This window comes from Sphaeramia orbicularis, chromosome 8, assembly GCF_902148855.1.
Source record: "Sphaeramia orbicularis chromosome 8, fSphaOr1.1, whole genome shotgun sequence".
NCBI lineage: Eukaryota > Metazoa > Chordata > Actinopteri > Kurtiformes > Apogonidae > Sphaeramia > Sphaeramia orbicularis.
Window position 1 is genome coordinate 46,296,857 of NC_043964.1, and position 72,089 is coordinate 46,368,945.

General features: G+C 41.5%; 1 long non-coding RNA gene across 1 annotated transcript; it reads left to right on the plus strand.

Annotated features, from left to right (window-relative positions):
- The first annotated feature begins 12,735 nt into the window (after positions 1–12,735).
- Positions 12,736–27,285, plus strand: LOC115424757 (uncharacterized). The gene is made up of 3 exons (XR_003936131.1): positions 12,736–12,749; positions 13,295–13,297; positions 27,200–27,285. It is a non-coding gene; the product is annotated as an uncharacterized LOC115424757 (long non-coding RNA).
- Positions 27,286–72,089: the final 44,804 nt, after the last annotated feature.

A 72,089-nucleotide genomic window follows, 5' to 3' on the forward strand; every position in this document is an offset into this window, starting at 1 on the left:
AGAGTTCTGTTCATAAAGTCACCAGTGCAGAATAACTGGGCTCATCCTTAGACGTCCAGCTGGACGTACGATAAATATGTGTAAATAATTCAGTTCAGTTCAGAGTGTGCGTGTGTGTGTGGGGGGGGTGCAGACAGCTGAGGGGGTCCATCTATAGTCAGATGAGGGTGAGGAGGTCCATCCAGACAGGTGAGGGTAATGGAGGAGGTCACAGATCCGGGTTCACAGATAGCCTCTAATACTTCTTCATTCCAACCATAATGCTGTCAGATCAGATGACTGGAAACAGTGGGAGCGGAGGCGTTCATTCTGGGTTAAATAGTGAACACACCTGTTTAGCGCACCCTTCAACGCAAATAGTGAGTGAGCGATGGCTTAGCAAACGAAACGAGCGCAGAAACGGATTTTGGGTTCGTTAAGCCTCTGCGTTCGCCGACCCATCGTTCGCTCTCTATTTGTGCTGAAGCAAACGGCTGCGTTCACTATTTAACCCAGAAACGTACCCCAGGCACACAAACTGCTTTCACGGACATTTCACAAATGGACCTTTAAGGGAATACACACTATTAAGGATTTATTTATCAACCGGCTCTTTCCCACATTTCAGCAACTTAAAGACAAATTTAACATAGATCATAAAGATTTTTTTCAGTACTTGCAAATTTGTACTTTCACTAAGGAGACCTTTCCATCCTTTCCCAATCAACCACCAGAATATGCTTTGAATAACATGCTTCTAGAAAACCCACTAATGAAAGGAGTGGTTTCTAGTACTTATAACAACCTTTCACAGTTGGACTGTATAGCTACTTTGGACCACCTAAAAGAAGCTTGGTCTAATGACCTAGGCGTAATCATTACTGAGAGTCAGTGGACTAAAGCACAGGAACGAGTCCACTCCTCTTCTATCTGTTGTAGACATGGACTGCTGCAGTTTAAAATCTTACACAGGTTGCATTTATCCAAATTGAAGATGTCCAGGAGGTTCTCTGGAGAGAACCCCCTTTGCGACCGTTGTGGCCAGAGCTCGGCTTCACTGGCACACACATTTTGGACATGCCCCAACATCACCGCCTATTGGACTGAAACTTTACAGACCTTGTCTAAGATTTTTAAGAGACAAATCCCTCCAGACCCAATAACAATAATGTTCATTGTGGAACCAACAGGAATGGAACTTAATACTAAACAGAATGTTTTTAAATTTGTGACACTATTAGCCAGACGCCTTATTCTGTTAAATTGGAAGAACAAAAATCCTCCAACTCACCAGGCCCTGATGAAAGACATTATGCAACATTTACATTTGGAGAAAATCACATTTTCACTAAAAGATAATGTAAAATTATTTTATTCAATTTGGCAGCCCTTTATAGATTATTTTAACATTAAGTAAGTAGGCAGACCTCCTCCTTTTTCTTTTTTTTTTTTTTTCCCTTTTCTTTTGTTTGTGTGTGTATGTGTACATGTGAATGCAGGTGTAATGTTCTTGTTTTTGCACTGCTCTAATTTCAGTAAAAAGAGTTAAAAAAAATAAATAAATAATAATAATAATAATAATAATAATAATCAAGGAATTAAAGCATTGTTTCATTGTTTCAGGAAAGTTGTGATCAATTGTAATTGTAATTTTTTTCAGTCTCTTCCAGTCAATTAATCAACTAGAAAAGCACTCGGAGAGTGCAGACCTCTGCTAAGGTAGATCAGTCCCCCCCGATCACCACCAAAATTTTATCATTTGTTCCTTGTGCACTGGCACAAGGAACAAATGATAAAATTTCCTGAAAACTTCCTGAAAACTTCATCAAAATCCGTCCATAACTTTTTGAGTTACCTTGCTAACAGTCAAACAAACAAAAAATCTGTCACACACACCAATCACCACCAAAATATAATCATTTGTTCCTTGTGTCAGTATCAACATTTCCTGAAAATTTCATGAAAATCTGCCCATAACTTTTTGAGTTATCTTGCTAACAGACAAACAAACAGACAAACCCAGATGAAAACATAACCTCTGCCGTTCCTTGGCGGAGGTAATAATCGTTTCAGCTCAAGTTTGACCCCAGTCACCTGAGTAATTCTTTTCTATTGGTCCTGCTGTTACAACTGAACTCTGTTGCTCAGGTTGATGCATTTTACTACAGAATCCAGATAATTCTTCCAGACAGACACAGCATCTTCAACCAAATTACCAAATAAAATAAAATAGATACAATATTTTGGTTGTATTTTAAGCTATAAGTTTCACATTAAATCACAGACCAGTCCCAAGAACATTCTGGAAACAAAAGAGAAGTATTAACATAAATATGTGCATCTCCTGAAATACAACGTGACTGAGCATTTTCACCTTCATGTTCACTTTACTCTTTGCCAACAAGGGGAGGAGATGCGCATCTTGCCTTGCACACACAGTGGTATCAAATGAGACTGTTTTGTAGAACAACAGCACGAAGCCCATGATGAAACCCACTCACTGACACATTTTCCTTGGCCTCAACCCACTTACATTTCAGTCTGAATGTGAGAGGCGCCAATCAATCCTTGTGTGGGTGTACTACTCATGTGCAGAACTGTGTAAAAGAAAGAGAACAAACAAGCTTGAAGGTGTGTTTGGATGGGGGAGTATGTTTTCTCTGGATGTAGGTGGGTGGAGGTCATAGTAAAACAAAGCAAAAGCCCCTTGCTGGATTCTAAAAGTGCACCTTAAGAATGAGGTGTACTGCTCTGAATGCTAAGCAACTTCAAAGTTATGGTAAAACTCACTTTGAGGCCTACGTGTCCAAGGTCAAACCATCTAAAGTTGCTTATTTTTAGGGCTGGGTGGACCCTGGCTGCAGGCAAAGAAACAAAGTAACAACAGTAAGCGCTCCTGCCCTCCTGGCCTTCTCTTCAGTGGATAAAAAGCCACACTTGTTGAGTGACTTTTTTGTGGGCTTTTTTAAGAGTGTGCTTAAGTGGTTTAAGTGGTTATTTTGCTCCGAGCAGAGACTACAGTCGAGAACAGACATCAGAAAGAAATGGAGCGTGAAGACTTTGACGTGAAGGCACATCCAGCTGGATCAGGGCGGCTAATGACCATGTTCAGACTGACATTAAAAAACACTGCTGCATATTCATTTCAGTTGGACCACTGTGTTGACACGTGCAGAGAGAAGGAAATGCAGAGCTGCCAATGATAACAGCACATTTTAAACTGAAAACATAGACTTGGTTTTGATAAAGTACTGTATTAGGACCAATTAGGGGTGGTGACCTGAGAAACTCCAAAATAACGTTGTCAATAGGAAGAAACTGTTAGCTTAATGTGTTATATGCAGGAAAGGATGAATGTTTTTTTTTTTTTTTTTTTTTTTTTTTATAAATATGTGCCTTAATATTTTAACTTAAGCTTGCATTCACTTTGATTGAAATATGAATCAGTTAGATTTTGGTGGCCATAGGTCAAAGTTTTGTTTTTAGCCATAAAATTTTATTTCCATTGATACTAACTTAGAACTTTTGTTGCTAGATTTAGCAGCTTTTCAGACTACCCTAGGAACTTTTTTTCTCCATAAAACACCTAGTAACAAATTTAGCTACTTTTAAAATTGATTTGGAAACTTTTACCAACTGTTGAAAAGTTACTCAAATGCTAAAACATACATCTTCCCTTTAAATGATGCCAAATGATTTGCTCTGTCACAATCAGAAAAACACATGGTCTGTTAAGCGATAAAAGTCAGTGTTGACAGCTTAGACACTTTGTTGGTATTATTAGTGATTTTTCACACCCCTCTAGAGACTCTTTATCAAAAAAGCAACAAATCTATCAAGTTTTTCTGTTGTTATTGGAGACTTAGAGACTGATGTGAAAGCATGTATTGTTCTAAAACAAATCACTACACTGAATATAAATCACTCCTGTTGCCATTGTCAGTTTTTGCTATAGAGGGTATGTGACGTCACCGCTAGCTGAAGTGGTTATGCCCACTGAGTAGCAGAAAGAGAGTAGCAGCATTAGGTTTCAATACCGTCCAAACTTAAGAACAATATTTAATAAACAAAAAAAAGGGGAAGAGCTGTTGTGCGATTGATTGTATGAACAGGTTTGAAAAGCAGTCAGAGCTATCGTTTTATAGGCGCTGTCAGGCATAGCTATGACAGCGCATTAGGGCCACATGAGAAAATAAAAACGCTTGTCACCACGAGTATAAAGTCATAAAATATTGATATAAAACCCATAATTTTATGATAATAAAGTCAAATACTAAAAGAATTATAATGTTATGAGAATGAAGTCGTAGTTATAAAAAAAAAAACTCAAAATTTATCAAAAATGTCATTCATTTATGATATTAAAGTCGTCATATTCCAACAAAGCTATAATATTACAAGAATAATGTAGTAATTAAACAGGTGGGAAAAATATTATAATTTACAAGAGTAAAGTTGTACCCTGCTCGTACAAAGCAGTAGTATCTGTGTTGTATAAAGTACTTGATATTAACTAGACATAAATATCCTCAGTACCAGTAGATTATGCATATATTCACTGGGGTCAGTATACAGGGTGGGGAAGCAAAATTTACAATGAACATTTAGTTGTTTTTTCTCAGCAGGCACTACGTCAATAGTTTTGAAACCAAACATATATTGATGTCATAATCATACCTAACACTATTATCCATACCTTTTCAGAAACTTTTGCCCATATGAGTAATTAGGAAAGCAAACGTCAAAGAGTGTGTGATTTGCTGAATGCATTCGTAACACCAAAGGAGATTTCAAAAATAGTTGGAGTGTCCATAAAGACTGTTTATAATGTAAAGAAGAGAATGACTATGAGCAAAACTATTACGAGAAAGTCTGGAAGATACTATTAAAGAAGAATGGGAGAAGTTGTCACCCGAATATTTGAGGAACACTTGCGCAAGTTTCAGGAAGTGTGTGAAGGCAGTTATTGAGAAAGAAGGAGGACACATAGAATAAAAACCTTTTCTATTATGTAAATTTTCTTGTGGCAAATAAATTCTCATGACTTTCAATAAACTACTTGGTCATACACTATCTGTCAATCCCTGCCTCAAAATATTGTAAATTTTGCTTCCCCACCCTGTAGAGTCTACTGTAAATGGACTTTGGATCAGTTGGTTCTCTGCCTTTTTGCAGATGACGTTGTCCTGTTGGCCTCATCGAGCCTGGACCTTCAGCGTGCCCTGAGGCGGTTTGCAGCTGAGTGTGAAGCAAGTGGGATGAGGATCAGCACCTCCAAATCCGAGGCCATGGTTCTCGACTGGAAAAAGGTGGTCTGCCCTCTCCAGGTTGGCGGAGAGTCTTTGCCCCAAGTGGAGGAGTTCAAGTATCTTGGGGTCTTGTTCACTAGTGAGGGAAGGATGGAGCATGAGATTGACAGACAGATCGGTGCAGTGTCTGCAGTGATGCAGTTGCTGTATCGGTCAGTTGTGGTGAAAATTTTGTAACGGTCTGAGTACAGAAACTGAACCCAATTGCAAGACCCGGAGACAGATGTAAAAATTCACAGTGTTTATTAAACACAATAACAACTGACAAGTCACTGACAGTATAAATAAGCAGATCCTTGAAGACACTGAGTCCCGGACTCTTCACAGGATCAGGAGACAGGACCGGAGATTGGACCTCACAGCCCGGGCCGGTAAAACGCATCGGTAACCCAACTAGGGGAAAGCAGAGGACAGTCAGAATTCGAACCAGGTCATACACGGAGAGGCAAACGGACAGGCAACAGGTCATAAGGAACAGGAAGGCTCACGTACCAGTTAATCAGGCAAAAGGTCGAACACACATAGAATCATTGGAGGCAGAGGCACAGACAAGGGTCGGGCAAAAGGCAGGAGTCAGAAAAGGCAATCCAGGTCAAAAACAGGCAAACAGACAGGATCCAAAAACGCTGGTAAGTATCACACGGAGGAGAATACAAACTGGCACAGGACAAGGGAAAACACAGGGCTTAAATACACAAGAGGGAGGGAAGAAAACGAGACACAGGTGTAACAAATCAGGGCGGGGAAAGGTAATCACACAGGTGGGGAAAATTAGGAACAGGAAGCAAAGACACCAGACATGACACACGAGGAGGACTTAACAAAATAAAACAGGAAATGACAGACAAGACAGACAAAACCAGACTAACATCTGGGAGCTGATGTGACAGATTTACCGGTCAATCTACTTTCCTACCCTCACCTATGGTCATGAGCTTTGGGTCATGACCGAAAGGACAAGATCCCAGATACAAGCGGTCGAAATGAGTTTCCTCCGCAGGGTGGCTGGATGCACCCTTAGGGATAGGGTGAGGAGCTCACCCACCAGGGAGGAGCTCGGAGTACAGCCTCTGCTCCTCCACATCGAGAGGGGCCAGCTGAGGTGGCTCGGGCATCTGTTTCGGATGCCTCCTGGACGCCTCTCTGGGGAGGTGTCCTGGGCATGTCCCACCGGGAGGAGACCTTGGGGAAGACCTAGGACACGTTGGAGAGACTATGTCTCTCAGCTAGCCTGGGAACGCCTCGGGGTCCCCCCAGAAGAGCAGGGGGAGGTGTCTGGGGAGAGGGAAGTCTGGGCATCCCTGCTTAGATTGTTACCCCCGCGACCCGGCCCCAGATAAGCGGTGGATAATGGATGGATGGTTCTCTGCCTAGTTTTGGACCCTGGCTGTCAGTGATGATGAAACCATGTATATTTGTTTCAGGTAAAAATAGCGACGATTCCCTACACCCTGGATGTCCGGATACGCGATTTCGGGCCACATGTCAATATTCATGGACCACTTGGTCTTTGGTAGCTCGTACAGATCCATGTCGAGTCCAACTGTCCTTAATTTAATTTCATATTTCACATTTTCCCGGTCTCACTGTGTTTACTGCTACACTGTCATGTTGAGCAGATTGGTTTTTGCCACTCAGTCTGACTTAGAGGGGCATGATCCGGGGGGGAAGTGACGTACGTATTAGTCTCTTTTTGGTCCATTTAGATTGTTAATGGAGACTGAAAATTAAAAATATTGTAGTTAAAACATTCATGTTTTACCATGACGTGTTGTAGACTCCTAAGGTTAAAAACTAAACAAAACTGAAGAAAATGAAGCTAAAAACTAATGTTACAAACAAATAAATAAACAAGTGGTGTCAGGCACATCAAACCCCGCCCCTCACACATATTGTAGCTTATTTTGGCATCGATCCAATTGATGTCATCATGTCTATGCATGTGCTGATGTCAGCATATCAATTGCCTCCATATACACTCCTGAACAAAATTTTAAAAGCAATTGAAAAATTACACATTTTGCACTGCTGGATCTTAAAAAGATACTAAGTAGAGTTTAAAAACGCAAAAAGAAGAAAGGGAAGTGAGACAATAAAAAAATTGAGTAAGCAATTTATTGAAAACAAAAATTAAACTGAAATAGTCTGTTCATCAGCCAATCAAAAATTTAAGACCACAGCTCAAAAAAACCAACCCCCCTTAAAATAGAAATAAACGTTTCAAAAAGTTTAATGGGAGTGGATCTCTCCTTCAATGTGGTCCTCCCCGAGGTTTCTCTTTTTCCCGCTGGGTTTTCTTTTAGTTTTTCCTTGCCAAGAAGGACATGGGATGCACGGGACATTAATCCATTTACTTCACTGACAGTTTACTAACTAATTACTTGACTGTTTATTTTCATTGTGTTTTTTTTGTTTTTTTTGTTTTGTTTTTTTTAGTTTGACAATTTCTGTAAAGCCCTGTGAGGGAACTTTGTTGTGATAATGGGCTTTATAAGTAAACTTGAAATGAAAACTGAAAAAAGGACTAACAGTTGGGGAGCCAAAGTCTCAAAAATGGGTTGAAACTGACATGGTCTGCCATACTTTTTATTTGTGTTTTTTCTTTTTGTTTGTTAATTTTGATCCTAAGGACCAATAATTGGAGGGTCTGCTCTGCTAGAAATATCGCAAAAAAAAAATTGTGGCCTTATTAGTGTATATACCGATCATTTTTTGATATAAAATTTAAAAAAAAGAAAAATTTCCTTCATTCCTCAGTGGGTTAGTTAAGCTGTGAATAAATGCATTCCAGATGCAAAAAACTGTTACCCCCGCGACCCGGCCCCAGATAAGCGGTGGATATGGTGACCACTTTCAATGAAAAAATAATTCTTAAAACACATTTCTGCATGATTTTGGCTCAATTTAATGCAAAAAAATTAGGTGTTTTCTCACTTTTTTCCAATATTTTCAACTTTACTTCATTGCCAATCAACTATTCCCCCAAGTTATGACATCAGCCAATATGCCATTCTTTTCACCAAACAATATACTCATTCCACAGAAAAAATTATAAAAATCCAACCAAAATCAATGGATCTGTGATGATTGCTCTATTAGTTGGCAATACAGGCCCAGAACCTTATATGTGGTTGTTTCATCTTCAGTGCATAGGACTGGAAAGGACAGTAAAGAGTTGAGTTCAGTCTACCCCTGTCCTCTTCACTATTCTCTCCTCATTTATCTCACCTCTTCTGTTCAATCCTCCACTCTCCTCTTCACTCAATTCTTTACTGTCCTTTCCAATCCTATGCACTGAAGATGAAACAACCATATATAAGGTGATGACAATATTTGCCAAATGTATTTATTATTTATTTATATATTATTTATTCATTAGCCTAAACCTAGCTTTGTGTCATGAAAAGTGTTGATGTTGGAAGGTTGAAGCTGCAAAGCATGAGCGAAAATCTTTGAGTTCACAGAATTAATGTGATGTTTAAAAAAAAAAAATTCCACACACAAGTTAGCTCTGACAAAGAGGCTTTTGTGAAGAGATTCTTCAAAAATACTAGAGGCACTAAACAGCAACAACAAACCAACCACTTAACAAGATGTGGTGTGAAGGCCATGGGCAAGTTTATTTATATAGCACATTTAAGTCAATGCAAGCTGCCCAAAGTGCTGTACAAAGATATAAATAAAATATGTGACATTTTATTTTATATATTATCGATATGGTAAAATTGTAAAAATAAGAATACAAAATATACTAAAACTGATAAAAACAGATACAAAATAACAGGATGAAGAAGATAGCCTGCCCTGCGAAGGGGAGGCAAAGGGTATTGTTTTTGGTTCAGTTTGTTTGTTTCTTTGTTTGTTAACACTCTAGCAGCAAAAATATTAATTGAATTCATACCAAATTGGGTATAGATTTATAGATTATAGATTGCCAGTGACCCAGAATAGATGTCATTACATTTAGGGAACAGTAGGTCAATTTTTTTTTTTTTTTTTTTTTTAATTTTTAAAATCTTTTTTCCCCCCATCTTTATTCCAAAAGCCAAGTGACCTCTGTGTGTGTAAATGTATGTGTATCAGCTTTATAACAGAAAAACTGGACAGAGCAAGCCTGTGGCTTTTGGAGTAGTTATGTATTTTGGGTCAAGGATCAGACAGGCGAAAACTGCATATTGATACGACCAATACTTTTGGACTTATTACTTTTTTTTTTTTTTTTTTTAATTAAAGTGGGTTTACTGGTGGCGTGCAGATGAGTCCATTCACAGCTGAAAACGGAGGGTTGGGGCTGGATCCGGATCAACAGAAACACTGGGACACAACAGGAGAACCAGGTGTGATGACAAACTAACAAGGTTGGTCTGGTTCTTACTCTAGCCCAGTTCCACTCTGCCAGTCAGACCCGGCCTGTTAACACACACAAACACACACTGTAACACGGTGACAGACCTTTCTGCATTGATTCTGATCAGACAGACCTGACTTCAGCGGATCTGTATCCAGACACCACACTCACTAACAAGTTCGCTGTGGCCCGGTTCCTCTCCACCGGTTCCCAGTCACACCCGGCCCGTTAACATCCCCCTCCGGACCCCCCCTCCGGACCCCCCCCCCCCCCCCCCCCCCCCCCCACACACACACACACACACACACACACAGACACACTCCCCAACTAGCTGTAACACGGTGACACATCGTTCTGCACACTCCAATGAGACGAACCGGAGTTCGGATCCACACACAGGACCGGGAGTGAGTCGCAATAAACCGTCATGTTCAGTCCTGTGTAAAAGTCTAGGGTCCACGTCCATGTCAATACAAAACAAAATGAGGGCCATTCTGTTTCTCCCTAATCTGTGTGCTACACCACTAAGCTTTGTCAAGTCATCAAGTAGTCTAATGTGGATGTGATGTGAAAAAGTCATACAGTAGCATTATTATAAAGTTATTTCAAAGAAATATTTAAAGGCGCTATACAGACTTTCTGCATGATCTTGAAAAAGTCTAATTTTTATACATATGCCTGATCATAGTCCACAATTTAAAATGAGATTATTAGCACCCAAATAGGTTATTTCCAAATGCTATTTCCAGCTTCCCTGGTCGGGTCGGACAACACTGGACTGATTTATGGCAGATTAATGTCATGACAACGCCACACGGACTGGCAGAGGTTAGCAGTGAGAAGTAAGCTGACCGAGTGAGGAGTAAGATCTGTTCTTTTTCCTAAAGAAAGGGATTTCTTGGATTTATTTTGTTGTAATGGTGGACACTGGAACTGGAGCTGGACTGTCAGAAAGGGAAGGAAAGCTAAATGGGAGAGTGATAGAGCATGGGTAAAACACTGGTAAACCTCTGCTTTGAACCGATGGAGAGAACTAAGGGAGTTAAAAGGAATGAAAACAGACCTAGAGTTGGCCCTCTTTCTTCTAGACAAGTACAAAATGCTGTTCTTTATACATATGCATTGAACATGTACATGTATTTTACTATAGTGGCTGTTGGTAGCTCAGTCACTTAGTAAACGCTTCTGTGTTAGCTACAGGGCTAGCTCTTTAGCATTGTTTCAATCACAAACTAAGGGCTTTGTAAGGTGAGACTGAAAGGGTTATGTATGGAGTTTAATGTTCATGCCTGGATACTAAACTGCTGGGAACAAGACAGTTATGCAAGTAGAATACTGTGAATTCAGAAGTCTGAAGCAGCTAGTTAATGCAGAATGATGAAGATAATGAATGACTGAAGTCATTTATGAAAAGCTTGAATACTTTGTGGAAAAGCTAGCACAAATGTATATTATTGGGACACATCTTAGAACACCGTTCTGTGAGTAACACTCCAGAGCTCCAGAGTAAAAGAGACATGAAGCAGGAGTCGGATATCCAAAGTTAGGTTTCACTTTCATTTTCACATTAAACTATGCTACAAACAGACTTCATGAAGTTTGTTTGTTGTCTTGTTTCAAATGTCACTTTGCACCCTGCGAGTTGCTGTCTTGTAAAAAGAAATGTAGAGTTGTAAAGAGGATCCGCTCTTTAGTCAATAGCTTCAAATCAAATGCATTCCTTGGCTGGAGTTATGCCCTTGCAACAGTAGGCATAAGAGCTCATGGGAAACAGAGTCTTTGTCCCTTAAAAACCCCACCGATTCCGGTCGAAGGTGTCGTTGCAATCCACTTTAAATGAATCCTCTGTACAGGACCTTTAAGGTCACTATGAATGAATTCTTTTCGGTTATTTGGGATTTCAGTACATAACAAAATGAGTGCCATTATATTTCTTCCTAATCTGCGTGTTAACACCACTAAGTTTATACAAACTTTGCATAACTTAGGACCAACTTCTGCAAAAACTCTGCTCCCCATTTTATTATGGATGGATTCCCACAGGTCAACACGCTAGTTTACTTATAATGGGTGAAATTTCACATGTCTGTAGCAGCAAAACCATTGATTGAATTCATACCAAATTGGGTTTATAGATTGCCAGTGACCCAGAATGAACACAGTTACATTAAGGGAAAAGTAAGTCAATGTTCAAATTTTTATTGAATTTTTAAAATCTTTTTTCCCCCCTCCCATTTACTTATAATGGGTGACATTTCAAGCATCTATAAAAAACATCAATTTTGTTTCAATTTACTTCAAACTTGGCACATATATAGAGGCAATTGATATGCTGACATCACTACATTCATAGACATGGCATCAGCTGGATCGATGCCAAAATAAGCTACAATACATGAGAGGGGTGGGGTTTGTTGTGCCTGGCACCACTTGTTTTGATTTTTATTAGACACATTTTGTTACTTTCAAGTAGTGTAACAGCATTGCAGCCTTGGTTGAAGAGAAACCAGTATGTTAGCGTTTGCATTATAGGGCCAGTACGCAGTCAGAATTCAGATAATTTTTGTGGCATTAAATATATAATTTGGAATGTAAAAGGTTTGAATAGCCCTATTAAAAGATCAAAAATATTTTCACATTTAAAAGAAAAAGTGATGATATATTTCTATAGGAGATCCATTTACAAGATTGGGGTGTTGTTAGACTCTCATTTTCAAGGGTTGGACATGTGCTCCACTCAATATTCAATTCTAAATCCAGAGGTGTGGCGATCTTAGTTAATAAAAGAGTGCAATTTACAATTTCAAAGATAAAAGCTGACAAAAATGAGAGATACTGCAATGTGGGTATTATGTGCAATAACCCTGTTAATGTTAGTAAATGTGTATGCTCCCAATTGACAATCCAGGTTTCACAGACAAATTACTGAGTGACCTCCCTTTCCTGGATACTCATCTTTTAATATCAGCTGGTGATCTTGTGGTGGAAAAATTTACTTTTATATTTTATACTCTTTATATTTTATACTGTTAGTACATCTTCTTTTAATGCTGAGTCATTATTCATTATGTGTGATGTTTACCACTCTGTAACACCCCCAACCCAGGAACAGAGTTCTTGCCTTGAGTTAAAACCCAAACACCTAAATGTCTGAATGTGTAGATAGAGAATGGCGCCTGCACTCCAGATTGGATCCAAGCAAGGTTAGAGTGGAGAGGTCATCATGACCTCTTCACGGAGCAGAGAAGGAGTAGTATGGGGTGGTACGATGTACGTAAGGAATGACATCATAGTTTGAGGGGGTTGGATTTGGTTCTATATAATCTTTAGTTTTCTCTTGTTTAATCAGACTTCACTTACAGAGTTTCTCTGTGACTGACTTCTCAATAAATGCATTTATTTATTTTAACTCTAACTTTCTCTCCGCCTCTTTGTGTGTGGGTTATCAGTTGAACATTTCCATAACAAATTGGCGTTGTCGGCAGGATTCCATGTGTGCTGTCGAGCGGGGAACGGAGGTTGGTGGACTGATCATCCTACGGGCCAAAAAGCGGCTGTAGCCCCGTGGTAAAACGACACCGCAGACGGGGGACCGGCCCCGAGCCCCGCCCGTCTCACCACTGGAATCAGAACTGAGTTCAACGCCACACACGGTGAGAAAGTTACAGTTTGGGGTGTTGGGCCTTTTGCTCTCTGTGTTCCAAACTCACGTCACTGGGTACGTCACTGAAACAATAGTGGCGTGCGATTCGGGTTTATATATATATTAAAAAAAAGAGAGAATAAAATAAAATAAAAAAATAAAAAAATAATAAATAAAAAATAAGAATAAGTATATATATATATATATATATATATATATATATATATATATATATACATATATATAGACCTGAGTCGGGTTGCCATTGTATGCAAATACAATAGAGTACAGGCGTTTTTGTGAGATTTTTTCGCCTTCAACCAAAAAGAAAATCGTATAAGGTTGCTAGTGTATGCAAATGCAATAGAGTACAGGCGTTTTTGGGAGATTTTTTCGCCTGCCTTCAACCAAAAAGAAAAATCGTATAAGGTTGCTACTGTATGTAAATACAGTAGAGTAAAGTTTATAACAAACTTGAAAGCGTTTTAGGTGATTTTTTCGCTGACAACTGAAAAGAAAAATCAGGGTTTTTTAGTATTCTGTTCGCCAAGGAACAAAAACCACTTAGAAGACGTTCTAAGTGTAAAAATGGGAAACCGGCCGGGGCACAGTGACGGGGGTGTGGACAGAGAGGCCCCTATTCCAAAACCCATGGGTAAAAAGAAAATATGGGGAAATTGTGCTTGAATGTGCTGATTATTGGGTAAACATGGGTATTTTTCCTAAAACGCCAACTTTGGGTGTGCAAAAACTGAATGAGTTAAAGGGAGGCAAAGAGAGAGAAAAAAAACAAGGTCAGGGAATTTAAACAATAGGAAACTTGTAACAAATGTTTTGAGATGTGGTGAATGAAGCAAAAACAAACTGAGGCATGTGTAACCGTAGATGACACCATCTAGCTGTGTTTTTTTCCCTTTATGCCTAATTTGTTAGAATATTTAAACCACTTCTTTTCATTCATAACTTTATACTTCCCTTGTATTTTTGTGCGACGTCTGTGCTACGTCTGTAAGATCTGGTAAATTATGCTGCTGGTTATAAAAACAGATATAAAACAGATTATACAGATGAAACAGTTATATTTTCGATTGTCAAGGAGCTTGAGCTCCGCCACTTTACCATATACCATAGGCCCCCCCCCTTGTGTTTCTGTGCAGGCAGCGAAGTTGGTGTCCGGGTCTGGACGCCTGCCCACAAAGACGCCGCGAGAACCCGCCCCCCCCCCTCCCGGAACACTCAGCCGTAATTCCAGAACCGGCCAAACGTCAACGGGCCCCCAGCAGGCCCCCCAGGTCTGCTGACCCCCGGCCTTCTCCACCACCGGAGCCGGACTCCACACAACCCAACTCCACCCCCGCTGCTGCAGGCAGGGGGGAGGGCTGACTTCTGGCACAGCTGCACAAATGCCCACGGTGGAAGTCAGCGGACCAGCCGGTCCTGTTGTGGTGTTCAGGGCATGGACATTCACTGAAACATCTACCTGATCCATCCGAGGGACTTTCTGCAATGAACACAGACCCACCGGGTCCGAACTCAGGCGGCTTCTGGCTGCACAGATGACCCCTAGCCTCTGCCGGACGTTTTTTCCCACCTGAGGCTGTCTGTCTGCATGGACAAACCTGAAACAGGCCTGATGAGACAGTGGAAGATTCCAGACGCAGGGCAGGGGTCACTTTCATCAGACACTCCGGACTGGTCCGCCCGACCCCCCCCCCCACCGGGGAGCAGCGGGGGCGGGGACCGGAGAACACTCGAGGCCCACCTACACCCGGAAAGGGGTGGTCTGACATGTGGAGGGGTGGGCCACCTCTGTGGCCAACCAGGACATGGGAAAAGGGACTGCCCACAGAGAAGGCGGGGCGGAGACAGCCACGTGGAGGGAACGGGGCAGGGGATTGGCTCGCGGCCCTGGAGGGCGGGTCTCCAGACACGGATTCCACACCCACTACAGCTTCTGCTGCACTGCCCAAGGGAGGAGGAGGTGACACACACACACACACACACACACACACACACACACGCTCAGCTGTGTACTGACTCCTATCAGAAGCTCCCTGTGGTTGATCTTACTATAAGCAGGTTTAAGTTATTGTTTTTAGTAGATAGTGGAGCTACATACTCTGTGATCAGACATGTAGACTTAACACCTACACTAAAGTTGAGTGGAAAAACTATTATTTCTGTGTCGGCTGGTGGTAAACAGGACAGAGAGAGCTTTACTGTTCCGTTGACATGTGTTTCACAAGAATGTACTTTCTAACATTCTTTTTTTACTCGCACCCGTCTGTCCCATTAATTTGTGTGGGCGGGATTTGATGTGCAAATTGGGGGTAAAACTTGAATCGGGTCCAGAGGGGTTAACGATAACTCAACAAAACACAGTCGCAGGCACAGATCTCCACTCACATTGTGTGTACGCACACACAGTGGTTAGGTATGCTGCTGGGTTACCAGATTCTGTATACCACTGGAAAGTCTGTTCCCCCCAAATTACAGAAAAATGGGTCGAGCTAAGTGACAGCAGACTTCAGCCTGGCGCTTATGTCTCACCCCCAAATGATTTATAGTGTGCTTCTCATTTCAGTCCTGGAGGCCCTGACCCCACATATGAGGAAAAGTTTTTTCACACAGTCTGATAAGCTCACAACTGGTTACATGTTTTGGGATTCATATTTTTTTGGGCATTGTCTGTGTCACTGACTGATAATCAACATTCTTTTTACAGGCTTGGTGCTGCACCACGCATGTTGCTCTTTCCAAACCATGCCATGCAGATTGGAAAGACGTGGGCCCGTTTGTGGAAAAGGCCTTGCAGGTGTCAGATTTGTGTCCCACCTCTGACCCGGCCATCATGTTCGCTCCCCGACTGGGGGTATACAGACAGAGCATGATATCAGTGTTTCACTGTCAGAAAACTGTACAGTTGTTAAATGATGAAGCGCTGACCTGTATGTCTACATCTCCCACAGGCCTCTCACCCGTCTCCGTGCCACCCAAACTGGCTGATATCCCACCTGGTGTCTGGGCTACTGGTCCACATGATGTGGGTCTCGTCCGGAACTGCCCACTGGTCATCATTACCCCGCGATCTGATTACAGGCCATGTCAAAAACAGTCCGAGTTCTAAGCTTATTTGAATGTGGGAATTATAGTTCCATGTCCTGATTCACCGGTCAGGACCCCAATTTTTCCTGTGGAAAAAAGTGCGAACCCTCCTGACCCAGACACATGGAGGTTTATTCAAGACCTACAGGCGGTAAACAAAGCCGTGGTTCCACGCATACCCACGGTCCCAAATCCACACACGATTTTATCACAAATTCCGCCGTCTGCATCTCACTTTTCTGTCATTGACCTTTCGAACGCGTTCACATCTGTTCCCGTGCATGCAGGTAGCCAATATTGGTTCGCGTTTCAGTTCAGAAACAAAATGTACACATGGACGCGCATGTCTCAGGGGTATTGCGAGGCCCCAACCATTTACAATTCGATTTTGGCCGACTCGCTGTCCCACCTTGACCTCCCACCAGGTGTTGCTCCTTTACAGTATGTTGATGACCTTCTCCTTTGTTGTCCTTCTTCACAGGCTTGTGTCTTTTGTTTCACTTGAGGCAGCTGATGGACGACCTTGTCGGCCCAAACATTTCTTCCCCTGGTTTGCTAAGCTGACACATGGCGTAGATCATGTGTCTAAGGGAGGAATGTTAGATAAATGTTTTCCTGCAAAGCATGCAGACAGCTCTGCAGTGGCTAAGGCTTTGGTAACTGAAATTTTGTTTTGTTTTGTTGGGGGATCCCAAAGAGGATCTCATCAGACGATGGGTCCCACTTTGTGAACACAGCACTAACTGAGTTAGGGGAAATGCTAGGTTTTGACCTCAAAACACACTGTGCATACCATCCACAAAGGGGGGGCTATTGAAAGGGAAAATAGCACCCTAAAATCAAAACTGGCTAAATGTTGTGAGGAAACAGGTCTTAACTGGGTCAAGGCCCTACCTCTGGTTCTCATGCAAATGAGAATGAGACGTAGGAGTCGAAGTGGGCTGAGTCCTTTTGAGATTATGTTTGGGAGACCCCATATACAGGTCTCCAGGCCCCCAACCAACCGGGTTGACATCATTGTTGGAGCATGACATGTTGTCTTAGTGTAGGAAACTCTCCTCTGAATTCTCTCAAGTACAGGTACTGGTGAAATCAGCACTACCGGTTCCTGCAGAGGGGCTGCTCCATCCGCTGCAGCCAGGGGATTGGATCCTGGTTCGGGACTTCAGACGAAAGCACTGGAAACAGCGCAGGTGGCGAGGCCCTTTCCAGGTGCTCCTGACGACGCACACAGTGGTCAAGGTTGCTGAACTTGCCATGTGGATCCATGCGCTCCACTGTAAGCGGTTTCTGGGAGAACCGCCAACTGCTGCAGCCGAGGACGGGCCGGAGCATCGATCGACAGCGTAGACTGGACGACTGGACACCGGAGCTGGACACAGCTGTATCACGCACCTACACTCACAAGACTCACTGGTTGAAACCTAGCGGTGGTAACGACCCCAGTGACGTCTCATATACACTTATCCTTTGCCTGGTCACTGGCGAGTGACTGAAGACCCCCTGCCCCACACATACACTGATTCGACGACGATGGAGGTGATCAAAGGGTCAGCTGTCATCTGCATCACCCTCCTGTGCCTGTACATGTGGTACATGGACACATTCTATCAGGTATCTGATCCTTCACCACCGCATCACATTCCTGTTTGCACCCTGGTCTGTCGGAGGACAGCTAGGGTCAGAGGAGCTTCGGGGACGTCACGGACGTGACCTCCACCTCATTGATCACCACGACTAGCGATAACACATGGTGGCGAGTGACACGTGATCTGACACGACGTGTCACTAATCAGTCATGCTATGTGTGTAGTTTGATGCCACACAGCTCACATGAAGATACTCTGTTCGCTCCTTATCCTCTCTCGATCAATCACACACTATTGACAATGATAAAATGGACAGTGGCCGTCTGTCACGGCGTACCCCTGGCTGGGGTTGAGACCCAACGTGACCTTCCTTCAGAAATCCAAGAAATTTCTCTAGAGACACTAATATTACTATGGTACAGAAAAATGTTGGTTTTCGGCTCAGAGATCTGTCTAATCTTTTTTTCACTCCACAGTTTTGCTTCCATTCCCCAGTCACAGAACACACACGGTATAATTTGGGACACACATCTGGGTGTAACATTACTCTCAAGGTAGCATGCGAAAAAAGGGCTGATAAATTTACTTTTCTCCAGTTATAGTCCTTTACAATCTCACGGCATTACTAGGTACACCATCCCCACTGACACATTATGATGCTAAGACCTCATATTTTTATTTTATTTTATTTTATTTTATTTTTAATGTCATATAATGCCACCGTAGCTCTAACTCCTTCTGATTATGGGTATGGCTGTCCTACAGATATGGTGTGGACGTGTGGTCAACACTCTTATTTGTATTTCCCAGCATGATGGGCAGGTACATGTCACCTCTCTTATTTGGTTCCAGCTACCTCCAAATTGACCATCAGCCCAGTTATGTCACCGCCTCACACCCGTGTAAAACGGGATCAGATTTCAGGTGGCCATAAGTTTGTAATCAGTATTATTCCCATGTACGGCCCTGATTGTTTAGCTTGGTACATAGAAGAACTTTCTGTGGAGCTAGAGAATCTCACTGCGTCTGTTGAACAGGGGTTTAATGACCAGTGAGATGAAAGCTCTCCGCACTGTCGCATTACAGAATAGGGCACCTTTAGATCTCCTATTGGCCGAAAAGGGAGGTGTCTGTCATCTTAATGGCGACCAGTGTTGTACCTATGTACCTGATGTTTCCACAATCAGTTTGATCACCCTAGACGAGTCCTACATGAGGAAAACACTGCATACACTACAACAGGCTGGGATTTTTGGGGCTGGCTGCTGTCTGGGGGATGGAAGGCAATGTTGATGAAAATTATTGCTGTGATTTTTGGTGTGTTTGTATTACTCCTCGGATTATCCTGTTGCATCATTCCAATAATACGTTCAATGATTAGCAGTGTGATTGGTACTTTTAGTATGGTATAGCATGAAGTGATTGATGATGATGATGATGATTATGATTTTGATGACTTAGATGATCTTGATGATGATTTGATGGTGTATGAAGAAAGCAACGTGTAATTCTGTCAAATGAACAAAAATTGTGAAGCTGGAAATTACTGTTCTGACTGATGTCAAAAAGCAGATAGATCATGGGTGGATGTTTATAGTATTTTTTTTCATAGTATTTTGCTATTTGTCCTCCAATGTCAAACCTGATCTAAAAAGAAAAAAGACACAAAGTCTGGAAATTTGGCTACATATAATTTATCTGGAGAATATCTGGAGAAATATGGCTTAATTAGGTTGTCTTTGGGTTGATAATCATTTATAATCATTTATTGATACTCGTACGTAAATTTTATGTTTTTGCATGATTGATTCGGTTGAATAATCAAAAGGGAGGAAATGTGGTGGAAAAATTTACTTTTTATATTTTATACTCTTTATATTTTATACTGTTAGTACATCTTCTTTTAATGCTGAGTCATTATTCATTATGTGTGATGTTTACCACTCTGTAACACCCCCAACCCAGGAACAGAGTTCTTGCCTTGAGTTAAAACCCAAACACCTAAATGTCTGAATGTGTAGATAGAGAATGGCGCCTGCACTCCAGATTGGATCCAAGCAAGGTTAGAGTGGAGAGGTCATCATGACCTCTTCACGGAGCAGAGAAGGAGTAGTATGGGGTGGTACGATGTACGTAAGGAATGACATCATAGTTTGAGGGGGTTGGATTTGGTTCTATATAATCTTTAGTTTTCTCTTGTTTAATCAGACTTCACTTACAGAGTTTCTCTGTGACTGACTTCTCAATAAATGCATTTATTTATTTTAACTCTAACTTTCTCTCCGCCTCTTTGTGTGTGGGTTATCAGTTGAACATTTCCATAACAATCTCAATATTGACCCTGTCTTAGACTGGTCGAATCCCTAAAGTCTGACTAAGTTTTCTATGTCCAAATCTATTTCTGACTTTATGCATCAGAATAGATTTGCAGACCCTTGGTGGTTTTATAATCCCATCACCAAAGCATATTAATTTTTTTCTCAGGTACATGGATTGTTTTCGCATATTATTATTATTTTTATTTTTATTTCTTTTTTTTTTTTTTTTTTTTTGTGGATGGTTCTCTTATTCCCAAAGTAGCTGGGTGCTTCTATGAAACTGGTACCTAAAAATAAGACATGGGGGCTAAAATTTCAAACCAGATGTAAACCAATGTTATGAAGCAAGTTTGGAAGCACTTTGAGTCTATTTTAAAAATAAATATTTACTGAGAGAAAAGAGAAACTATTTTTCAGATAAAACACATCTTTATATCATTTTACATCATATTTAATACAAAAAACTGTCATGTCGGCTCCCAGACTGTGTCTGGATTTGTCTGTCATTTATGTTGTCTGTCATTTACGTTGTCTGTCATTTCCTGTTTTATTTTGTTAAGTTTCCCTCATGTGTCATGTCTGGTGTCTTTACTTCCCTTCCTTGATTGTTTCATCTGTGCTGATGACCTGACTCCACCCTGATGTGTTCCACCTGTGTCCAATAGTCTTCCCGCCCTCTTGTGTATTTAAAGCCTGTGTCTTCCCCCGTTTGTTTGCCAGTTTGTGTTCTACACTCGTGTGCTCACTTACCAGCGTTTTGGATCCTGTCAGTCTGTCTGCCTGTTGTGACCCGTTTCGTCTTTCGACCACCGATTCTGCCCGTTCCTGTTTTTGCCTGCTCGTCTATGACCTGGTTTGTTTACCCGACTCCGATTCTGCCTACTCCCTTTCAAGGTTATAATAGTTTTGGATTTTTAATTATAGTTTAGTTTTAATTAGTTTTGACTTTTTTTTCTCTTATTCAGTTAGTTTTAATTAGTTTTTAGAGCAGGTTTGTTAGTTTTTATTAGTTATCGTTTTTTTCTGAATGCTTAGTTTTAGTTTAGTTTAGTTTTAGTATTAGTTTTAGTTATTTCATATATTTTATCTTCCTCATCATCCTATTCAAAGAAATTAGTGAGGCACAGATATGGGTTACCCTGGACACTTTATTTGGGGGTCGGGTTAGGGCGGCTCATGGACTGAGCAGAGACACAATGTACCGTACAATGTATAAATTCCCTATAGCAGGTTGAGGGGGGGTGCAATCCATACACAACGTCACTTACGTGAAACAATGCGAAGATGTGCAAAGCATGAGAGGAGATGCACAAAGCAGCCAGCAGTTAAAGCAGATAGAAACATATATAACCAGCTAACCAGCAGTTAAAGCAGATAGAAACATATATAAACCAGCTAAACCGGCAGTTAAAGCAGATAGAAACATATATTAACCAGCAGTTAAAGCAGATAGAAACATATATAACCAGCTAACCAGCAGTTAAAGCAGATAGAAACATATATAACCAGCTAACCAGCAGTTAAAGCAGATAGAAACATATATAAACCAGCTAACCAGCAGTTAAAGCAGATAGAAACATATATAAACCAGCTAACCAGCAGTTAAAGCAGATAGAAACATATATAAACCAGCTAACCAGCAGTTAAACCAGACAGAAACATATATAAACCAGCTAACCAGCAGTTAAACCAGATAGAAACATATATAAACCAGCTAACCAGCAGTTAAAGCAGATAGGAACATATTATAAACCAGCTAACCAGCAGTTAAAGCAGATAGAAACACATATAAACCAGCTAACCAGCAGTTAAAGCAGATAGAAACATATATAAACCAGCTAACCAGCAGTTAAAGCAGATAGGAACATATATAAACCAGCTAACCAGCAGTTAAAGCAGACAGAAACATATATAAACCAGCTAACCAGCAGTTAAAGCAGATAGGAACATATATAAACCAGCTAACCAGCAGTTAAAGCAGATAGAAACATATATAAACCACTTATAAACATATATAACCCAGTTCCTCATCAGTAAACCACACCTTAGCAGATCTCTCATATCTTAATCATCTCCAGTTCCATTATTAGCCAACTTTGCTTCAGTTCAGTTCAGCTAGCTGTAGCTAGTAACATCAAACGTTTTTAACATTCTAACAGGTTCCATACCTCTGTAATTGGATTACTTTTCCTCCTCCTCTTTTCTCCTCTTCTAAACTGTGCAGTTCAGGGCTTGGAAGGCCTTTTCATGGTGATAAACTCTCCAGTTTTAACCTGGATGCTAGTCCTGTTTGTCCTTTAGCTCTGCTCTGTCTCTGTCACTCACGCGCGCACACGGTACGCCAAAAAAAAAAAAAACCCGACCCATGTGTCACTCCAGTAAACCCCAGACAGGACTGTGCTGCTGTGTCCCAGCTTTAGTCTGTATGTTCCAGGTAGAGTGGGGACCAGAAGACCACTGGAAACCACCAGTGAACAGACATGACAGACTGTGTAGTGTCGTATGGTGTCACCAGCTCAAACTGCTGGAGCCAAAGAAATGAATTTCATATCAATCCGACATTGACAAAGACGAAAACGAAGGGAATTGTATCCATAATATTTATACGCTTTAGTTAATTTTGTAAGTTCACAAAACAGTTTCAGTTAGTTATCGTTTTTTCTTTTAATTAGAGTTTTTATTAATTTCAGTTAACGAAAATGTTTTTTCAATTTTAGTTTTCGTCATTTCGTTCGTTTTCGTTAACGATAATAACCTTGCTCCCTTTGGTACCTCAGCCTCCACTGACCATGAGTTTTTGCCTGTCCCTCATGTACCGTTGCCTTATGATCTGCTCTCCCGTGTATGACCTGGTCTGTTTTTTGACCTCCCTTTGTTTGTTCCTAGTCGGGGTTCCGTTGGGTTTTTCCCGGCTCGGCCACGCTGGTCATCAGCTGTTTCAACTCACGGCCCAGATGTCAAGACCCGGACACAGCGTCATCACAGATTCACTAATTATTCTGTGTTGTGTCTTCTTTTTTGTTAGTGTTCAATAAACACCCTCGAACTCACGTCAGTCTTTCGGTCTTGCAATTGGGTTCAGCCTCTGTACTAGTCCCATTACAAAATCTGCATGTAACATGGTCAAAAGGACACACAAATTATGTGCTAGTATCTTTTTTAAATATCTCTTTATTCTCTCACAGGTGCATTTTGGGAATTGAACTAATTATGCAAGGCAGAGTTTTTCATAAAAATGACCACTGTTACAAAATCATTCGTGATTTATATGTGTTTAAATGGGCGGGTTCTGCATGTAACGCAAGTGGACACAATGGGTTGCATACAAAACCTGGAATGAGACTCCCAGTTAATTAAAAACCTGCATGTCTGGGTTAGAGAAAAACACTGGGATCGACACATTTAATACAGTGTCTTTTTTTTTTTATAGTGCTATATGAGACCGTTTCAAGCCATGTGGTCTAGCTAAAATGCACTGACACCTAGGTAGCTTTTTATGTCCCAATAATGGTCGTAATTTTGGCCCCAATATTATAAAAAAATTCATTAATTTTGGGATGGCTCATAGCAAGAGAATAATTTTTGGCATTTTTCTGAGGTCATCATTAGGTACATCCTGGGAGGAAATATGTCTAAATTTCTTTTTTATTAAAAAAAAAACAACAAAAGCTGGCAAATTGTCAGATACCAAAATGTACCCAGTTTCATAGAAGCGCCCAGGTTTATCTGAGTATCACTCAGTTATTTTGAACTATGTACCCCTTAATGTTGATGTTTTTGCATGACATTCTTTGTTTTAAACAAGACAGAGTTGAGTTCCGTTTCTTTTCTTTTCACTTTGCTTTTCCACACATACACACATACAGATGAAAAAGTCAATGAACAAACATTTGTAAAAATAACCACACCCCCAGCAGGTAAGTCATTCATGGAAAACAGCAGCGGGACTGTCAGAAAGGTGCTCTGGTTTTATGCACCTGGATAGCTGCAACACACTCCCAGCCGATGAGAGTGACTCCAGTTAATTCATCACTAAAAAAGTTCAAGAGGACAAACCAATTGTACTGGTCTTCTCAGAGTAGTCCTAAAAGGAAGCATAACAGCCCTTACCAAAAAAAAAAGTATGTTCAAGTGTACTTCAAGTATACTTTGTTTAAACTAAAAATAATAGAGTATGCTTTTAGTTTACTTTCTATGCACTTATCAGAGATATACTTAACAAAGTTAATGTAAAGTATACTTGGCTTGTACTAAAAATTATACTAAAAGTCTAAATATATTTTACCTATACTTTCACCTAAACTTAAACTTTTGATTAAGATATACTTAAGTATGTATTTATGCCTTAGGTTTAAGTATACTTGACTTCTACTTATGCTTATCCTTTTGAGAGAAGTTTATTATATTTTCACACATACTGGTTTCTTTGTGGTATACCGTAAGATATTTTATATCCTATCGTGTGGCAACAGGTCAGGTGCTGAAGAGTGAGCAGTGGTGTAAGTGAACCTGATTTGCATGTAAAGTGTTATGAACTCACACAGAGACAAACGTTTGTCTGATGTGTATGTGAAATCAAAAATGACAATTTTTGTTATACTGGCATAACATATGTTTGTTTAAAAAAAAAAAAAAAAAGTACAATTTAAGTACCCCCAAATTAATACTGATACCAACAGTACCCAAATTCTTTGTGGAACACATAATGTGAGGATGGTAACATTATGGGAGCCTGGGAACATTATGGTAAACATTTCCAGCAACTTAGTAAGTGTTTCACCGGTTAAACTGCGTCGCAGCAGATAGGACATCAGCATCAGTAACCTCTCTCCTTTTGAAAGTGGAGCACCAGGATACAAGTGGGGGGGGGGCTTAATATCAAATACCACATTAGCCCTGATTTTCTGATGCTACAAGATGTTCTAAGCCCTCCTGTGTAATTTTTTTTGAAATTTTGGTCCAAACCCCACCCCGAAAATTACTTTTTTAACTCTGAAAATCGCAACTTTCACAGCTTCTCCTGTCTTTTGTCCAGCGCAATGTATAAATATGTTCATGATGGGCCATTTAATGATCTTGTCAATGCCATATTGTATCGTAAAAGTACTTTGCACTATGAAAAGTCTAATGTAAAGGTCATGTTGTAGGTTAAAGGTCACCAAAATGCCTAGTTTTTTCAAAAATTCATACCATTCCGACATTTTATCAAATATGTCCTAAGTTCTCTTCCCTCTAGTTTCCTGGTGGGATCCCCCAAGGCCTTTGGCCCTTTCGAAGCGACATTACAGACTAAATATTGCAACATGTACATTCCATTTGAATTTGCCACCATTAGTGTGGCGGGAAACACTAGCACACATTTTGGTGGGAATCACTAACACTTCATTTATCCTTTCATTTTCTGAACCCGCTTTATCCTTATTAGGGTCACGGGGGTCGCTTGGAGCCTATCTCAGCTACTGATGGGCGAACGCGGGGTTCACCCTGTACATGTGACCAGTTCATCTCAAGACTGACATATAGAGACAAACAATCACTCTCACATTCACACGTATGGGCAATTTAAATTAACCAATCAGTGCATGGTGGAACCCACACAGACACGGGGAGAACATGCAAACTCCACACAGAAAGGTCCCACCGCCATCGACTGGTGTTGGAATCGAACCCAGGACCTTCTGTCTGTGAGACACCAGTGTTGTTCCTCGATTTCTCCGTCAATTTTATCCAAACATTCTTCTTTTAACAACAGCCGTTCCAAAAGCTCCTCGTGCAAATCAGAATCCGTTGCTTCTTTACTCAAGTTCATTATCCACTTTATTTAGTATTTTGTTTGTAGAAGCACGGACTGAAGCTCTTTTCTTTCTTAGACAGTCAGCCATTCTTATTTTCTGTCTTCATTCTTGACATACATCTAATAAAACTTTTCATCTTGTCATTTCTCCATTCCCAGGTTTCGGCACCAACTTTTGCATGACATTCTTTGTTTTAAAGAAGACAGAGTTGAGTTCCGTTTCTGTTCTTTTTACCTTTCTTTTCCACACATACAGATGAAAAAGTCAATGATCAAACATTTGTAGAATTAACCACGCCCCCAGCAGGTAAGTCATTCATGGAAAACAGCTGCGGGGCTGCCAGAAAGGTGCGCTGGTTTTATGCACCTGGATAGCTGCAACAGATGTCAAACTTATGAGCCAGCCTTCTTTTCCTCACCCTAGAGGTTTATCTCTTTGCTACTTTCAGATGAGACGTTTAATGGTTTCATTACTTCTACTGTTGATGAATATATAACCTTCAATAAAAATGATACTGTCTCATTTTCGTTTCTGTGGGTCTCCCTTAAAACATATTTGCACAGACAAATTATTTCATACTCTGCTCATACCAACAGAGACTACAAAACAAGACTTCAAGACCTGATATCAAAGTTCTGTGACATAGGCACATTCTACTCAACTACTAGTTTGCAAAAAAAGCGACTTGATTTTCAGACTGAATTTGATTAGCTTCCAATAACTGATGCTGAGTGCCTTCTGTTCCGCTCTTGTGCAACTTATATAAACATGGTGATTAGCCGAGTAGGCTTTTGGACCACCAACTAAAATGGCAGGCTACTTCTCGATTGAGCAATTTAGGGTTCAGTGTCTTGCCCAACGACACTTTGACATGTGAACAGTCGGAGGCAGGATTTGAACCGCCGACTGGTCATTGGATGACCAGCTCTACCAACTGAGCCACAGTCACGCCGGATTTGATTGTTTTATAGTTTGCCTCAAGCCAGCATTCACACAAATGATATTTCCTCTAGTTATTTTACTTTATCACAGGGCACAAAACAGGGATGTCCCTTGTCTCCCTTACTTGTTGCTCTAGCCCTTATCTGAAAGATAGGGACTATTTTGTGTCAGAACAGAACGATAAAACCTAGTGTGTGGAGTGATGGGTTTTAGTTTATAAAAATAGAATCCAGAGCAGCCACAGCGACTGCGGCTACATAACCTGAGTTTATATATTAATTTAAAATATGAAGAGAGAAAAATGAAGTGTGGAGTTTCCCGAGGCTCCGTTCTGGGACTTATTTTATTTAATACGTACTTGCTTCCACTGGCTCAGATCATAAGACACAACAAAATAAGCTATCACAACTAAGCCAATGACACACAGTTTCATATCTGAGTGTCATCAAGTGACCATGGTCCCATACAGATCCTGGGTAAATGTATAGAGCAAATAAATGAATGGATGTGCCACAATTACCTTCAGCTGAACATGGACAAAACAGAGGTAAGTTGTTTATGGACCAAAAGAAGAGTGATCAAAAGTCATCACAGAGCTTCAGTTATTACAACTAACAAATGTTTAGTTCTCATATTTCTGATGAAAGTCTGACCAATCATTTTATTTGGTCCGAATAAAATAATTGGCAGAGCCTGGCTGAGCCTCCTGTCAGTCATCCACCGCATCCGATACTGGTGTCTCTGAATCTGACGTTTCACTTGCGCTGCTCCTCTTGACACTAACCGCAGTGTCCTGTCTAGGGCGGTGAATGTATAGAACTCAAATGCACGGTGTGGAAGGGAAAAAAACTAATTTATTAACAGAAACAACAACCAAGGGGAACAAACAGAAAAAATCCAGCTGCAGCAGTCAGAGTCCAGTGAATGAAGGATGGAAATGAAGTCCGGGAGTCGGGTGTACTTGACTCCACAGACTCGTCCACCCAAAGCCTAATTATTACATCTGTGGGACTCTGTGTACATATACATGGTGTCACACAATGTAGGATGATGTAGGATGATAAATGTATGGACTATGAAACCTCAAATGTCCACGGACAGTGGCGGTGTCCATGCCGCTCACTGTATGGCCCACTCTGCCCAGGTGATGAGGTGCAGTAAAAGCAATGACCCAGCACTGCACAGACCAGACCCTTAAATACAGGGTCTCCTAATGAAACAGGAGCCGCTGCTGTGCAGCAGGTGGATGATGTGTCTAGTTGTTGGGGGAGGGATCCGTGGCCACGCCAAAGGAGATCATACCTCTGCCTCTACCTCCACTTCCATCGTGTGCATCAGGTGAGAGGAAGGAAGCATCAGAGATCAGGCAGGGGGAGCGGGCAGGACTTTGGAGGGAAGTGGGTGTTTCATGTTCAAATTTTTACAAAGTGCTGTCAGACATGCCACATTGGTAGGTATAGCTTTAAAACCATTACGAAGACAGCTTACTACCACCTGAAGAATATCCTTAGGCTTAAGGACTTATGTCTCATTAAGACCTGGAAAAAGTGGTTAATACATTCATCTTCAGTTGATTAGATTACTGTAACGGTGTCTTTCCAGGTCTGACTAAAAAGTCCATCAAACAACTGCAGCTGATCCAAAATGCTGCTGCTCAAGTCCACTAGAACCAAAAAAGTTGACCACATCACACCAGTTCTGAGATCTTTAAAGTGGCTTCTTGTCTCTCAGTGGATAGACTATAAAATACTTTTGTTAGTTTATGAAGCTCTGAATGGTTCAGGGCCCAAATACATCAGTGACCACTCTCACATTGTCCATCCAGTGCAAATTTTAGTTATTTTGTTTTTATAGAGGCTTGTTTGGGTGTTGCTGCTGTCTGTGTGCTTCCTGGGCGGAGCTGTGGCTCAGCAACTTTTGTGAAGATTTGGATTACATCCTGTGATAATCATAGTAAATTCAACATTTATAGAGTAACCACAACCCTTAAATACATAACTATCCAATTTCATGATAGCGTAGATATATCTATGATGTTATATTCACAAAAAAATTTAATTAGAATTTTTTAATGAGCTCAAAATACTCGCACAGTGCTAATTAAAAAAAAAAAAACAGAACAGCATGTCAGACTGAGCATGTCCTATTCACTGACCTAAATAGGTTCCTGAATTAATAATGAACTTCCTGTGACAGCAGCTGGTGAGTGCAGGGACACAACAGACAACCTTGGCTGGAAGGTGCCTCTATGTGCATGTGTGTGGTGTGTGATGTTGGGGGAGGGGTGGGTGTCCTAAGAGTAAATGTATGAACCATAAAAACAGATGAGAAGGAAGTGTCAAACAGAATTAGTCTGGCCTGACTTTTGGCCATACCTCAAGGACATTTTATGAACGAAATTTATGTAACATTATAAATATACAGGTGGGGGTTCCCAAACTTTGTGTACTTGGATCTGAAGGTATGAAGACCCCAAATTGTCATGCGTTGATGTTTATGTTGATTTAGTTTTGGGTTTTTGTCTCTTCCTGTTTTATTTTGGTGATGGTGGTCGCCTTCCTGTTTTGTCTGCACTCTGTCAATCTTGTCTTTGTCTTCCCTAATCCCATCATTGCCTTCACCTGGTGTTCCTCCTGTGATTGTCCACACCGGTTTGTGATCCCTGCCTTCCCTATATATTTCTCCTCGCTCCCTTTGTCTCTTGTCAGTGCATCGTGTCTGTGTCCATGAGAAGAATCCCTCTTGTTAAGTATGTTGAATCTTGATCCATGTGTTTTGTATATCAGGTTTTTAGTTTAGTATAGAGCATGTTGTGCTTCTCCTTTTGTTCATTAGGTTTTTTAGTAGTTCATTATGAGCAAGTTGTGCTTCTTCCCTTTGTTCATCCGTTTTGCCTTTTTGTATTTTTGTTAAAATAAATCCTTTTTACCACTGCCCCTTGAGAGACTTGTGCATTTGGGTCCACGCCAAGTGTCATGCCATAACACAAATCCAATCTCATGGGACCTTATTTGGTAAAATCTATATCATAGTCAATGGTGCAAGACATGTAATATTTAGATTGTCTTTGAATTCTGCCATTATTTGCACAAATGATGTTTGTCAATTTAACAGATAACTATACAAATGAAGAATGTTGCAGAGGTGATGTAATTGTAACCTTCTGTATTTGAAATCTGTTCAGAGTTGCTGTGCAGTTTCATAATGATCAGACTGTAGCGATATTCACCTCTTTTAATAGTTTTTCAAACCTCCCCCGAAGAACAAGGGGAACTATGCCAGTTAACAGCTGTTTTGGTGTTTGTCATTACCACACAAAACACTGTGTCACTGGGATATCCTTACATCAAACCGTGGCTTTACCTCATAAACTATGTTTTAAATTGACAAACAACACATGTGTAAATGGTGGCACAAACAGGATCAAGATCACAGTGAAATAGGCAATAATTTAGCTCCCAAGGAGTTACACAAGGCTGTAAGAAGACTCTGGTCATGAACTGCTCTGCTAGTTATCCTGCCTTCACGTGCCATGGGAATTATGGTAAATAATAGTTATTAACTCGGAAATTGCACATGTTGTATTTTCTACTGGAGAACTACTGGAGAAAAAATTTTGATACACAAGCTGCTGCGATGAAAATAACCTTTGAACTTTTAAACACTGCGCAGAGCAACGAGGGATTAATCACAACTAATAAACAATGGTCTTATTAATGTTCTGCTGATGATTTTGCACATCATCAGCTAACAGCAGCTTGCCAAAAAAAAAACAATGCTGTTTCAGATCAATTAACGCATCCAAAACTTTTTACCCAAGTAACAGGTCATGATAAATTGCGTGTCAGCCATTTTTCATTTTGCTACAACAAAAGCACTTGGACACACTGCACTTGTAATTTCAAATTCACTAGTGGAAAGGGTCCTCTTTCCAATAGCACATGAAGGTAGCATTAATTACAGTTATTGGTGTAATTTAGCTGCTTTAGCACATGTTAGGGTTGATTTGCATTAAATTATATGGTCTGTAAGCTAGTCTGCTACTACAATCAGACATCTGCAAAGCTGACATTGACACTGTTACCAAACTAGATACTTTTCATTAACAATGCTTTGCAGAAATTAGTTTTCACTTTGAAGACTTATTTCTGTGTGTATACTGCCGCTTAATGGAAATACTGAACCCAGGACCTCATACATGTGAGGCTGCACTCTATCACAGACTACATCACTTTTGTTGTAGCTCATATCAGACAGACGCACAGTCATGTATTCACACATACATCATGCAATCCACACTTTTTCACATGACATCCACTCTTTTTATCTTTGTAGTGAAGTCTAAAAATAAGCACCACTTGTGTGATTGTGGTGAAATATACGATAAAGGTGGTGCATGAGAAGCCAGAGGCCCTGGATGTGTTACATGGGAAGTAAATACAACAAGATGAGACAAGACAGAAAGTCAGGACTGTGTTTCGTGCAGCTCGGGGAGAATCTTGCAATACAGTAAAGAATTACTCGGAACATGATGGGTCACTTTTGGGTCACTTTAGCCAGTCCCCAAGCCCGGATAATGGAAGAGGATGGGAATTGGGGCATAAAAAACCCAAGAATGAACAGAGAATTGTTCATTTGTACTTCTAAACATATTTCGGATGTTTTTATACTCATTTTTTGGGGAAGGTGAAGTTGGTTCCAGATCTCAGAACCAGTTACATTTATGGAACCAGTTCCATTTACGGATCTCGGAACCAGTTTAGAGATCCATTAACAGAACCAGTTTTGTTTACAGAACTCAAAACCAAGGCGTGGTCCAAGCTCCAAGCCCCAGCTTTGCCCCGCATCAAGCTGTGCTCCAAGCCCCAAGCCCCAGCTCCTGCTGGGCTTGTAGGTGCACTATGCCACACTGACCCGAGACACCAAGCCACAGTATGGATCTCCAAGCTCCAGGCTCTCCATCAGCTCCTAGTGATGTTTAACTTAAACAGACCTCAGATTCAATTCCTGTAATGATCTGAGCATGGAAACTGAACTCAATTGCAAGACGCGGAGACAGACGTAAAAGTTCACTGTGTTTATTAAACACAATAATAAATGACAATTCACAGACAGAATTAATAAGAAGATCCTTAAAGACAATGTGTCCCGGACTCTTCACAGGATCCAGAGACGGGAATGGAGATTGGGCTTCACCGCCCAGACCAGTAACACACGTCGGTAACCCAACTAGGGAAAAACAAAGAATTGTCAGAGTCCAAACCAGGTCATACACGGGAAAGCAAACGGATAGGCAACAGGACATTAGGAACAGGCAGGCTCATGTACCAGTAAATCAGGCTGAAGGTCGAACACACGTAGAATCAGTTGGAGGCAGAGGCACAGACAAGGGTTGGGCAAAAAGGCAGGAGTCAAAACGCAATCCAGGTCAAAAACAGGCAAACGAACAGGATCAAAAAACACTGGTAAGTATCACACAGAGGTAGAATACGAACTGGCACAGGATAAAGGGAAACACAGGGCTTAAATACACAAGAGGAGGAGGAGAAAATGAGACACAGGTGTAGCAAATCAGGGTGGGGAAAGGTAATCACACAGGTGGGAGTAATGGGGAACACGAAGCAAAGACACCAGACATGACACATGAGGAGGACTTAAAATAAGACAGGAAATGATAGACAACACAGACAAAACCAGACTAACGTCTGGAGGCTGATGTGACAGTACCCCCCCGTCTAGGGGAGGCACCAGATGGCCCAGGGACGTCAGGGTGGCATTGGTGGAAGTCCCGGATCAGGTCAGGGTCCAGAATGTCGGAGGTGGGTACCCAGGAACGTTCCTCGGGACCATAGCCCTCCCAGTCAACGAGGTACTGGAAACCCCTCTCCCGACGACGGGCCACTAGGAGTCGACGGACAGTGTAGGCTGGGTCACCATTGATGAGCCGGGGAGGCGGCGGTGGCTGGGTGGGCGGGACTAACCGGCTCTCCTTAGCCAGTTTCACTTGGCTTACATGAAACGTGGGGTGAATCTTCATAGTCCTTGGCAATTTCAAACGAACCGAAACAGGGTTAATAACTTTGGAAATAGGAAATGGGCCCACGAACCTGGGAGCCAGCTAACGGCTCTCCACCCTCAGGGGAAGATGGCGCGTCGATAGCCACACGCGCTGGTTACACTGGTATACTGGTGCAGGGGTTCTGTGACGATCCGCAGCCATCTTGTATTGTCCGGATGACTTCAAAAGGGCATGTCTGGCCCGAATCCAGGTCCTCTTGCACCACCAAAGGAGAGCCAGGGCCGAGGGAACACTGACCTCCTTCTCCAAGGAGGGGAACGGGGGGCGCTGATACCCACATACAACATGGAAGGGTGACAAACCAGAAGAAGCACATGGTAGCAAGTTATGGGCAAATTCTACCCATATCAACTGGCGACTCCATAAAGCTGGGTTATGGGAGCCCAACACACGAAGACCAGCTTTCAACACCTGATTAACCTGCTCCGTCTGTCCGTTAGTCTGTGGATGATATCCAGAAGAGAGACTGACAGATGCCCCTATGAGGGCACAGAAAGCACGCCAGAAGTGTGCTACAAACTGAGGTCCCCTATCGGAAACAATGTCCTTAGGGAACCCGTGCAATCTACAAACGTTGTGCAGAACCGCCTCTTCCGTCTCCTTGGCAGAGAGGAGTTTAGGTAGAACTACAAAGTGAGCCATCTTAGAAAATCTATCCACAATAGTAAGAACTGTGGTGTTACCATCAGATGGGGGCAGGCCCGTCACAAAGTCCAAAGAGATGTCAGACCAGGGTCTTCTGGGAATCGGTAGGGGGCGTAGCTGACCGGCAGGAGCTCTGTTAGACGTCTTGCATGCCACACAGGTGGGACAAGCAGCCACGTACTCCGCCACCTCCTTCTCCATTACCGGCCCACCAAAACCATTGTTTGATCACAAACAAAGCTCGTTGAACTCCCGGGTGACATGCCATCCTGGAGGTGTGGGCCCAGTGGATAACCTGTGGACGGAGGCTGACAGGGACAAATAACCGGTCTCGTGGTACACCATCCGGGACGTCACAATCTCTGAGAGCATCAATGACCAACTTCTCAATGGCCCACTGAAAAGCACCCAGTACACATGACCCCGGTAAAATGGATTCAGGTTCCATGTCAGGCTTATTAGGCATGAAAATTCTGGAAAGAGCATCTGGCTTACCATTCTTGAAACCGGGCCGATTGGACAGGGAGAAGTTGAAACGGGTGAAGAAGAAAGCCCACCTGGTCTGACAAGAGTTGAGCCGCTTGGCGGACCGCAGATACTCAAGGTTCTTATGGTCGGTCCAGATCAGGAACGGGATTTCAGTCCCTTCGAGCCAATGCCACCACTCCTCCAGAGCCACCTTGATGGCTAACGATTCACAGTTGCCGATGTCGTAGTTTCTCTCGGCCTTGGACAGTTTCCTTGAGAGAAAGGCACAAAGGTGGAGCTTGTTATCCCTCAGAGAACACTGAGAGATGACCGCTCCCACCCCCAAATCTGAGGCGTCAACCTCCACCACGAACTGTAGAGCAAGATCAGGGACAGAAAGGATGGGAGCTGATGTGAAGGCCCCCTTAAGGTGCTTAAACACTGCCTCGGCTTCCGGACTCCATCTGAACACAGACTTAGGAGACATGAGACAATGCAAAGGGACAGCCACACTGCTGAACCCCCAAATGAACTTTCTATAAAAATTAGCAAATCCCAAAAATCTTTGAACCTCCTTACGTGAGGTGGGAGTGGGCCAATCCCTAACCGCACTGACCTTTTCAGGGTCCATCTGGACACTCTCCTCAGCGATGATGAAGCCGAGGAAGGAGACAGATGAGCGATGAAATTCACATTTCTCAGCCTTCACATTAAAGTTGGTTCTGGAGAACTCTTTGGAGAACTTGACGAACATGCTGGACATGAGAAGCTTCATCAGGCGAAAAAATCAGAATATCATCAAGATAGACAAACACAAATACATTAAGCATGTCCCGCAGGACATCATTAACCAGAGCTTGGAATACTGCGGGAGCATTAGTCAGCCCAAATTGCATTACTAAATACTCAAAATGGCTACTCAAAAACGCCGTCTTCCACTCATCACCTTCTCTGATCCTTACTAGGTGGTAGGCGTTCCGGAGGTCCAACTTCGTGAAAATTTTAGTGCCATGTAATAATTCAAATGCGGACGACATCAGAGGCAATGGGTACCTATTACGGACCGTAATCTCATTAAGTCCTCGGTAGTCAATGCATGGCTTCAGTGTCTTGTCTTTCTTGTCCACGAAGAAGAAACCCGTGCTGGCAGGAGACAAAGATGGTTGGATAAGCCTGCCGCCAGCGACTCTTCGATGTATTTCTTCATGGCCGCTGTTTCGGGGCCGGACAGGGAATACAGCCTCCCCTTGGGAGGGCAGGTTCCTGGACGAAGTTCAATTGCAGTCGTATGTTCTGTGCGGAGGTAAAGCAGTGGCACGTGATTTGTTAAACACTTGTTTCAGGTCATGATAGCATTCAGGTACCTTGTTCAGGGCAGGAAAATCCGTTTCATGCTCCTCCAGTGTGCGGACGGGTGCCACTGTTACCTGGGTAGGCTCAGACGACGGAACAGGGCTACTGACTATCCCACAATGGGAAACACACCCCTCTCCCCAGGACTGGATCTCCCCTGTGTTCCAGTCAATACGAGGATTATGGAGCTGAAGCCAGGGGTGACCTAGTATGAGGGGATGAGAGTCAGACTGGTAGACATGAAAATACAGTTCTTCAGAATGGCCATCCGAGAACCGGATGGTCACAGGTCGGGTACGGTGGGTTACATGACAAATTATACAATCATCCAGAGCACGAGCCTCCAATGGACGTTCAGTTCAGTTTCTGGGCTAGGTTAACATCCATCAGGTTGGCGTCCGAACCGGAGTCTATCAGGACGGGATGCTGTAAAGACATGAATTCAGAGCAGAGGTAAACAAGAGGTTGCAGACGTGAGGAGTTAGACACACAGACAGTGCGACTCAGTAATCTGCCTTCTCCTGACACTGCCTTGGGTTTGAGCAGGCAGTTAACTACTCTATGTCCCTCCTGCCCACAATACAGGCAGAGTTCTGCTGATAGATGGCGCCGGTGTTCCTCCGCAAACAGACGAGTTCTGCCCAACTGCATGGGCTCCTCATTAGAGGTATTACCAGATTCGACTACTGGAAGGGAAAGCTTATCATGTGGATTACTCACAGCAGATGATGTGGACGGGTGGACCCATGGTGATTCTGATTGCCACACTGACATTTGGTCTGAGACCCGGATAGCCCAGATGACGTCCTTCAACGATTTGAGCTCCTGTTGGAGCGCCATCTCACGTCCGATGGAGCGGCTAAGGCCGTTCTGGAACGCCGTTATCAAAGCTTGATCCTGACTCCACTGCCAAACAATCGAAATTCACACACATACTGTCTTATGGGGCGCCCACCCTGTCTCAGCCTCATTAATTGTTGACCAGCCTGTGGACCCTGAACAGGATGGTCATAAACTCTCTTTAGCTCGGTCACCAGGCTGTCAAATGAATGGATGACAGGTGACTCCTTTTCATACAGGGCGTTGAAATAACTCAATGGAGGTCCTTCCAACAAACTAGCCACGTACGCCATCTTAGCTGAGTCACAAGAAAAGCGCCGTGGCTGTGGGTCAAAAATCAGCTGAACCTGAATGAAAAAATTTCTGCAGGTGTCCGGGTTATCTGAGTACTTAGAGGGAGGTGGAATGTTTGGCTCCTCCAGGACCCTCCCAGGCGGGCCTGCAGCCACGGGTTCGACCGGTGGGGAGGTAGCAGTAGCCTGGGTACTGGCGAGCTGTGAGACCTGAGTAGACAGCTGATTCATTTTATCCAACAGGGAGAGTAAAACCTGTTAATGTCCTCCCAGGAGCTGCCCTTGGGACCGAATGGCTTCCCGGACCTGGTCTAGGTCTGCTGGGTGCATTGCAAGGCCAGTTCGTACTGTAATGATCTGAGTATGGAAACTGAACCCAATTGCAAGACCCGGAGACAGACGAAAAAGTTCACTGTGTTTATTAAACACAATAATAAATGACAATTCACAGACAGAATTAATAAGCAGATCCTTGAAGACAATGTGTCCCGGACTCTTCACAGGAGCCAGAGACAGGAACGGAGATTGGGCTTCACCGCAGAGAGCGGTAAATCGCGTCGGTAACCCAACTAGGGAAAAACAAAGAATTGTCAGAGTCCAAACCAGGTCATACACGGGAAAGCAAACGGATGGGCAACAGGACATTAGGAACAGGCAGGCTCACGTACCAGTATATCAGGCTGACGGCCGAACACACGTAGAATCAGTTGGAGGCAGAGGCACAGACAAGGGTTGGGCAAGAAGGCAGGAGTCAAAAACGCAATCCGGGTCAAAAACAGGCAAACAGACAAACAGGATCCAAAAACACTGGCAAGTCTCACACAGAGGTAGAATACGAACTGGCACAGGATAAAGGGAAACACAGGGCTTAAATACACAAGAGGAGGAGGAGAAAACGAGACACAGGTGTAGCAAATCAGGGCGGGGAAAGGTAATCACACAGGTGGGAGTAATGGGGAACAGGAAGCAAAGACACCAGACATGACACATGAGGAGGACTTAACAAAATAAGACAGGAAATGACAGACAAAACCAGACTAACGTCTGGAGGCTGATGTGACAGTTCCGAGTACACTCCAAGCCATGGTTTCTGGGGCACAAAGCCAGCACCGAGCCTTGGCACCCTGGGGTGCCAGGGGACCAAATATACAGACTCACAGAGCCCAGGTTGTGTGCCGGACAGCACTGGCTGTGCACTCATCAGAACCAGCTGTTAAACATAGCTGGGAGCTGATGGAGCTGTACTCAGAACTGAAGCCTTACTCAGAACTGGATTCGAGGTTCATTTAAGTTAAACGTAGCCGGGAGCTGATGGAGAGGTTGGAGATCCATACTGTGGCTTGGTGTCCCAGGTCACTATGGCCTAGTGCACCTACAAGCCCGGCAAAAGCTGGAGCTTGGAGCTTGGAGCATGGCTTGAGGTGGGTGTGAAGCCAGGGCTCGGAGCTTGGAGCACGGCTTGGTTCTGAGTTCTCTAAATGAACCCGGTTCAGTTTAAGGATCTCAAAACTGGTTCAGACATCTGTAAACATAACTGGTTCTGAGATCCGTAAAAAGTTCTCAAAACTGGTTTCGAGAATGGAACCAATGTCACTCTGCCCACTTTTTGTCTCTGCAAAGATGTTATTCCTCTTCCCTACCTTGTTTTTTACAATTTACATGCACATTTCCAATTGTGCACATTAAGTGATGACATCATTTAGCAACTTCTAGTGACTTTTAGGACAGACAAAAGTTACTTTCCTTATTGAGGAGTTGGACACACTGTCCAAACTAATTTGCATCTGTTTTGGGGTTATTGCTTAACCTGCAAGTGTGTTTTTCATTTGCATTGTCTCTAAAAGTGACAGGTTACACCACCAGTCAGATGTGTACTCTTTCAGCTGTGGTAAATTACTGTCATTAGTGCTGTTGTTGTCATGGTCATCGACAGCAGGGAGTCGAGCTGTGGTCAGGCGCTGAAGGAATTGGACAAAGAGAGTTCCAAAACTAGCAAATACGAGAATTCACTCACACGCAACAAAGAACACCGCAAATAGTACAGAATTCAGTCTTCATGGGTCTCCAGTGTCATCCATAAAGGAGAGTATTTAAACAAGGATGGTTGTGTTGAAGGAAGTATGTTGCATTGTGTTGGAGGTGAGCTCTGGTGTGTTTGTAACATATTCATTGTTTCAGGTGTTGTTATTTTTAGCCGTGATGACCCAGTGACCGTGTTTGTGTGTTTTTTGTGGACATGAGCTATGGAGACTGTGAGACTTGAGGCTAAATGTAGCAGCTCTGTGTTTACCACAGTCTGCTTTGTCCTTGTGGATAGACACACTGTCACTGTCTGCTTTGTCCTGTTTCTGTCTGTGATTACATGTGGCATTGGTGGGTGGATATCCACAACTGATAGCTGTTGTTGTCACTTTCCTGCTCTTTTTTCTTCTTGATTCATTCAGCTGTGTGTTGAGGTCTTGTTGATGACTGAGTGTGATTCAGATCATTGCTTTTTTTCATTGCTTTTTTCATTTGACACAAATTGCTTGTTAATGTTTGTTTTTTTGTGGTTTTTTAAGTAACGGGTTTGGTCAGGTGGAAAAGTGTTGGAACAGCAGTGAGATCAGAAAGATTGACCAGAGCAGAAAAGGCTTAAGCTCTGAAATACAGAGAAATACCTGTAATATCAGTTTTACATTTACGTTGATGCACTCCTCTGTGCATGAAAATAAAAGCATCAGTTCAGGGTGTTATGAACATAAAAAATATACTCTATATATGGTTTCTAAATGACTACAGTATAAAACTAAAAAAGCGCTCGGAGAGCGCAGACCTACGCCAAGGCAGATCAGTCCCCCTCCCCCCATCACCACCAAAATTTAATCATTTGTTGCTTGTGCCAGTATCAACATTTCCTGAAATTTTCATCCAAATCCATCCACAACTTTTTGAGTTATCTTGCACACGACAGACAGACAGACAGACCAGCACCGGCAAAAACATTACCTCCATGGCGGAGGTAACAAATTCACACCACAGAAATAAATCCAAATATCAAACATTATCCAGTGACTTGTGGATTTAAAGTCACTTCCTCTTCCTGTGTCCTGGCTTCAAACAGCAAAATCATACAAAGGCAGCCTTGTTTTTGTGAGAACATAAGAAAAGGTTGGTGTGTGGCCTGCTGGGAGAGCAGACAGGACGGGAGGATGATGGCATATGGGAATTGGAATCCAAAGGGATTTCTGAGAGGAAAGGACACCATGATACTGTCATGGTACTGCAGAGGTCATGCCACTCCTCCATATCACAGAGGATGAGCAAAAGGTTGGTGTGTATCTGTGTGCAGACACATCACGCATTAATGAGCTGCTGAGAACCACTAAAAACACTTAGAAAGGGACAGGCCTGACTTGACCTTAAGAATCAAAATGGCGCTGTGTCTGTGTTCAGGAGGTGAGGTGACATATTTTAATACCCTTTAACCCCTATGGCCTTGTCTTTAACTCACAATGACTCCATCGTGACAATATTGCTTGGCATTACAACTCTTTGAAGACTCCTCCACATAGACTCCAGTCTACTACAGTGGCATGAAAAAGTGTTTCCCCCCTTCCTAATTTCTTCTTTTTTTTTTTTTTGCATGTTTGTCACACTTAAATTTTTCATATCATCAAAGTAATTGAAATATTAGACAAAGATAACACAAGTAAATACAAAATGAAGTTTTTAATTGAAGGTGTTTATTATTAAGGGGAAAAAAATTCCAAACTTATATGATCCTGTGTGAAAAAGTAACTGGCCCCTAAACCAAATGACTGGTTGGGCCACCCTTAGCACCACCAACTGCAATCAAGCATTTGTAATAACTGGCAATGAGTCTTTTACAGCTGTAGCAAGAATAGGGTACCAAATTATTGATTAATTGAGTGTTGATTTATTGATTAATTTAGTTATAGATTTATAACTAAGCTTAAACTTAAATCAACCCAAAACAATAATTTAGAAGTCTTGCAAAGGTGATAGTTCGTGGACTGCACAGTGAACCCATGTGTAAAATATACAGTACACAAGCACAACTGAGGCAATGGATTTATATACATATAAATAATTTATTAACTAAACTAAGACACACAATTATTTACATGGCACATATAGTGATTTTGTCATTCAGTCTATTTCTTCTTCTGGGTTCATCTTCACCTCTGGATAAGCAACAAGTTCCGGGGTGCTCTCAATTACCACGACAAGGGAAATGGCTCTTGATGAAGAACAGAACGAAAATGAGCCTAAGTTTCATTGTCTAAAGTCCATTAGGCTCATTCCTTAAGATCATCTGTCTTCGTAAATGTCATTTGCAGAGGATGTCCCAGCATTGACCTGCTAACCAACCAATCAGCATGGTTGTTCAGGAATTTGGTTTGACACGGAGAGGAAGATGATATAATTTATCATTCTGTTTTTGAGTCTGTTCACTCACTCCACCGTCATGAGACTACACAGCACTGTGGAGGAAGTTTGGATTTGGATGGTTTTTGAGCATGAACCACTTTTGTAGGGTCATGCCACAGCATCTCAATCAGATTCAGGTCAGGACTTTGAGTAGGCCACTCCAAAGTCTTCATTTTGTTTTCTTAAGCCATTCAGAAGTGGCTTTGCTGGTGTGTTTTGGATCATTATCCTGCTGTAGAACCCAAGTGTGCTTCAGCTTGAGGTCATGAACAGATGGCTGGACATTCTCCTTCAGGATTTTTTGGTAGACAGCAGAATTCATGGTTACATTTACCACAGCAAGTCTTCCAGGTCCTGAAGCAGCAAAAGAGCCCCAGACCATCACACTACTACCACCACCACCACCATATGTAATGTTGCTATGATGTACCTTGTCTGAAATGCTGTGTTACTTTTACGCCAGATGTAATGGGACACACACCTTCTAAAAAGTTCAACCTTTGTCTTGTCAGTCCACAGGGGATTTTCCCAAAAGATGTTTTCTTGCAAAACTGAGATAAGCCTTGATGTTCTTTTTGCTCAGCACTAGTTTTCATCTTGGTTCTCTACCATGCAGGCCGTTTTTGCAAAGTTTCTTTCTTATGGTGGAGTCATGAACAGTTATGAACCTTAACTGAGGCAAGTGAGGCCTGCAGTTCTTAGGATGTTGTAGGGTCTTTTGTGATATCTTGGATGAGTCATTGCTGTGCTCTTGGGGTAATTTTGGTCGGCTGGCCACTCCTGGGAAGATAGGAAGATACACCACTGTTTCATGTTTTTGCCATTTGTGGATAATGGCTCTCACTGTGGTTTGCTTGAGTCCAAAAGCTTTATTATTCAATTCAATTATTATTCAATTCAATTCACCACACCTTATTTGTCCCCAAGGGGCAATTTAAAAAGAGCATGAAACTTATTCTAAAAGGCAACACTTGTCACAAACTTAAAAAACACATAGTCCGGGGTCAACACTCGCAAAAACAAAGAAAACACACATTAGTAAAGTGCTTAGTGTGGTGCAGTTATAAAGTGCTAAGTGTAGTGCAGTTGTAAAGGTTGGCTGGTCCAGAGTTGAGGAGCGGGACAGCCCTGGGAGCAAAAGTGGCTTTCCTTCACTTTGTCCTGCAGCTAAGAAAGTGGAGTCTACACCTAGAGGGGAGCCACTGAAATTCTGAGGATAGAGTGTGAGTGAGGTCTTGTACAGTCCTGTGAGCTAATTTCAGTCAGTTGATCACATAAGGTTGTGAGACTTTGAATAGGCTGCTCGATGATCTTTGAGCGGATTTTGTGTTCAACAGACAATTTCTGTTTTGCAGAGTGATGGAGTGAAACCAGCAGGTGAAGGAAAAGGTTTTGACATTTTCAATGAATTTATAATAGAATGTGGTGACAATATCCTTGTTAACCCCAAAAGATTTTAATTTCCTGTGAAGATACTGTCGATAGCCACTTTTACACAGAGATCCCGGAAGAAAGGCGAGATGGCGATTCCACCTTTTTTCCACCACTGACTGATTTACACAGCCAAGCCAAAAGCGTTAGAGGCGAGACAGGCTGGACTTTTACACAACACAGCCTGCGTTCCAGAATCAAATTGGGGCAGTGATGCAGCACTCATTTTTAAATTCCCCCAGCTCGGGAGAGACAGTGGGTGCATATGGAGGCACTGGCATGGATTCTGTGGCAAGGCTTTGTGCCTGGCACTGCCGGCTTCATTGCCGGGGCACTGCTAGCTTTGTGCCCGCTGCTGCTAGCCGGCTTTGTGCCTGCCGCTGTCAGCTTCATGCCCGCCACAGTTGGTTTCATGCCAGCCCTGCTTTGTGCCTGCCACGGCCACCTTCGTGCCCCAGGTGAAAATGCCACATAGCCACTGAATCACGCCAGTGCCTCCATATGCACCTGCTAGGGCTGCACGGTTAATGGATTTTAAATCGAAATCAGATTTTTTAATTAGGATGATTTTTAAAACAAGGGAAATCATCAAATTGATTTCATTTCTCTCATGCCTCCAGGCTGTGCGCCTGTGGGCAACCGTAGGGTCCTCCTCCAAACTGTGAGAGTGGTCTTTCACAGAAGTACGTGTAATGAGCATGGACATTAACTCTGTTAATGAGCCTGCAGTAGTGATACCAATGTAAGCTGTGGTTTCACACACGGATCCTGCAATTGAAATATAGCTGCATGGGGATTACTCATCTTACGCTGTTCCAGATCCGTACTGTCTTCTTCTGATCCGGGTCCGGGTAGCGGGGTCAGCAGCCTCAGCAGAGTAGCCCAGACAGCCTTCTGCCCAGACACATCCATATTAACCCTCTAGCGTGTCTTGGGTCGGTCTCCCCCACACACCGATCCTCTGATTTAAACAGAACCGCATGAGGATCACTCATATTATGTGGTCCACACACGCACGCATGACTGATGCTTGTCACTGACTTACATTGGTATGACTTCTGTGGGCCCAGATACCCCAAAAAGGCAAAAAAAAAAACCAAAAAAACTTTTTTTAATAATTAATTGATTTCTCTTACTTGCTAATTTTTTCATTCACAAATGTAAGTTCTGTAACACAAAACCAAATTATTTATTTTTTTGAAAGATGCTGAACTTTATTTAAAGCTTTTAGATAAATCTGGAACCAAAAAGGCTATGAAAACCATCAGTATTTGTTCTGTTTTGGACATTGTATTGTAGTGTATTCCCCCTGGCAACCTTATTATATTATTTTCTTGTATACATTGTTTGTGTATTCTACTTCATTCAATAAAGATTTAATGAAAAAAAAAAAAAAAACTTTCTGTGGGCCCATCACATGATACCACCACAGGTTTGAGTTAAGGAGCAGTGCCTTGCATTGCGGGCTGCTCATGAAAACGAAAAAAAAAAAAAGACTTCTGTTACCTTTTGTAGTTTCACCCAAAAATCGAAATCAAAAATTAAGTTTTTAGAGGATAAAATCAGGATTTTATTTTTTGCCAAAATTGCGCAGTCCTAGCGCCCGCTGTCTTTCCCGTGCCGGGGGTCACCATCATAGAAATGTCACACCTTGATTGCAGAACGAGAGGTGTTCCTTTTAAATAGTGTTCCGGAATCATGATCCCACCTTTATCATGGCTCTGTTACTACCTTCAGAGGTGTTACAAAGCTGTGATAATGGTGGGACCAAATGATCCCACCATTTCGTTTACACAGACATTGTTCTGGAATAAAGGCAAAATAGTCCCACAACAGAAGTGCTGTGTAAAAGGGGCTTATGATGGCATTTCCTGAGGATTTCCTCTGTGCTAGAGGAGAACTTATGCAGGTTGTCAAAGACAGTTCCTAGATACCTCTACTCACTAGCTGGGTTTCCATTACCTTCAGAAATGTGCAAAATGTAAATTGCGCAATGGAAAACTGGTAATGGAAACACCGAAATGTTGCAAAAACTGTCAAAGATCGCAAAGAAGTTTTTTTGCTCTCATGAGGTGTTTTTTGAGACATTTTTATATAGAAGTGTAATGCAAAAGTGTAATGGAAACACGTGCATTTTCACACATCTGTGCACGGTGGTTTTGCTCAAGCCAAATGTCTCACCTATTACCCTATAAACTTAGGGTAATAGGTCAGACAGGTGGCTAGTTTGTATAGGACAATAGCCACTCGCTTTTGTGTAGGAACTGCTTGTTGAGGGCATGACAAGTCTGGTGCCACAAGAAGAGTGGCAGTTCTAGCTTGGATGACACCCTGAGCGAGCTCTCCCTTGAGTGCCCAACAGGAGCAGAGTGTGATGTTTTATTATATGTCCACAATGACATCTAAAAATATAGAAAAAGTAACAGGGTCTGTGTGGAAAAAAAATAACAAATTATATTAGAAAAGCACTTGGAGAGCACAGACCTCCGCCAAGGCAGATCAGTCTCTCAGTCCCCCCCCCGATCATCACCAATATTTAATCATTTGTTCCTTGTGCCACTATCAGCATTTCAAAATTTAATCAAAATCCTTCCATAAGTTTTTGAGTTATCTTGCTATCAGACAGAAAAACAAACAAAAAAAATCTGTCGTTCCCCCCAATCACCACCAGAATGTAATCATTTGTTCCTTGCGCCAGTATCAACATTTCCTGAAAATTTCATCCAAATCTGTCCATAACTTTTTGAGTTATCTTGCTAACAGACAGACAGACAGACAAACATACAAACCCTGATGACAACATTACTTCCGCCATTCCTTGGAAGAGGTAATTAAATAGACAATACCCTGACAAGAGCCTACTGTCATGAGATGTGAGTAAAGGGCTCCAATGTTTCCAATTTGCCCTTCCTGAACTTGCTAAATGAATGATCCACTTTAAAAAACAATTTGCAACAGAAACAAAAAAGGCTGTTGTTCTTCTCTAAATATATCAACTATGTCAACTATGTAAATATGTCAATCTCTAACTATTTTTTCACCACTAACTAATGTCTTCTTGAAATATTGGTGGTGGCAACTTCTCCCATCACTCTCAATCCTACAGAAAACAAAGTCAGGTGGTACATTACTTGGTCCTCTGTGAAGGGCCAATGAGGGCCAGTTGGCAGGGTCAATTGACAGAGGGTCCTGCTCAGCAGTGGGACTCAGTGGGGGTTCAGCTGTAGGCATTTCTATCGGACAGCATATTGGCACATTACTCAAAGCACATAACAGTGGAACATAACACATAAGCCTACTTAGACATTATCAGAAATATTAAAAACACATAAAATAACTATTGTCTGGTCAAAATGTTTGCAGGAAAACAAACACAGACACACATTCAAACGTGCACACACACATTTGCAAAAACTAAACTGAAGGATCCTTTACTGGATAGAAGTAGAAGCAAACCAGTCTTCATCCTCAGTATCAGACATTAGTGGAGACACTGTCATTGAAGACATAAATGGTGGCTGTTCCTCAAGTGTCCAGCCCATTCCAGAGGCCTGTGTATCTGAGGAGATAGATAGCAGCTCCTCATCCTGAGGCACTGAGAACATTCCAGAAGCTGAGGGGGTAGATGGCAGCTTATCTTGACCAGTGGCATGGGATGAATGATCCAAAATAGTGCCCCTGAAATTGCATCAAAAGGCAGTAAATATAACTCTGAATCTGATACAAAACATTCATGAATTGTACATTTAAATAAACACGCCATTGCATACTATTAATGTCTCCTTACACACTATTAATCTAACTTTCAGGGAGGAACAGGGCACACTTTCATTGATGACTTGTTAAGATATAGGCAACCTTTATCACCAAATAGAGCTTTAGCAATTAACAAATGTTCGTCTTTGAAGCTAATTTACAGCATTATAAATTCTGTTAGCTAATTACAGGACCCAACAACTTTAACCCAAATGATTGATAGAAATAATAACCAAACTTGTAGCACTAACAGTCTTGTTGCACCACACATTATGGTGAAATTATACATCATGTTTCTTAGTTCAGTTCAACCGGAATATTGTTGTAGTAGAGCAGAGCAAGCATCATAGCAAAAGCTAACAAAACATAAAAGTTAGAACCTGCTTATCTACCTTAGCCCTGTTTTCATGACATGCATAGCTATATGGAGAGAACATCTGCATACCTATATCTTTTGCCTGTTTCTCCTCTTCTTTTTTTAAATTGGATACCTGAGAGACCCACAGGTAACTGTCCCCTGTAATATGACCAAGTGTTGCTTCTGGACGAAGAAATACAGCCTCATCTTAAACTAATCCCTTGTGTTTTGAACCAAGTATGAAACCAGATTATTGTAATCAGTGAGATCAACTAAACCTTTGTGACCGCCATTAAAAAACAAACAGATCTTGACAAGAGTATTCCGATATAGTTCAAAGGAGCAGCTTTAAGTTCTGCACATCAAGAAAAATAATTAGGGCTGAAATGACTAATTGACAAATAACATAAATAATCAAAATTAATTTTTCTATCGACAGGTCTCTAGTGACATTATACACTTTTGTATAAAGAAAAGTTATGTAACTCTCGAGTATTTAATTGTTTGTTTAGACTTTGTCAGACTCCATAATTGTTAAGCACAAAATGCACCTTTGTTTAACCCATAAAGACCCAGTAGTATTATTGCCAGTTCCCAAATAAATGTTTCTCTTTATTTAACCTTTCTTAAGTGATGTAGCAGCATTAACTGTAATATTATCCTCTATATTTTGCATTTTCACCATAAATCATGTATTTCCCTATATTTAATTTCCTATTTTTAATTTAAATCTTCTTGAATATTCACAGTAAATTCAAAGGTTATTGTATCTAAACAGAGAAAACTGAAGAAAAAGATATAAATAACTGAACATAAACCCAGTGTTCCCATCTACTGTCATTGATCCGACTCAATGGGTTTTACTGGTGGTTTAATGTTGTAGAAGATGACAGTGTTTCCACAGTAACTACAGAGTATCTGAACATCCAAATGTGGTCATATCTGATGACCATGTAAAGTATTTTATTATTGATAGGATCAGTGGAGTAACAGATGTTAAACAGTTTACATCAGTAGATAGTTTCGGTCACTGGTTGTTGTCTGGGGCTGTATGTGTAATGCTTTCAGCACAGACCCAGAACCCAAATGCAGAACGCAGAGACGGATGTAAAAGTTTACAGGGTTTATTGAATACAATTAGGATGATAATGATAGTGAACAGGATCTTGAGGACAGCGGGCAAGGAAGTCCTCGTCTGAACCGTCCTCCGGGTTTCGGACGCGAACCCACGGTTCGGCACCGGATTTAATGCCGGATCACCGACTAGGGGAAAGCAGAGGGAGGTCAGGGACGGAAACAGGTCATGCACAGGAAGGCAATCAGACAGGCGACAGGACATAGGGAAAAGGCAAACTCACGTACCGAGGAATCAGGCGAAGGCGTCAAAAAACCAGGAAGGCAGATGGAGGCTGACAAAAACCGACAGGGAGCAAGCAAAAAACAGGCAAACAGGATGACAAAAACAGGTCGAACACAGTAAGGCAAACGGACAAACAGGATCAGAACGCTGGTAAGTAATCTACTAGAGAAAACAAACTGGCGTCTGATCAGGGGAAAAGGCAGGGTATAAATACACAAAAGGGAGGGAAGACAACGAGACACAGGTGGAACAAATTAGGGCGGAGTCAGGAAATCAGGGTAAGGGTGAACACCAAACAGGAAGGGAAGTAAAGACAGCAGACAAGACACATGAGGAAAACTTAACAAAATAAAACAGGAAATGACAGACAAACATAGAAGACAGACAACCCCAGACTAACGTCCGGTAACCGGCTTCACAGTATGAGTAAAGGGGGAAAAAATTTTCATTGCTGCTGCAATATGTTTTGAATTTTGAATACTGAACTGAATATTTGTTTAACAAACTGTAAGAATTCAAATTGTTGTGCAATAAGTGTTCCCATTAAAGGAAAGAAAATGTGTTATATCACTGCAATAAATATAAATAAGAGCCAATTATGCTTTTACCCATTGCACCTAGTTGAAAAAGCACAAGGATTGTCAGTGTTTATGTTATTTGTGTATAACACTGAGTCACATTATAATTTACTTTTAGAAGTCTTCAGAGTTTGTCTTAAGTAGGCCTGTATGTGTAGGTTAGCGACATTGTCATACCAACTGAGGTACAAGTAAAATAGAGGAAATTCGTGTGTAAGCTGTAAGATTTCATTTGCAATAACTGCAGTAAATTTGAATGTTAGAGAGTTTATGTACAATTTGCACATTTTTGTGGGAGTTATGTTGTAGGCCTCTTATTATAGCACTCTACTGGAGATTGTCACTGATTGTTAAAAACAGTTAAAAAGGGTCATTTCATATAGTAAAGTTAATTTATTTTCAGACTTCAGCCTCAAAAGTAAAATTTATTCCTTCGTGATCAAATGTCATTGGAATATTTTAAGTCTCAAAAGGATAGAATGTTAAAGTAATATCTTTGTTTTTTATTTCCTTCTTAGTTCTTATGGTGTGTTCAGAGCAAAGGTTTAAGAGTTACAGTGTTGTAAAATAAAGATTTTCACAGATTTTAATTTTTCATTTCAGTTCTGTTATTAATTAGTGATTAGAACATACTACATTGTTGAGCTCGTAGTACTCTCTTCTTCTTCTGACATGTTTCAATAAGAAAGACAGGTATTTTCTTCTTTGTTTCACTTTTATTGAAACGTATACAGCAGCACATTTCTCATATTCTGGCGGGAGGCAAAGAAAGGAAGTGAAGTCATCAACCGTAAGTACAGAACACTGACCTTCAACTTAAAATGTACAAAATATAAAGTGCATGTACAAAAAAAGAATAAGTAACAGAAGAAAAAACAAACAAGTCAAAATTGCATAAATAACAATTGTACATGAGAACATAAATCTAACATACATTTTATACCAATAATTTACGTGTATTAATAGGATTAGTGGATCAGCAGATATTAAACAGTTTAGATCAGTAGATGGTTTTGGTTGGTGATGTATGTTTGGGTCTTTATGGGTTAATTGACAATATCAGAAAGTCATTAATCATGATAAGATAAGATAAGATAACTTTATTTATCCCAAAGGTAAATTTACTGAAGTCAATGAGCTCATCTATTTATCGAAGTTCTACAGTTTGATGGAGTTACATTTACACCATTTCACTCACATCTACAATCTGTTTCATTTAAAATTTCACAACTCTGTTTTTGGAGATGTTCATTAACTACTTGGGTTTTAATTGTGATGGTTTCAGCGGAGGAGTGAGTATGTATTTGTGCACTACTTACTCATTCAGGCAGTCTGCAGTCCGTTACCGCTGTCTCATTGTTTTGATAACTGTGATGGTGTTGTCTTTCTTTTTGATTCAGTCCTTTACTTCCTTGTAAGTCAAAATGAGGAGTTTTGCATCCAATGGGGAAAAGTGCACCGCTGTAGTTGCCATGGTAAATTGGTGAATCTGTGATCGATGTCGGGGTTTATTGAGGAAGCCTGGTGCGCGCACTTATCCAGGATGAGTTAAACCTTGCTTGATGAATCCGTTCATCCTGGCTTGGTATTTGTGCAGCCGATTAAGCCTGGACACCCTTGTTTTGGATTCGTTAAACGCGGCTTAGTCAGTTATCCTGGATGACGCAATCCTAGTTTAGTGCAACATGCCCCACGTCACAAACTTAAGCAACCAATATATCAAATAAATGCCCGATACCAAATATAACAAAAGAAAAGAAAGCTAAAGAAAAACAACTCAACTACCCAATTTGCAACACAATTCTCAACTGAATTAACAAAATAGAATTGCACCAAGAACAAAATCAACCCAGACATTACTAAAAACAACAAACTAGGACCCACACTTTCAATCACACACTCATTCACAAAAAAAAAAAAAAATCAAACCCGGCTCACGAGGACGTGCAGCGTGGACAAAGCGTGTGCTGTGATAGGCGGAAGCGGGAAGGCCTCTGGTGGCTGCAGGATGACACCGTAGCAACAAGTAGCAGTCACAGATGCAAACAATGAGCTGAAAGCAGCTAACGGTGAACACAAAGCAGCAGCGGCCCAATGAGGTGGTTACAGTAACACCTTTTCAAGAAAAACACCATTAGCATCTGCTTAACAAACTAAAATTAATGTGTGACAAATTCATGGGGCCCAGCATTTGTGTGTTCAGTGGATACAGGTTACAAATTGTGAATATTTCGTGTAAGATCCACTGTATAATAGAGGAATACAATCCGGGTTGTTAGATGTTGAAAGTATGCACATGCACACGTTCTAATTGGTCTTGGAATTGCCCTGGTCTATCGCAAAATTGGAAAGACAGCAGCATGCAAAGAGACCCTGCTGCTGTCGGTCGAAATTAAGGAGCACTTTGGAGCAGTTAGTGACAATGTGAAGCATTGTGAAGCATACAATGGGTGGTGATGCAGTCGGGGGATAGTGTGCGAGATCTGGCCAGACGAGCTGGGGAATCACGTAAGAAGTTGGATTACATTGCTGGACAGACCGTGGAGGGGCTTCGGCTAACTACAGGACTGAGAGGGAAAGTGGACTAACTGTGTAGAGACCTTTCTGCTCTGAAGCGAGGAGTAATGCTGAGGCCCAGCTATAACAAAAAAAGTGAGTTATAACTAAATTAAGCAGAAATCAAGTCTTTCCCTGGTCAAATTTTCCCTGGACAGCTGAGGAAAAGCAGCTGGATTTTTCTCTAATCTACTCCCCTTGCAATCAAAACATTTCCATGGTTTGATTCCAGGTCCACAGTAGGGAGTGAACTGATAAGGACTGACAACAACTGAAGGATAGATGGACCTCTGTGTGTCTTATTCACACACAAAACCTTCAAGGACTCACACAATACACATGCATACTCCCCCTCCCCACTCCAACCTTTTCTGCCCTCAAACTCTGTTTTTCACCCTGTCCCCCAAATCCTACCAAATCCACTGAAAAAGTTCCAGCATGTGTCCACGTGTAATGTGTATTAACTGTATGATGTCTTAAATATGTGCTTGCATTATCCTCTCTGTTCTTCACTGCAAATTTTGAAGAAAGGGTTCTCTGGCGGCGCGAGCAGAGTTGCAGCGGCTCGATGTCCCTAATCATCGATCTTAATTTCATTTGATGTACAGTACATTGTACTGTTCTGTCAAATGACAATAAAGGCTATTCTGATTCTATTCTGATTCTGTGTGTATGAGAGGCAATATATGTGTGTATGAGAAGCATGTGTGTATGAGAGGCAATATATGTGTATGAGAAGCAGTATATGTGTGTATTAGAGACATGTGTGTATGAGAGGCAACATATGTGTGTATGCGCGGTGATATTTGTGTGTATGCACGGTAATGTATGTGTGTATGAGAGGCGATATATGTGTATATGTGCGGTAATGTATGTGTGTATGCGCGGCAGGGCCGGACTGAGACTCATTTTCAGTCCTGGAGTTTCATACCTCAGACCGGCCCACTTTAGATCACGACCGATTATTATTAAAATCATGCAATTATAACCTTACATGTTAGGTCTACACACTGTTCTGCAAAGCCTTCTAATTCAGTGTATTTTCTAAAATATTTCAAATTCAGCGCAAGTAAAGGTTCCTTCACAATGTGGATTTATTTCAAAAGTGAGTGCACATCGACATCTCCAACATTATTATTCCTCACAACACAACAATAACAGAATCTATATTTTTGTTCTTATAAGTGTTAACATTTTTCAAACCTTTAAAATGTTTGAAATGAAATGAAAGTATAAAAATATTAAAAATTTAAAAAATAAATAAATAAAGCTTGCTGCACTTTCTAATAACTATTATTTTTGTATCCTCTGCAACAAAAGATTTCCATCACAACTTACTTGCGGTTTGTTCCATCGATGCTATTGAAAACTTTTGGTATAGTGATATTAGGGGTTTGATGAGGATGATAAAAAAAAGTATGTGTATCCTGTGACTGAGGGTGAGCAAAGCAGTCAAAGCTAACAACAGACTCCTCTTCATCTGTGTCATTTCTGCCTAGTGGTTCAGGGCTGTGCTGCTGAGCTGCTCCTCTGTCATCAGTAGACTCTGCTCTCCCTTTCACACTTCCTCCAGTTTCCCTAGACTCGCCTGCACCTGGATCACAATAAAAAATAATATCTACAGACATTTTGACTTACTGAACTAATTAAGATATTTACATTGGCAAAATATGCAGGCTTATTTAATATTACTTTAAGATATTGCCTTTCAGTTGTGGGCTTTGTGTATTTACTGTCTCACTTTTAATAATAAAAAATAAAATAGGTCAGGACTATCATTTGAGTCTAGAAAGTGGTTTTAGTCTAATGCTTGTTGACACAGTCTGTTCCAACAGCTCACCTTTTCCTTCCATCCTGACAGGAACAATCCCCTCATCACTACTGGCTCCTGGCTCTGCTTCTGACACTAAAGCACATTTTAAAAATGGTCATAATTCTCAGCACAAATCTTCTATTTTGCAAAGCCTTGGTGTCAGTTTCATTCATGTAGTGCTGAATCCTGGAGCATCTCAGAGCACCTTTCATACTGAACAGGCCTACACCATACTCTTCATTGTAGCCTATTTATTCATAATCTTCCCTCTACGAGCAGTCCTACCTGCCCACTCTGGACTTGGGGGCTCATGGCTGGTGCCCAGAGCTGGATGTTCTTTCTGACTCTGAGGAGCTACAAGACAAAGTTTCCCAGTTATGGGGGGTCGTATCATACTATTATTTAAATTACATAACGTTATGTTCCACGCCACAATGCCACACAATTCATTGACTCGATAATTAACTAGCTTGAAAGGTGGTTTACCCGGTTCATCGTCCTTATTAGTTGTTTCCAACCGGGAGGTCGTTTTTGTGAAAAAGTTGCAGATTTTGTCACATTTGACTGCGTTTGCTTCCAGAGCTTTCCTCTTTTTAATTCTTACCTTCTCCACACCACCTTTGCTCTTTCTATTATCCATGTTTCAAACAGCAAACACAGCTGACCATCCACAGCCTACAGAGCACAGATCGTATATGCTCCACAGATACAGTACAGAGCTACTAACCGTATGCAAGGACATGTTACGCCAGGTCACGGTGTGTCCGCAAAAAAAACAGGAAGAAAACAAACAGTTTGCTAGTAGAGGGGGTGGTGCCCAGGAACAGCGGCTGCAGATTACTTGATCAACTCAGTGCTATGACTGAACACCGGCCCCCAAAAAATAAATAAATAAAATATTAAATACATATTTAAAGTGAACTCCGGCTCTCGCAGCCCAAATATTATACCGGACCACCGGGAATTGTCCCGGTCCTCCCGATTAGCCAGTCCGGGCCTGATGCGCGGTAATATATGTGTGTATGTACGATAATATATGTGTGTATGAGAGGTAGGGATGGGAATCGAGAACTGGTTCTTTTTGAGAACCAGTTCCCAGTAGCTCGATTCCTTGGAATCGTTTGCCTGCCTGCTTAACGATTCTGCATATTGATTCCGCCTTTGTTGTGCACGCGCGATGATGTCACACGTACGCTGCATTGTTTTGTTCAGAACATAGCCAACATGGCATTGAGGCAGAAACGGACTAAAAAGACAACACCAGGTCCACTTACTTGGAACACTTGCAAAGCTTCCATGTCTTCAAAAGGGTGGAATCCCTCCAATATCCTTAAACATTTATCCACAGCATGTGATTCATTTACAGGAATGTCACGTATTTGATACGCTACTTAGCTGCGCTTGTGAATGTAGCGGCAGAGTGAACGCCAGGCCAGTTCCGGTGTGAGCAGCAAACGTCGTAACTCCTCAAATACAAGTTTCTGAAGGGAAGAAAGGAAAGGAAATGAGGTACACAACAACGGGAGACAAGCTGAGCTGAGTCGAACCGGTTTCATGTTGTAGAAACGTGGCAATAGAGGAATTAGTAAAGCATCTTTAGTTTCACTTTCACTGTACCCCCCCCCCTCCCCCCGAACCGGCCCGGCATCATCTGTTATTATTATTTGTACATACTGTATATGTTATATTTTCTGTACAGAGATGTAAATATAAAAGACAGTTAATGCAAACACACCCGTTTGTACTCTTTTATTCCCTCACTCGATGAGAATCGATAAGAGAATCGATAAGGAATCGGATTGATAAGCAATATCGATAATGGAATCAGAATCTTTAAATTCTTAATGATTCCCATCCCTAATGAGAGGTAATATTTACGTGAATGCGTGATTCTGCATGCGTGAATGAAAGGGATCACAGTAGGTAGATAGATAGATAGATAGATAGATAGATAGATAGATAGATAGATAGATAGATAGATAGATAGATAGATAGATAGATAGATAGATAGATAGATAGATACTTTATTGATCCCGAGTAGTGTGCAAGAGCTGAATAACAGTAGTATGTGAGAGATGTACAGGAAGAGGCGAGGCTTTCAGCGGAAACCCGCGTATCCATCCATGATCATCCCACTCAAAAAATAAATGGAACTGAACAAGTTGCAGGCAGAACCAACTTCAAATTTCTGACCAATGACATGATAGACATCCCACAAGACAAAAGTTCTGACCTGATGACGTGTTGAGAACAAGCTGTGAGAAAAGAATGACAACAGAGAACAAATTTCTCTGTTCTTGTGTGTACAGGCTTCAGCTCTTAGTAACTGAGAGAACTGCATGTACAAACAAGAAAAGCACTCTGAGAGTGCAGACCTCTGCCAAGGCAGATCAGTGCCCCCCCCCCCCCCCGATCACCACCAAAATTTAATCATTTCTTCCTTGTGCCAGTATCAACATTTCCTGAAAATTTCATGAAAATCCATCCATAACTTTTTGAGTTATCTTGCTAACAAACAAACAAACACGCACACATGCACACATGCAAAGCGATCACAATACCTCCTGGCGGAGGTAATAACGAGGCAAGGATAGTGAATGCATGGGACTGAATTTTTGGTTGTGGTTTCTTTAAAAGAAGATCACCATGAATGATGTTTCAAATCTGTGTATTAAAAACTGAATAGGAAATCACCCATCACATGAGGACAACTGGATCTCAGTGTAGTTAGCCATCTTTGGGGTGTGACTTACTTAAAGACTTAAGGCAAAGACACACCAACCCAATTGCCGATCGTTGCCAGAAAAGGTAGCCTGACTAATCAGTTGGCTCCTGTCTCCCTGACATGGTCAAACAAGTGTGAAGAACACACTAAACTGACTACTGACTTCAGTGTACGTTCTGCACTTGCGCAAGACATAAAACTGGAAAATGACTGAACATCTCTCTAGACCAAAACACAGAGCTCGCTATTGTCAGTCATTGTTGTCAGCAGAGAGTGTTGAGTAGTCAAGAAGGGTTGTTGTTGTACTTGTTGAAGGGATGGCTAGTAATAAGAAGATACTGGCGTTGTCAGCTCTCTGGCTTCTTCGTGTGGAAGAAGAAAGATGTTGCAGGTGAAAACTAAGGAGAAATCGCACTATGCTAACAATGCTAACAGAAGTGAATGAAGTCCATAGGCAATACTGACTGGCACTCATTCAGATACGATATGAGCAGTGAATGACCTATTATAGAAGACAAAAATAGTGTGAAGTACCTTGGCATAGCTGTATGTACATGTAAACCTCTCAATCACTGATTCACTTGTCCAGGGCTTTCCTTCCACTAATCAGACTGGTCCAACTGAATGACAGAAAGTACCCGATTACACATGTTGAATCGTACAAAAAGACTGGCGACGGCATTAACGATGGCCGATCGCAGAGAACACACCAACCAGACTCATGTTAATGACCTCACCAGACTGCCTGACGACGTCCAACTGCTGAAAATTGGGTTGGGGTGTTGTTACGCCCCGGCCTAGGGGTTTACCAGGGCGAACATAATAGGCTCAACTTTTGTCCCCTCCCAGCTCCCAAGCACACACGTCAGTCAAAAAACTCAAATTCACAGTATTTATTATCAGTATTTTGTTCAACTAAGGAAGGGTTAGGGGAGGGTGCGGCTAAAACAACAAACAAAATATCTTCTTTTACAATTCAAACTAACTTACCTAACCAAAATAAATGCAAGAAATAAAATACAGAAAACTTACCTAACTACCTAACAAAAACAGGAGAAAAGGTGAAAACAAAAGAGCCGACCTCCCCTACCAGAAAAAGGTTCGATTTAACAAAAAAAACTATTTACAAATACAAACAATCGGATTTTTCCACGAGCACGAAGACTGACGGTCACACACACGAACACAGGGTTGGGAGCTGACAGGAGGCAAGAGCGAGCAAGGATGGGAGCTCCAGGGCCATCTTTAAAGGGCTGGGCAATCATGCTCCACTAATTAGCAACCTGCAATAGACAGACACAAAAGGGCACAGCACACCTACAGGACGGGGGAGAACACACACACTAAACAGAAAACACATACATATACATAAAAATAGATAAATTATGACCCAGGGTCATAACAGTGTCTCCACCTTTAAAGTATCCAGTCTAACCTTCCTGTCATTAATATACATTTTTAGCAAAAAATAATAATAATCAGTCATAATTATTATTATTATTTCTGTCAGTGGTGAGGAGATTCCAACCCTTGCGGAGCAACCGGTGAGAAGCCTGGGCAGGCTCTACTCCGCGCACCTCTCTGACAGGCACATGGCAGCCCGTATTACAGCCCAGCTCATGGAGGGGTTAAGCAAAATCAACAACAGCTTGCTACCTGGTAAATTCAAGGTCTGGTGTTACCAGCTCACGTTGTACCAACGCCTGATGTGGCCGCTGAAGCTTTGCGACATCACCCTCTCATCTGTTGCGAAGTTGGAAGCAAAAGCCAACAACGCTATCAGAAAGTGGCTGGGACTTCCCCGTTGCTTATCCACCGCCGCACTGTTTGGGAGAACCAGCCTGAAGCTTCTGCTAAAATCCATCAGCCTCGGTTACAAGCTGGAAAAGGTGAGGCTCATATTTGAGCTTAAAGACTCTCCAGACCTTTGCGTGCGCAATGCCAACGTCCAAACCCGCACCGGACGCAAATGGAACGCAACCCAAGCTGTCGACCAGGCCATCAATCGCCTAAAGCACCGGGAGATCATCGGAGCGCACCAACGGGGGAGGGCCGGTCTCGGATGGGGGACAGCTCCAAAGATGTGGTCCAGAGCTTCAGAGAAGGAGAGGAAGGAGCTGGTGATCTCAGAAGTGGTGAAGGAGGAGGAGAATCTGTACAAGATCAAAGCAGTGTCCCAACAACAGCAAGGGAGATGGACCACCTGGGAGGCCGTGGTTGACAGGGCAGTAACGTGGGCGGACATGTGGAGAATGCCTCAAGCAAGGCTTAGCTCCAGACCACCTATAACACACTCCCCAGTCCTCAGAACCTACACCGGTGGTACAGCTCGGAAATAAGCTTGCCTTCTCTGCGAGTCCCAGAATCCCAGCCTGAAGCATATTCTGTCGGGGTGCAAAGACAGCTTTGGCACAGGGCCGGTATAGATGGCGCCACGATCGGGTTCTGCACAGGCTGGCCGAAGGTCTTGAGACACGCAGGCTGGAAGCAAATGGGGCCAAGTCAGGTCCACCACCGAGGTAGATACACTTCGTGAGACAAGGAGACCTCATCCACAAGACCAACACAAGCCCCCCATCGCTTCTCACCCGTGGAGCGGAGTGGAAACTTGCGGTCGACATCGGTTGCCAGCTGAAGTTTCCGCAAGAGATCATAGCAACTCCGTTGCGTCCGGACCTAATGATCTGGTCTGCCGTCACAAAGACTGTCATCATGGGAGAGCTGATGATACCTTGGGAAGAAGGGATAGAAGAGGCCCATGAGAGGAAGAAGGAATGATACGCAGAGCTGGCAACCCTGTGTTCTGAAGCTGGTTGGAAGACGCACACATTCCCGGTGGAGGTTGGCTGCCGAGGTTATGCTGGAACTTCCACCCAGCGCTTCCTTCGGTCACTCGGAATCACCGGTTCCAAGGCAAGGAAGATCACAAAAGACCTGGCAGAGGAGGCGGAGCAAGGAAGTTTCTGGCTCTGGCTCCGAAGAAAGGACAAATCGTGGGGAAAGGAAGGGTCCTAAGGCCGGCTGCGGGGAGCGGCAGGGAGACGTCCCTGTCGCTGCTCCACCACCCAGAGGTGTTCTGGGGTTAAAGGAGCGAAACACCTGTGAAGGGTGGCCCCCAGCTGACGACCCCACAGCCGACCTAACGGCACTGGCGGAGGTGCCTCAAGCAGAAATGCTCAGCAGATGACTGATCTGTGCTCTAAATAATGACATTACATAAATATCACATGGCATAAATGATTCCATGTAAAATGGCTCCCTAATAAAAACCGCGCAGTCCAACAAAATATTATATATACAGCTGCGTTTATTAATTATTTTTGTAATCGATTAAACTATCTGTCTAATCTATTAATATTATATTCTTCAATTTGATTAAACAATTATTTGAATAGGCAAAAAAAAGTGAAAATGTGAAAAAGACATGTAAGGATTTCATCTGTATAACTTCAGCAAAAGCAGACACAATATATAATATTTGAGCTTCCCTTTTTTTTTTTTTTTTGCTATATCTAATTCCAGAAGGTTCAAGCTGTGTATGTAATAGTACCAAACTCTTTTCAACAAACCATCTCCTCAAACCTGCTTCCCAGTTCATTCAGGTTCCTCTGGTGATATTCTACACTGGTATGACTGCTCCGCCCTCCCGTTGCAGGTGTGTATGGACTTGGTGTGTTACAACACAAAAGAGTAGCCATGGCCTGAAGCACAGTGAATGACGTCAAAGCAACTCCACACCCAACCTTCTACTCTACACAGGTTTTCAGCACCAGGGCTGAGTCCCCCTCAAGCAGCAGCTTTTAGACGGAAACAGAAGACTGGGTTACTGCTCAGTCCCTCAAACACAGGACATTTAAATGAGAGCATTTTAATCACTATTTATTTTGAACAATGTTTCCTTATATACTGACCAAAAAAATCTGATTAAAAAAAAAAAACGTAAAATCATAAGTCACATGAAAATATTAATAAACACTATTAATTGTTGCTCTTAGATGCTTCCAAAGGTTAAAGGTTAAGGTTAACTTGCTTGATTGTGGTGTCCACACACACACACACACACACACACACACACACACACACACACACACCTACACACACACACACACACCTATATGGGTTTTTGTGAACTGTAAGGACAGTTGGGGCGAAACAGGTTTTTTGGTATATTAGGTGGGCACCCCTTTCCACTTGTTTCCCAAGGACGTGAGTAATACCAAAACATCTATTTTGAGCAGTACTAAACAAATCTTACTTCAAAAATCAAATACACACAAAACAACTCTAGATTTTTCAACCTGACATTTTGCATCTTTGTAAGAACATGCTTAAATTAGGTGAATAAACCCCACCTATGAAAAATATTTACATTATGAGGACCGGCTCAATTTATAAGGACAGTTGATACACACACGTCACTGAAGTGTATTAAGGGGTCAAACAACTTAGTGGGACATAGCTTAATACATACACTAACATGGAGGCAATGTGAATTAAAGGGCACACCCAGTTAATGAGGACAAATTGTTTAACTCAACAGTTATTTAAAGTATTAAGACTTACCTAATTGGTGAGCACAATTTGGACATTTTAAAACACTTTTTATATGAAAGTGCAGACTTGTAATGGACGGCTGGTAAATAATCTATATCAGGCAGAGACAATGAAGGAGGAAAAAAGTTTGATTATTCAGTTTTGTATTTTTTTCTTTGTTACAACATGAATGCTTATCTGTTACACTGAATTTAAATAGGCTTACTTACCCGAACAAAACAAAAACAATGCTATCAATACAAATAAATGGTGGCTATTAACATACCGGCTTTCATTCTACAGTATTCATCATCAACCAAAATGCAACCATTTGCTTGTGACCACAAATAACAGGTTTCAGTAGGCCTCTGAAGTAAACATTCAGTGAACAAACTATAACAGCTCAGCTGTTATCTACTCAACTTAAGTATACTTATTATTTGTATGTAGTTCTTTTAGAGGATTCATATTATTTCCCTTTTTCCACAAGCTACATACACACATGGTGACTATACATTACTTCTTTTCTTTTTTAGGGATACACCACGGCTTCTTACAAAGTCTCTTATGTTTTGCACAGTTCGACTAGTAAGAGCAGGATGCTCAGCTGTCTTGCACTGCTGGCATTCAATCTTCGTTGCTAGTTTACCCTTGCTGATATGGTCTCTGAAGTGTCTCATCACAGCTGCTACTTCGGTTGGCGACCATTGTTGTTTTTGTTTCCTCCTGGGATCATCCACTTCAGCTGCTACAAAAATGCAGAGGTTAAATGTTTATTAACCAATTAATACATTTTCTTTACATTTTTTATGTGGCTACATAATCTTCAGCATGCAATATGTAACAGAAATACAATCTCTTTCCTCTTCTACGTAAATCTTGTATCTCAACTTATTCTATCGGCATAATTTGTAAAGGGTGATTGCAGGTTTATGGTGCTTCAGCCTCATTCTGTATGTAAGAGCCACTTAGAAAATTTCGTACAAATTACCATACAAGATAATTAAGTGGTTCTAATTTTTTTTTTTTAATTAGTTTAATTGTTTGACTTAAAAGAACCCTTAAAATTGGAAGGATAAATACATTGCATTTCTCTATACTTTCGATAACTTGTCACAAATCAAAACAAGACCGATGTAGGAGGCCTTTTTAATTTATGTATTAAAAGTTTATTAATGAGATGTAATGGTAGTCTTCCCGACATCCTTATGTCAAACACTTTAAGGCACATAAATATTTACTACAGCCAAAACCTAGTTTTAGGAAGATCAACAACAACATCAATCCACAATTCAAATTTCAGAATAAAACCCTACCAAGGCTTTAACACATTAAGACCAGAAGTGAAACGTGTTTCTCCCTTTCAAATTGGCTGCAATGTAGGAGCGTTTTAGAATATTCAATCCCTTTCAAGATATATGACCGATAAATGCATTGTGATTTGCTGAAATACAAACGGGAAACATAAAATGCATTTTGGAAAAATGTATTTTGTTAGTTTCTCTGGCGCTCTTAACCTGAAAACTTTGTAGAAGTCAAAACTCTGACAATGGCTTATTGCCAGAGTAAATGGAGCAATGCTGGAACAGATTGCAGAGGCTAGTTGGACCAAGATAACAATTAAATTCCCTCAAATATGACTAGTTCTACTTCTCAGGAAGCTGGAATTACAAATAAAGGCCAGTTAATTTCAGTAGTTAAGCTAATAAAGGTCAGTCAGTCACTATTTCAAGAAACACAGTAGCTGGATCCTTAACCCAAGACAGGGATCAGGCTATAGGTTGGGAAAGATAAAGTTAACAGAGTTAGCTTATTAGTCAGACAACCTGTTCTTCTGTTTGATGTAAACCTTACAAGCAACTGGAAAAAGTGTATGGATGATCAATATTCCTGTGTTTTAAAGTATGACTGTGGCTCTCACATCAAACTCCACTGTGGTTGGATGGTCACTTTCTGCCAGTAGTTTGGCTCTGCCCACAAAATGTTTCATGCACAAACCACAAAAATGGTCTATGTGTAGGTTTTCAAAGCTTTCATTTTTTAGAGGGCACTTTATGTCTTATTAGGATAAATTATAATACTTTTTGAAGCTCATAAAGGCGCAAAGAGCAGTAGCTTTACATATTGTAAATTTGTAAATGCTAATTTACAGAGAGGATAACAGGAGGACATTTTCCAAGATAAAATTTGCTCATTAACACTGTGTTGGCATATTGTGATACCTCCATTTCGCAGTAGGAAAAGAAAGAGAGACAGTAACTACAGTCTATAGTACCTTTGACAGCCTCATAACTTTTTTACATACATGTATGGAAGTGATTCTGTGGTACAGTCTATACTGTGTGTGAGATTTACCATGTTTATTGTGCCGTTTTATTTTCCTGATGGGTTCTTTCATCTTGTCATCAGAAAAACAAACAGCAAACACAATGTTAGTGTAATCCTGTGTTACTAACTACTGTTAACTTCTACGTCACTTACAGGTAATACATGCATGCTTCCTTATAACTTTATAAATGACATTCTCAGTAATACCTTTAGATGTCCCTTCTTGGCCAGAGTTGTCTGTAAATGAAATATAAAAACAGGTAAATAATAATAAATGCCAACAGTCTTTGGCCTGTAGGGCGACACGGTGGTGCAGTGGTTAGCACTCGTGCCTCACAGCAAGAAGGTCCTGGGTTCGATTCCAACACCAGTCGACAGGGGGTGGGACCTTTCTGTGTGGAGTTTGCATGTTCTCCCTGTGTCTGCGTGGGTTCTCTCCGGGTACTCCGGCTTCCTCCCACCATCCAAAGACATGCACTGATAGGTTAATTGGTTAATCTAAATTGCCCATAGGTGTGAATGTGAGAGTGATTGTTTGTCTCTATATGTCAGCCCTGCGATGAACTGGCGACTTGTCCAGGGTGTACCCCGCCTTCGCCCCTATGTAGCTGGGATAGGCTCCAAGCGACCCCCGTGACCCTAGTGAGGATAAAGCGGGTTCAGAAAATGAATGAATGAGTCTTTGGCCTTACCAGGCTTAAATGCTGAGAAACAAGTATGAGCATGCTGCTGGATTGAAATGGAGGATCATACCATCTGAGGCATCTGGAGGTCCATCAACAGGTTGTGTGGCTCTCTCCATTCCTGTACAGTGTATATCAATGGGGCAGGTATCACATGCAAAATGGGACAAAGACAAAGACCATTTCTTCATCAGGGTAGAAACCAGTCAGTGTTTAACTAAGTATTGTCTGAGCAAGCCACAAGCAAGTCTCTTAAAACTGGGAGATGTAATATTCAAAATGCAGTAAGATGTTCCAAATGTTGTCTCAGCAGTCAAACTGAAGCTAGCTGTTCATGATAAATAATATTCTGACCCCTAAAAGGCATTTGAGTATTTAACTGCCATTCAATCCTACTGCAGTGCAAGTAATAAGCAGATTCTCATTTGTTTTACCCACTGTTATATCTACATTGAACTTTAGTGAATAAAACCAACCACTTGTTTTACAGTATAATCTTAATCTCTGATGAAGAAGGCACAAACACGCCTCTACGTCCTCCGCAAACTGAGGAGAGCACGTGTCCCACCCCCTATCATGTGCTCCTTCTACCGGGGCACCATTGAGAGTGTCCCCACTGACTGCATCACTGTTTGGTACGGAGGATGCACTGCCTCCTGCTGAAAGACCCTACAACACATAATGAATGCAGCCAGCAAGATCATCGGTGCCCCTCTGCCAGTCCTCAGACATTTTCAACACCCGCTGAGCCATCAGCGTTGCCGGTGACACATCTCACCTGTCACACTCCCTTTTCCTGCCTTCAGGAAAATGGTACTGGAGCCTTCAGACCCACTCCACCAGAGTGTTGAACAGTTTCATCCACCTGGCTGTCAGGAAGCTGAACTCTGCCCACTACCTTCCCCCTCTGTTCCCTGCCCCTGGACTGTAACACACCCATTTTGCAGATACAGACTTGTACATTCACTGTCTGTACATAATGTCACAATCTGCAATCTGTCTTCACTTACTGAACCATTGCACTACTGTACATCGCTGCTACCATATTTGCACTACCATCACCTCAATAAGCTCTCACTGTTTTGCATTACCACCATTGTACATAGGTTGATTTTTAAATATTTGATTTTACTTTATTGTATTCTAACACAAAGGTAAGAGAAATGCATTTTTGGTCCCTCTGTATGTCCTGGATATATAGAGAAATTCACAGTAAAAATCTTGTATTCTATTCTATTCTATTCTATTCTTTCATTCATTCATTTTCTGAACCCGCTTTATCCTCACCAGGGTCACGGGGGTCGCTTGGAGCCTATCCCAGCTACATAGGGGCGAAGGCGGGGTACGCCCTGGACAAGTCGCCAGTTCATCGCAGGGCTGAACATATAGACACAAACAATCACTCTCACATTCACACCTGTGGGCCTATTCTATTCTATTCTATTCTATTCTATTCTATTCTATTCTATTCTATTCTATTCTATTCTATTCTATTAATGTCACAACCCTCTCAGTTGCCCAGCTATTATCCAAACTTATCTATTTCACATAGGCCTGAAAACAATTTGTTTTTGCTTTTTAAATTTGGGCCTCATTTCTCTCAAGGACAGAGGTCTTTGATGCAGGTCGTCTTCTGTTTGACCGGCAGTAGTCATTCTGGTCCAAATGTTTATTGTAAACACGATGGTCTGCAAAGCGTAGTGTGCTGACAGGAATGGTTTCATCCATTTGTAGCACAGCTAGCCACAATGTCAGTGTGTCCCTGTCCCCTATTAAAGCTTTGCCGGGTGCCGACACATTTTGGTCATCCTGCAAGGTCTCTCAACACTGAACTTATGTAGTGTTGTGTAGTTGTACCACAACTTTTTCAGAGGGCTTCTTAGACCTTACTGGGATACATTATAATGCTTTGTGAAGCACGTAAAGAGTAGTAGCTCTATCTATTTGTAAATGCTAATTTACAGAGCAGGATAACAGGAGGACATTTTCCAAGATAAAATTTGCTCATTAACACTGTGTTGGCATATTGTGATGCCTCCATTTCGCAGTAGGAAAAGAAAGAAACACAGTAACTACAGTCTATAACTTTTTTACATACATGTATGCAAGTGATTCTGTAGTACAGTCTATACTGTGTGTGAGATTTACCATGTTTATTGTGCAGTTTCATTTTCCTGCTGGGTTCTTTCATCTTGTCATCTGAAAAACAAACAGCAAACACAATGTTTCACAGTGTAATCCTGTGTTACTAACTACTGTTAACTTCTACGTAACTCACAGGTAATACATGCATGCTTCCTTATAACTTTATAAATGATATTCTCAGTAATCCTGTGTTACTAACTACTGTTAACTTCTACGTAACTCACAGGTAATACATGCATGCTTCCTTATAACTTTATAAATGATATTCTCAGTAATACCTTTAGATGTCCCTTCTTCACCAGAGTCATCTGTAAATGGAATATAAAAAACAATTAAGTAATAAAGGACAACAGTCTTTGGCCTTACCAGGCTTAAATGCAAAGAAACAAATATGAGCATGCTGCTGGACTGAAATGGAGGATCATACCATCTGAGGCATCCTGAGGTCCATCAACAGGCTGTGTGGCTCTCTCCATACCTGCACAGTGTACATCATGTTTTAATATATGACATGTAGTTTTTGCAGGTGAGCACTCATTAGACAATTTTACAAACAGAAAAACAACCATTTTCCCAGGGTCTCAACTTTCTGTGTAGAATTTTGTAGTGGATCATACTGTGCCTTCAATAAGTGTATTTAAGAAATGCAAAATGTCATTTTTGGCACATTTAGCTTCACTTACCTATAGCTGTATGTGGATCTTGTGTCGGGGGCTGGTCATCTTCCTCAGCCTGACTCTCTCCACTTTGTTCAGAATCACTGAACTCAATGTGCTCTGACAAAAATTGACCAAAGAATACATTAAAATTTTAGGTAAAACTGTATTATGAACAATGTTAAATGTTCAGCTTAATGAACAAGAAGTTGTTAATGTTATATTACACTAAGATGTAATATTTAACTAAGTAATGTTTTGCTAAATATCCTCAATGTTTCCAATTTACAAAACCTACAAAATATATCAAATGTCATTCTAAACCTAACTTTTAACAGTAATAACTTCAATCTCAATCTCTTCGAGAGTTTTCCCCTGAAGATTTGCAATGGACCCTTTCTCCATGGTAAGCAGGAGTTTTGATATTTTAGCCAGCTGGGTTGTAGCCTCTGGAAGTCTGTAGTATTCTCTATGGACTCGAATGTCATTGTCATGAGTTCAGGGTTCTGAGCACCACATTCATTTGCATAATTCCTTAAACTGTCCTGTCCTCTGTATGAAGTCAAACAGTGTGGCCTTGCAAACAAAAAAATGTTCTCCTCTGGAACTCCACATTCTTTCCTTTTGTTAATGAGGAGTGTCAATGACTCAACCATGTCCGGTGAAAGCAACACAGCAACTTTTCGCCCTCTTTTACCTCTAATTTCCACTCTGCTGAAATGCTTACAGAGTTTTTGTTCAAACTTTGTGAGGCCAACAGCAACATCCTTATGTAGGGGAGCTGTGTTCCTCTCAAGGAAGCTTGTAAGTTTCATTTTTGCTACTTCACCTCCACGTCTTCGGTTGAAGAGAATGACTTTTGCCAAAGTTGCTCTGCAGAGCTCCCCATAAACTTGTGATGATGGTCTTGTACCCAGGCTCTAAGATGCTACATCCGCTGTGTTTTCAAGATGTCGATGCAAACGTTGGACATCTTCAGTGAAAGGCAAGGTAGATGACTAAAATGAGCCTCATTCAATGTGGTCAAAGCAGTGTGTGAGACAAGTTCAGACCACTTTGATGTATACAGTTTCATAAAAGTCTGGGTTGACTTTCTCAGTTCACTGTCTCCTGCTATTAGAGCTCTGCAGTGTATAATTTCACATATTTTCTGCAGTGAGTGACCCAACTTCAGTGCAAGGCTTGGAGTTTTGTAGTAATGCTTTTCTTCATCAAACCCAGACACGTTCTTAACAGCTTGGATAACCAAATGAAAATTTGCAGGTCTTACAGCATCTTCAAGGTTATATATTGAAAATTATTTTCTGAGTGTCAGTAGAAGTCTACCAGCTTCACGAAGTTTCTGTCTAATATATTCCTATTCAGTAGAATCTTGACCATGTTTGTTGAAGAAGGACTGGGCAAGCTGAAGAATGCGGAAATCGCTGCGCACAGCAGCAAAAATTTCATCATCTTTCAATACAGTTAAGAACTTCCAAACACCTTGGGATATATGTTGATGCAGGGTTGACTCTGACATTGTGGCCAAAGAAAGGACTCTTCTTCTTCCTGGCTCTTCATTGGCTTCCACTACTTTTGAGGGACATTTTTGAACATGCCGCCAAAGATCCCTTTGAAGATACATGGCTTGGCAGTGCATGCAGTGCACATACTCTTTAACATCATACTTATTCTTAGGTTTGCGCCTAATTTTTAGTGATCCAGTCGCACTTGATATAACATCTTGATTGTGCTTATAGTTCCCTTTGTTCCTTATTTTCTCCAGCATTTTCTTCCGTTCTTTTGAGTGTTTTGGGAGAGCTAAAGCTTGAGCAACTTCAGCATTTGTTTTCTCATGGGTTGTTAAGTGACGGGTAATTTTTGACTGTGGTATCCCACAGATGTAGTAGTAGTTTTTCTTACTTTCTGAAGAGGATATCGTTGAAGATTGTACACAATGATCTTCCCCCTTTTCTTTGGTATTGCTTTTCTGAATGTCATCTTGAACTTTTCCTGATTCTTGTATTGGCTTGGCCTCCTTACAGATTTCCTGAAGCTGCTCTGTACAGTCTGTAGGACACAGCTCTTTATCTAAGAGTTTTTCTGGGCAGTCTTGGCTTTCTAGAATTTCTGGGTCAAGGGTGGAGCAGGAGAGTTCGACATCTGGCTCGTTGAGAAAACCAAGAAGAGTTTGTGATAAACTTTTGTCTGAGTTATCTGAATAACTGACAGAATCTGGTACATATTCTTCCTCTGATACTTCTTCACTTGAAGATGAACTAGGTTCTTCAGACACGTGATATTCAAAAAATATATATAATTACTACATTGAGCCTTTTGAACACAAATATTTAAGAGAAAGTTCTCCTGAACACTTACCAGGCATCCAAACTTCTTCTGATAGCATGATTTGTGCCAGAAGCAGGAACAAACTAGATACATAAAATTTTTAATTGGTACTATGGTTGTTTCAACACTACATTATAATCCAAGTTGAAGAATGAAATTGTGTTTTTAGAAAATAAGGGAAAATTTACATTGTGCTACCAAAAGATATTTGTTGCCCTTAAATAATGACAGTAATGGAAAAAAAAAAAGTAAATGTACATCCTCGTAATCAAAATGTAACACTTACCTTTGCACTGAAGACCAATCCATTTTAGAGCAGTGAACGGTCCAGTACACAAGGTGCATTTCTCAAGACTTGGTACTGCAGCAGAAACCAAGTCATGTTTACAGATCTGTGAGCAGCAAGAAAAACAAAAAAAAGAGCAACTGCAATTAGATTAGATCACAGAATTTAAGGGACTGATTTAAAGAGCAATGACGAATAATTCTTGCTTCAATCATCCACTTTAAGAGTTGGGCTTGGCAATATGTATTTTCAAGTAAAATCATGAAATGTGAAAAGTATCCGCAGCTGTTAGAAATCTTACTATGAAGGACAGAATGTACACACTGTCCTGAGTATTCAGTGTACCTGACCAGTACAGTTACTGTGAGAACTGTGTGTGTGTACAATATTTAGCCATACAAACCCACATCAGTAATCTTACTATGAAGGACAGAGTGTACACACTGTCCTGAGTATTCAGTGTACCTGACCAATACAGTCACTGTGAGAACTGTGTGTCTACAATATGTAGCCATACAAACCCACATCAGTAATCTTACTATGAAAGACAGAGTGTACACACTGTCCTGAGTATTCAGTGTACCTGACCAGTACAGTGACAGTGAGGACTGTGTATCTATGACATTTAATACTGACATGCAGAGAATGCAGTTTGTTAATGAAAAAATAATGCAGTACCAACAATCAATAAAAATCACCTGTTCATCTTGTCTGAGGCAGTCTGATGTCATGGCCACAGCAGAATTTTGGCAATCTTCCTCCATTGAAATCTTGTGAAGAAAAAACAAAAAAAACAGGAAAAAACAATCAGCATTTCAGATGAAAAAAAAAAAATAATAATAATAATATGTAGTCAGTTAACAAATCAATAATATATGCACAACAACACACTGAACCATGACTACATGACAACATAACAAATGTATTCAGCCTTTCACTAAGAAAATGAGGTAAATTCTTACTGCTGTGTCGATTTGACTCTTCAGATATTCTCCACATTCAAACTGTGTTCTCAGCATACACAGTTGTATGTTTGGACCACTCTGTTTAACATGACTAATTCTAAAGAAATGAAGCCTGTACTGGATGTAGCCCTCCTCAGATACAATGTTAGCTGGGATGTTCCCCATCTAGATTTGACTTTAAAATCTGACCTCATAACCAAGCTAGCAGGAGAGGACAACACCGCCTAGAACAAGGTTCTCTGGCAATGAATTTACCTGTTTAGTGTTTTCACAGGAGGAATCAGATGTTAAGGTCCTAGCAGCATGATTAGGATCTGTGGCACCCGAAACCTTGTGACAAGAAGAGCAAAAAAATAGGATGAAAACAATTTTAGCACCAAGGGCTGCACTTCGTGGTATGTATGAGTTTACAACCAGAGGCGTTCCAACCCACTGCAGAGGCCCTAGGCAAAGGAGTCCAGTGGGCCCTTTTCAGCAGGTGCCGAGTCATCCCATTCCATGGTCAATCGGCAATCATTTCAACATAATAATAAAACACACACACACATATTTAGATATATTAACAGGACATTTTTATTGTTAAATAACACATTAAATATTGAAATTTAGGTTTGATAAAGAGGACTTTTAGCCTTATTGACCAGGTGAAGGAGAATTTATTGCCTGACATTAATCAATCTGCTGACCTTGAGGGTGAGAGGTAACAAAGTACATTTACTCAAGTACTGTACAATTTTGAAGTATTTTCTTGAGTGTACTTCTATTATTAGTAGTATCTTGTACTACTTCTCACAAGTACATTACTCAACTCCATCTATTAGACAGCTTGTTGCTCTGAAGATCAGGGTTTATCAGTTTATATGATGCTTTATGGTTTTATTGACTCAGTTATTAAGCAGTTCAAATTATCTTTAGTTTAACTGCCTACAGCATAAAAAGCAGCACATCCTTAGATAATGACATTAACCCAGAAATATATTTGTCTTCTACTTTTGATACTATAAGTATATTTAGCAGATGTTCCATTTTTACTTGAATAAAATCTCTAAATCTCTGAATCACACTCTATCTTTCTTCAGTAATTGAAGAAAGAGGATGACCAAACCCATAGATTTCATCATCTGTCCTTACTTATTCTCCTTTTGTCTTCCTCTATGTATCCCTGTGTCAGTTTTAGTCTCCTACTGAACAGATGTGACACTGCTGAGGGCAGTACACAAAAATCAATTTAGGTATTTTATTGACATGAATATAAAAAAAAATATCAGAATAGTAAACACATAAGGCAAATATAGCTCCCCTTATTATACTATGAAACTTTGCTGTTCCATAGAGTTCAATGGGAACTTTATTCCACCTGAACATGAGCAGTCCGTGGCTTACAGAGAACCGGTTCCTGTGATAGGATGCAGCTGTGGTTCTTCCCCAGAGGGGCTCACCTCTTTGCTGCTGCTCTGGGCTCCATGCCTCTACACCTCCGCACCACAGGACTCAGCCGGAGCGGCAGGTTTATCTGCTGCAGCATTGTGCCGAACACCCCAACCGTGTTTGCGCCTGTGCGCGCCGACGCCTCCGCAAAGTCCGCATCCCACTCCCCCTCCGTGATCATGGCTTCCCCTGCCAGCAGCACACGACCCTCGGCCTCTGTCAGGTCTGCCTTGCTCCCCACCACGGGGATATCTGCAGCCCCGTATATCTAAGGCGCTGGTAATCATAACCATCTGTAAATTCAATGTGCCAATATCTTCTTAATCTCAGGTTCTTAATCTCAGTGGGATTTTTTTCCCCTGTTTAAATAAAGGTTGATGACATAAATAATAAATTGAAATGATCCTGACTGGAAACAAATGGCCCAGGGCTTAAAAAAGAAATTATTGATATGAACTTTAAGTCTACTGGACTTATCAGCAGCATTTGACACTGTCAATCATGATATCCTGTTATCCATACTCTGGAACATGGGCATCACAGGCCACGCACACTCCTGGTTTCAATCTTACCTTACTGGTCAGTCCTTCAGTGTGTCCTGGCTAGGGCACACATCAGCAGTTCACCGCCTCACCACGGGGGTCCCCCAAGGCTCTGTGTTGGGCCCCCTCCTTTTTGCCATATACACCACCTCACTCGGTCAGATCATCCACTCACACGGCTTCTCATATCATTGCTATGCTGATGATACCCAGCTCTATCTGTCATTCCCACCTGATGACTCCACAGTCTCAGTGCGGATCTCAGATTGTCTCTCTGACATATCTGCATGGATGAAAGCCCATCACCTTCAGCTGAACCTGTCCAAAACTGAACTGCTGGTCTTCCCAGCTAAGCCAACCATACAGCAGGACATCTCCATCACTATTGACTCCATACCTCTGGCTCCTACCAGTGTAGTACGTAACTTGGGAGTCATGATTGATAATCAGTTGACCTTCACGGATCATGTTGCCTCTG